This window comes from Vigna radiata, chromosome 9, assembly GCF_000741045.1.
Source record: "Vigna radiata var. radiata cultivar VC1973A chromosome 9, Vradiata_ver6, whole genome shotgun sequence".
Classification (NCBI taxonomy): domain Eukaryota; kingdom Viridiplantae; phylum Streptophyta; class Magnoliopsida; order Fabales; family Fabaceae; genus Vigna; species Vigna radiata.
Genome location: NC_028359.1, coordinates 2163349 through 2235437, shown reverse-complemented (window position 1 = coordinate 2235437; position 72089 = coordinate 2163349). Strand labels below are relative to the sequence as shown.

The 72089-nt window shown below is 30.0% G+C and overlaps 4 protein-coding genes and 1 pseudogene across 4 annotated transcripts in view; all 5 read left to right on the top strand.

Annotated features, from left to right (window-relative positions):
• LOC106773087 overlaps positions 1-12720 on the top strand; it is a 14186-nt gene extending 1466 nt beyond the window's left edge. The window contains exons 2-18 of the mRNA XM_022786283.1: positions 398-684; positions 780-1020; positions 1217-1528; positions 1642-1727; positions 1837-1944; positions 2029-2330; positions 2423-2686; positions 2784-3537; positions 7832-8096; positions 9360-9649; positions 9741-9981; positions 10176-10487; positions 10607-10692; positions 10791-10898; positions 10984-11291; positions 11402-11665; positions 11801-12720. Of these exons, the coding sequence (XP_022642004.1) occupies positions 398-684; positions 780-1020; positions 1217-1528; positions 1642-1727; positions 1837-1944; positions 2029-2330; positions 2423-2686; positions 2784-3537; positions 7832-8096; positions 9360-9649; positions 9741-9981; positions 10176-10487; positions 10607-10692; positions 10791-10898; positions 10984-11291; positions 11402-11665; positions 11801-12554 (4982 nt within the window). The 3' untranslated portion in view covers positions 12555-12720. The remainder of the gene's footprint in view (positions 1-397; positions 685-779; positions 1021-1216; positions 1529-1641; positions 1728-1836; positions 1945-2028; positions 2331-2422; positions 2687-2783; positions 3538-7831; positions 8097-9359; positions 9650-9740; positions 9982-10175; positions 10488-10606; positions 10693-10790; positions 10899-10983; positions 11292-11401; positions 11666-11800) is intronic.
• A 6889-nt stretch (positions 12721-19609) lies between these two features.
• On the top strand, positions 19610-34675 carry LOC106773086 (seed linoleate 9S-lipoxygenase-2-like). Its single transcript, XM_022786282.1, has 18 exons — positions 19610-19893; positions 24152-24417; positions 24523-24763; positions 24979-25278; positions 25376-25461; positions 25550-25651; positions 25744-26054; positions 26166-26429; positions 26535-27297; positions 27428-27477; positions 30921-31213; positions 31458-31744; positions 31877-32117; positions 32210-32530; positions 32637-32722; positions 32806-33221; positions 33324-33587; positions 33814-34675. Exons 1-18 carry the CDS (start codon positions 19761-19763, stop codon positions 34565-34567), a joined length of 5178 nt encoding a protein of 1725 aa, XP_022642003.1. The 5' UTR covers positions 19610-19760; the 3' UTR covers positions 34568-34675.
• A 7006-nt stretch (positions 34676-41681) lies between these two features.
• LOC106773508 lies at positions 41682-47260 on the top strand (annotated as a pseudogene).
• A 10841-nt stretch (positions 47261-58101) lies between these two features.
• Positions 58102-61826, top strand: LOC111242517 (seed linoleate 9S-lipoxygenase-like). Its single transcript, XM_022786086.1, has 9 exons — positions 58102-58373; positions 58590-58891; positions 58977-59217; positions 59342-59587; positions 59679-59764; positions 59857-59949; positions 60105-60394; positions 60501-60764; positions 60864-61826. The coding sequence occupies exons 1-9, from the start codon at positions 58181-58183 to the stop codon at positions 61612-61614; spliced, it is 2466 nt and encodes an 821-aa protein (XP_022641807.1). The 5' UTR covers positions 58102-58180; the 3' UTR covers positions 61615-61826.
• A 6045-nt stretch (positions 61827-67871) lies between these two features.
• Positions 67872-71692, top strand: LOC106773085 (seed linoleate 9S-lipoxygenase-like). The gene is made up of 9 exons (XM_022785963.1): positions 67872-68094; positions 68331-68632; positions 68718-68964; positions 69098-69376; positions 69468-69553; positions 69665-69775; positions 69950-70263; positions 70372-70635; positions 70767-71692. The coding sequence occupies exons 1-9, from the start codon at positions 67902-67904 to the stop codon at positions 71530-71532; spliced, it is 2562 nt and encodes an 853-aa protein (XP_022641684.1). The 5' UTR covers positions 67872-67901; the 3' UTR covers positions 71533-71692.
• Positions 71693-72089: the final 397 nt, after the last annotated feature.

Here is a 72089-nt window from a genome sequence, read left to right as displayed (position 1 = left end):
TAGAAAAACCTTCTATTACAACTATTTTGAATGTTAGCTTATGTAGTAAAAAACAACGATTATGATTTGAAACTCAATTTGTATTTAAATAGACTACATTTTTTCTAAAAAAACCGTAATCTATATAAAACTTCGGTTTCTCTACGTAAGTGTAGCCTATTACTATTTAAAAATAAATAAAATATTATATAGATAATAAGTATACTTTTATCATTGTTTCTCATGAAAATACTCTTTTGAAAATAATTACGTAAAAAAAAAGTAAAAAATAACTGAAAGTACACATTCAAAACCTGTATTTTTTTGTATCAGATAAACTAATATATGCCATTATATATGAATAACGGTTGATCAGAAGCTGAATTTGAAGTGTTGTTTATCTGTATTGTTTTTGTAGGGCTTGGAAATGGAAAGGTTGGAAAACAAACCTTTTTGGAGAAGCATCTTCCTTCGTTACCAAACTTGGGAGATAGACAAGATGCATTCAATGTTTATTTTGAATGGGATGAGAGTTTTGGAATTCCAGGAGCATTTTACATCAAAAACTTTATGCAATCTGAGTTTTTTCTTGTCAGTCTCACTCTTGAAGACATTCCAAATCATGGAACCATTCGCTTTGTTTGCAACTCATGGGTTTATAACGCTAAATCTTACCAAAAGGATCGCATTTTCTTTGTTAACAAGGTAAGATAAATTATTCTTTTTACACCCAGAAAGTTTTTTTATAAAAAATTACACTTTTATTTCTCGAATGAAAAACATCTTTGAATGTGTTGCAGACATATCTTCCAAATGAAACTCCAACTTCACTGGTAAAGTACAGAAAAGATGAACTGGACAATCTTAGAGGAGATGGAAAAGGGGAGCGCAAGGAATATGACAGAATCTATGACTATGATGTTTACAATGATTTGGGCAACCCAGACAATAACAAGAGTCTAGCTCGTCCTGTTCTTGGAGGGTCTAGTGATTTTCCATACCCTCGCAGGGGAAGAACTGGTAGAAAATCAACAAGAACAGGTTAGGATTCTACTTTCTATTTTAAGTAATCAATTCCAGTTTCCAACACATGCAATGAGATTCTTGTTAGTGCTTACCCAAATGTTTCATATGTTTTTGGTAACATAGAGACATAGAAAACTCATTTTGTTTTGAAAGTGTGATGATGGGTCTGGATGATACTGCACTAATGACAATTTTGTTTAACTTTGAATAGACCGTAACAGTGAGGTACCAACCAGTGACACCTACATTCCAAGAGATGAAAACTTTGGTCATTTGAAGTCGTCAGACTTTCTTACATATGCAATAAAGTCCTTAACTCAAAACGTGCTACCTACATTTCAAAAAGCATTCGGTTTCAACAATGAGTTTGATACATTTGAAGACGTGCGTGGACTCTTTGAAGGTGGAGTTTACCTCCCTACAGATGTAATCAGCAAAATTAGCCCCATACCAGTGCTGAAGGAAATCTTCCGCACTGATGGTGAGCAAGTTCTCAAGTTTCCACCACCTCATGTCATCAGAGGTATTGTTTATACATATGCTTATTACATTACATAACTTAAGTAGAATCAATACTTTACATTTTTTTCTCTGTCGTGTTCAATGTTTCTGTGTTTTCCAAATGATTTGGAGCAGTTAGTAAGTCTGCATGGATGACTGATGAAGAATTTGGAAGAGAGATGTTGGCTGGTGTAAATCCTTGCCTAATTCAATGCCTTCAAGTAAGCAGTGCTTTGTTGTTTATTTAGTAACTAAGAACAAATTTGGTGTCTCTGTCGGATTATATATTCATTGAATCAATCATTGTTGATATTATTAACAAAATGGTAGGAGTTCCCTCCAAAAAGCAAGTTAGATGTTACAAGCTATGGTGATCAAACTAGTACAATAACTAAAGAACACTTGGAGATCAACCTTGGTGGACTCACTGTGGAACAGGCGAGTGATATAAAAATCATAACAAAATGACACATCAATACCAAATTAATCGTGACAAAATGATTGATTATGTTTGTGCAACAGGCACTGAAGGGTAACAGATTGTTCTTATTAGATCATCATGATGCATTCATACCATATTTAGAAAGGATCAATGACCTTCCCACTGCAAAGTGTTATGCCACAAGAACTATACTTTTCTTGAAAGATGACAACACATTGAAGCCACTGGCCATTGAATTAAGTTTGCCAAATCCTGGGGGAAATGGTGCCAATAGTAGAGTCATCTTGCCTGCAGAACAAGGTGCCGAAAGCACAATTTGGCTACTTGCAAAGGCTTATGTTGTTGTAAATGACGCCTGCTACCATCAACTCATGAGCCATTGGTATTGAAATTGAAAATTCTACCACAGTCATCACAAACAAACTTATCTATTTTGAATCTGTGAAGTGATTTTTTATTTGTTGGCGATCTCAGGTTGAATACTCATGCCGTGATGGAGCCGTTTGTGATAGCAACAAACAGACAATTGAGTGTGCTCCACCCTATTTATAAACTCTTATTGCCTCATTATCGTGACACTATGAATATCAATGCCCTTGCACGACAATCGCTCATCAACGCAGGTGGCGTTATTGAGCGATCGTTTTTGCCTGGCAAATTTGCTGTAGAGATGTCTTCAGCAGTTTACAAGAACTGGGTTTTCACTGATCAAGCCCTTCCAGCAGATCTTATCAAGAGGTAATGTTCATACACATATAGATTGCTATAAAGTTTTCAAGTTAAAAGTTTCATTTTTTTGATACCAAGTCCTTTGTATTATTCATCCTTGATTCAGAGGAATGGCAGTTGAGGATCCATCCTCTCCCTATGGCCTCCGGCTTGTGGTTGAGGACTACCCTTATGCTGTTGATGGACTAGAAATATGGGATACTATTCAAACTTGGGTTAAAGACTATGTCTCCCTGTATTATCCCACAAATGATGCAGTTAAGAAAGACACTGAACTCCAAGCTTGGTGGAAGGAAGCTGTTGAGAAAGGTCATGGTGACTTGAAAGATAAGCCATGGTGGCCAAAGTTGAACACTCCTCAAGATTTGATTCACACTTGCTCCATTATTATATGGATTGCTTCAGCTCTTCATGCAGCTGTGAATTTTGGACAATATCCTTACGGAGGATTCATCCTAAACCGGCCTACTATAACCAGAAGATTGCTGCCTGATCCAGGAACCAAAGAATATGATGAGCTGACCAAAAATTATCAAAAGGCTTACTTGAGAACAGTTACAGGGAAGGTTGAGGCCCTTGTGGATCTTTCAGTGATAGAGATATTATCAAGACATGCTTCTGATGAGGTGTACCTTGGACAGAGGGACAATCCAAATTGGACTGATGACAAAAAAGCACTTCAAGCTTTTGAAAAGTTTGGAGAAAAGCTGAAGGTAATTGAAGATAAAATCATGGAGAGGAACAAAGATTCAAGTCTTAGAAACCGTAATGGACCAGTTCAGATGCCTTACACTTTGCTTGTTCCTAGCTGTGAAGATGAAGGTCTCACTTTCAGAGGAATTCCCAACAGTATCTCTATCTAATGACTATGTCTGCGTGTTGTTCTCTTTCGTTAATAAGAAATAAATTGCAAGCTTGTCTAGCTGTGCATGACTGTCTTCTACATATATTCATTAAGTGCTGTATCGGGTTTTATCAGTTTTAGTATTTGGTACTGTCATTATTCAGTTCCTACATGTTGCAAGTTTCTTATCCTACCTATGAATATGAAAGATTATATGATTGGGGTTTTCATTGTATTTTTATAATTTCAATCAAGTATAAATTTTCTGTGTTGTTTTTTGTTTTCTTTGAAATAGTTTGTCCTATTAATTTCCTGTTTAAAATTTCATTTTAGTTAAAAAAATAAATTTCTTATATAAATTTCTTTGAAACTGTTACATTATAACTTTTCCTCACAAATTTTGTTCATGTTGCTTTATCAACAAAGGTTTTTTGTCTTTCGATAATTAACAAAAGCTTTTGTTAAACGAATAAGATTGAATTTTATACCTAAATTTGTAATTAAAGTAACCAACTCTAAATAAATGATTCAATTAATAACTGAACTATTTAATTATGTTGATAATATGTCATTCAAATATCTTTGATATATTCTTCAAATATGTTGTAATTTTCACTTGTTCTTTAAAATATTTCAAAATAAAATTAAATACTTATTTTTTCAAAATTATTTAAAAAACATTATTCAAAAAGATAATAATAAAACATATTAATAAAAAATAAAAATAAACAAAATAAAAACATGATTTCTTTATTTAAAACAAACTAAAGTAATAAAAAGTGTCTCTTGGCATTGCAAAATTTAAACATTTTATTTAATATTTTTTGCCTTTTTTTATTTATTTTATGTTACCACAAATTAAAATTTGAGAATTCGCTAAGCAATTTGGATCAGTTGTGAGCAAAAAATAAATGTCACTTTACATAAAGATAAAAATACTTGTTAGATTGTGGTTCCTTTTAAGAAAAACCCAAATGAAGTTTTGATAAAATGCAATTTGGTTATATATATAGGATATAATCTTTTAGTGATACATTTTTTTTTTCCAATGAATTGGTTTTCTAAATCAATTAAAAACTAAAATTTTACACATGGAAAGTGTTTTACTCTGTCTCAAAATTAAGGATAACTAGGTCAATCTGTGTAAAGTTCTACGTACATAGGTCACGTTTTAAATGAATTCCATTCATAAATTAATAACATTTTTATGCATCTATATTAAATTAAAATTATAAAAGTTAGATAAAAATATTTTCTTAGTATAAAACAGCATCTGCAAATACACTGATAATGTCGACAAATTCTGCTGGTTCAACGGACTAATTGTAAATTAAATATAATTATGAATTTTTTTTAGAAATGTAGCTGTTATTTGTTTTTCTAATGAATTAAATTACATTACACATTACTAAAGTCAAAAAATAAAAAACTCGACAGAAACTAATGAAGAAATTAATGCGCATGGAGTTCAACATTGAATTATTGCACGTGGATGCATAGGAAGGGTGATAATGTTATGACTTTTCAGCACAATAATAATAGTATTTTAAGTACTAGAAACGCTTAGAGCTTATAGATACTATTCAACCATGACTAGTGATATAATTTTTTTTTGTTTTTTATAATACAAATATTAGTTCATTTTATACTATAATCTTGATATATTTTTTTAATGTAACTAATGAAAATATGTCCTAATTAACAAAAATTTAAAAGAAATTTGAGAGAGAATGAAGGATCTTCAATAAATAAAGATAAACTAAATTATATGAATTACTGTTAAATATTTATATGAGTTTGAGTTTTACATTAATTTAGTATATATTTTTTTTATAAATTTATTATTTTAACATTGAAGGTAGTGTTATAATTCTTTATATAGGTTGACTTATGATTTATAAATACTGAATTTTTTTCAATGTATTATCTTAAAAGACTTAATAGAGATATTAGAATCGATAACTTGTCTTATTATAACGGATGCAGAGGTTAATATTAAAGAAGAATATTAATATGAAAGATAATTACATTTATTTAAGAGGAAGATACTCACGTTTAAGTGTCAATTTATCATATTCATTATATATGAATGAGTTGAATAAAATATGAGAAAAAAAATTATTACCTTAACATTTAGATTAAAACTACCATCATAATATTTTATATGTATTGATTCATCAGTATTAAATCCTCTCCATATATCTTAAATTTATATGTGTTGATTCATAATTTAGGTTTGTTACTTAAATGTTATGAAATCTCTTTCTTCTTAAATTAGCTTATGTTTTATAATATTCTTAAACTACTTGTATCTTCTAAAGTAATTTCGATATATGTTTAATTAATTCATTTGTCTTGAATTTTAATTTCCTATTTAAATGTATAATGTAATTTTATCCTTGAAAATATTTATAGTTTCTATTTTATAACTCTCTTAAATCTTAAAAAATGTAAAGAAATACTTTTTTTTTCTATAAATATAAACTATAAATCAACAAGAAGTCTATGAGTGGGAAATCGACTCAAGATACCATTCATAATAACAAAAATAAATTATTTTTTTCTATGACAATTTATGATTAATGTAAAATACTTGTGAATCATATCACTTTAAAATATTCTAAATACTCGTGCTATAATAAAAAAATATTAAAAAATTAATTAAAATATTATAGGAAAGTTATACCAGCTTTAATTCTAATACAGGGACAATGACCCACTTTTTCTTCTGATTTTTATTTCCGTAGTTAATAAAGCTGCGTGCAGCGAATCCATTTCATCAACTTTTGTCTTTATTCCTTACCATTTTAACACTACTTTCAAAAACATGGAAATTATTCATTGGTGGAAATAAACAAACAGTACAAAGTACTTTTTTTTTCTGACACTTGAGGAGAAAAATAAAAAAATAAAACTATATTTTTAACAATTTAAATATCCTCACAAAAAATCAAATTACAAAAAACTAACTAAAATAAAAATCTAATTAAACACGTGAAAAAATAAAGACCACGAAAAAAAAAAGATAATCCTAAAAATATCAGCTTTTGTGGAAAGTAAAGAGACCTCGAGTTCCGCATGAGAAATATAATATTATATTTTATTTAGAAGTAGATAAAGTAATCAATGTGATTTTAGGGTTGCGTTGTTAGGGGAAACAACCATGTTCAAACAAAGCATGCTGCACACTAGTGATGAAAATAAATTATATTTTATTAGAAAATTACGTCAATTAATTCCATTTGTTTATAACTTATGATTTATAATTTTACATTAACAAACATTTTTTGAATACGTCATAATGTATATTATGATTTATAATATACATTTTTAAAGTGGTTGATATATTATAATTTAAATAGAAACTATTATGACAGACATGAAGAATAGTATATATATATATATATATATATATATATATATATATATATATATATATATGAATATATATATATATATATATATATATATATATATATATATATATATATATATATTTGAATATAAGATTTGGAATAATGAGAAATGTAAATTAGATTAATTAGGAATATGTTAATGATTTAAATGTTGTTTTGAATATATTAGAATATATTTTGTTGTTAATATTTTTCTCTAAAAATGTAAGATAATGTTCCTCAACGTGGTCACTTATCACTTAAGTAATATTTAAAAGGTGTATAATAGTTAACTTTGTTGTTAATCATCGTTTGATACATAATTTAAACGTATAAATGATAAGGAAGGAAGATTGTATAATATCCCATTATTCGTGTCATTAGTAAGATTTCCTTGGATTAAAAAAAAGTATATTGTTTCGAATGAATTAATATTTAAATAAAAATAAATATAAAAAAGTATAAAAGATCGTACAAATTCTTATTTACATTTGTAAGGAAGAAAAACTCATATTTAATTTCTATTATATTAAAATTTCATTGAAAAATGAAAATGAAATGATCACGTGTCCTACTCAAGATAAGAAACATAGACAATGCAAAAAAAACCAATAGTCTGAGTTCACGTACAATATAAATTGTAGGGAATTTTGTTTCTTCATCTTGTCCATTTCTATTTAATATAACATTCAAATTTACACTTAAAATTTAAAAAGAAAAAAAAAAACTTGTTTTTGTTTGTCGATGTTCTTTCCACCTCATGATCCACGAAAAATCACTGTAGGGAATAGTTTGTCATGTCATGTATGAGTGTCGGCCCTAGAAGAAATTATGAAGCAATGGCAAGTGATCACACTCCAATATTTACAGTAGCAATGACGTGATATTGATCTATAAAAAGGGTGATGATGAGAGGGTAGAAAGCAGAAAGAAGGCAGAAAGATGGTGTTTGGAATCTTAGGAGGAAATAGTGATGAGATAAAGGGGACAGTGGTGTTGATGAGCAAGAATGTGTTGGACTTCAATGAGATAGTTTCTACTGCTAATGGTGGAGTTGGTGGTATTGTTGGTGGCATCTTTGGAACTGCAACCAAAGTAGTTGGAGGAATAGCTGATACTGCCACCTCCATCTTCAGCCGCAACATTGCCATACAGTTGATCAGTGCCACCAAGACCGATGGTTTCTTTCTTCTTCTTTTTTCTTCTGCTAAACATCTAATTAAGTCTGTCAAATAAACATCAATATCTGTCATACTATTCTTACTCGTTAAGATAATTAAGTGTATCAAATAAATGTCAATGTCTGACATATTAGTCTTACTCGTTAAGATAACTTCTTCTCATGCTACATATATGCACTTATATATTTCTCACTGCATATCAGTATTAAACTCATAGTAACTATCACTATACAAAAGTGTCTTTTTATAAAGTTTCCAAAATATATGAATGAGTGTTAATATCTTATAACCTAGTTTTATAAAATTAAATTAAAATTAAAATTTACTTTCATAATAATTTTACTGTTTTGAAGTAGATTGAAGTATAAATAATAGGATGTCCAAGAAAGTAAAGAAAAAAGAGTTTTTTTTTTTTTTTTTTTTTTTTTTTTTTTTTTTTATTGGTGTAAATCTTTCATGTATTTAAGCATGATGTTAATAATATATTTTCGATTGCATCACGATTTAGAAAGAGAATTTTATTATTACTTTAGTTTGGAGGAGTTAGATAGCTACAAAATATAGTAATTAATACGATAAATGATATGATACATCATGAACATTATAATTTGTACAAAACAACTTACGAGTTTAATGAGAGTGTTTATTAGTTTTAATCAGTAGGGAGTTTCGTGAAGATATTGTTATTTTGGAGAAAAATTTTATATAATTGTTAATTTAAATGAATAAAATTGACTCGGATATATAATTTTCCTATTCTATTTATAATTATAGTTGTAATAATGTCATACCTTGTTCATATTTGATAAATAAACATTGAAATAAATATATATAATAATATTGTTTACTTATAATAATAATTTTAAAAATGACATTAATATTACCTCTTTATAGTTAATGACATGAAAACATTTTATATATATATATATATATATAAATTAAATATATTTTTTAACTCTATTACTCCATGCATTAAATTTAGGGTTTGCAAGATAGTAAATAATTAATTATCATTTCTGCAAATTTGGATTATATTAAATTATAGTAAAATTTATAGATTATGTATTTGTTTTGTATATTTAAAATGTACTAATTATAAATTATTACATAAACAGTTATAAAAAGAAAATTGTTAAAATTAAATTTTCGTAAAATTTTTTAAGAATAATTTTAACTATGATTGTGAATTTTTTTAAAAAAGCAATTTTGAATTTTAATTCAAAAAAAGTATGAGTTTTTATTTGTTGGTACTGATTTTTCAGGGCTTGGAAATGGAAAGGTTGGAAAGCTAACTTATTTGAATAATCATCTTCCTACCTTACCAACCTTGGGAGATAGACAAAATGCATTCAGTGTTAACTTTGAATGGGATGAGAGTTTTGGAATTCCAGGAGCATTTTACATAAAAAATTATTTGCAATCTGGTGAGTTTTTTCTAGTGAGTCTCACTCTTGAAGATATTCCAAATCATGGAACCATTCACTTTGTTTGCAACTCATGGGTCTACAACTCAAAAGAGTACAAAAAGGACCGTCTTTTCTTTGTCAACAAGGTAACTAACATGAAATTCATGTACTACTTTCCTAAACTTTCACATGATTTAGCCTATTTTAATGAAGAAGTTCATTATAAATATGTTGCAGACTTATGTTCCAAGTGAAACTCCAACTCCACTAGTTAAGTACAGAAAAGAAGAATTGGAAAACCTAAGAGGGGATGGAACCGGGCAGCGTAAGGAATCTGATAGGATATATGATTATGATGTGTATAATGATTTGGGCAACCCAGACAAGAGTGCAGATCTTGCTCGTCCTGTTCTTGGAGGTTCCAGTGCCTATCCATACCCTCGCAGAGGAAGAACTGGCAGAAAACCAACAAAAAGAGGTTAAGATTTAATTTTTCTGTCTTAAATAATCAATTACAATTCATGGTGATCAAGTAACTTGTATCAATGTCTGCATCTGCTTGTGTTACTAAAGTTTTTCTTATTTAATCATGTTTTATGCATTATAACTTAGAAATTTATTTTCTTTTTGAAAGTGAAATTACTGATTTCACTTTTATCTGATGATGAACAGACCCTAAGAGTGAGTCTCCGGCCAGCGACACTTACATTCCAAGAGATGAAAACTTTGGTCATTTGAAGTCATCAGACTTTCTTACGTATGGGATAAAGTCCTTGGCTCAGAATGTCTTACCTCAATTTCAATCTGCATTTGGTTTGAATGCGGAGTTTGATAAGTTTGATGATGTTCGTGGACTCTTTGAAGGTGGACTTTCTCTTCCTACAGATGTGATCAGCAAAATTAGCCCCATACCAGTGATAAAGGAAATTTTCCGCACTGATGGTGAACAAGTCCTCAAGTTTCCACCACCCCATGTCATCAGAGGTATTGCTTGTTTATGTGTCACACACACATATATATATATATATATATCTCACTCAACTGCTAGCACTCCTTTTTTATCATATTTAAAATTTCTGTGTTTTCTATATTATTTGGAGCAGTTAGTAAGTCTGCATGGATGACTGATGATGAATTTGGAAGAGAGATGCTTGCTGGTGTTAATCCTGGCCTAATTCAACGCCTTCAAGTATATAATGCTTTATTGTTTAGTAATTTAGCATGATTTGGTTTCATGTTGAATTATGTCATCTTAATTTACTCACAATGTTATTTGATGAATGACAGGAGTTCCCTCCAAAAAGCAAGCTAGATGCTTCTGTGTATGGTGATCAAACTAGCACAATCACCAAAGAACATTTGGAGAACAACCTTGGTGGACTCACCGTGGATGAGGTGAATACTAATCCTATGAAAAAATGGCACCTGAATATCCATTTAACCCTGACACCGAATGATTATAATGATATTTGTTCAACAGGCTTTGAATGTTGACCGATTGTTCATATTAGATCACCATGATGCATTTTTGCCATATCTGAGGAAGATCAATGACCTACCCACTGCAAAGTCTTATGCCACAAGGACAATTCTTTTCTTGAAAGATGATGGCACATTGAAGCCTTTGGCTATTGAATTAAGTCTACCACATCCTAGGGGAGATGAGTTTGGTGCTGTTAGCAGAGTTATCCTACCTGCAGACGAAGGCGCTGAAAGCACAATTTGGCTACTGGCTAAGGCTTATGTTGTTGTAAATGACTCTTGCTATCACCAACTCATGAGCCACTGGTATGTGCAAATTCTCCCATTTGCATCCCTTATCACAACCAAACTATTAATTTTCTGAATATATTAAGCGATTCTTGTTTTATCTGGTTTGCCATATCATGGCATCACAGGTTAAATACTCATGCCACAATTGAGCCATTTGTCATAGCAACAAATAGGCATCTCAGTGTGCTCCACCCTATTCATAAACTCTTGCTGCCTCACTATCGTGACACCATGAATATCAATGCACTTGCACGACAATCACTCATCAATGCAGGTGGTATTATTGAGCAATCATTTTTGCCCGGGCCATTCGCTGTGGAGATGTCTTCAGCAGTTTACAAAAGTTGGGTTTTCACTGATCAGGCTCTTCCTGCTGATCTTCTTAAGAGGTGATACTTATACACTAATAGATTACTATAAAACTTTGAAGTTAATATTGTTCACTTATTTCATACCAACGTTGTGTGTAAGTTCAATCTATTTTCTCATAAACTTTTAGTAAATATTAAAATATCTTGATTCAGAGGAATGGCAATTGAGGATCCATCTTCTCCCCATGGCCTTCGTCTTGTGATAGATGACTACCCTTATGCTGTTGATGGACTAGAGATATGGAGTGCTATCCAGTCATGGGTTAAAGACTATGTTTCAATTTACTATGCCACAGATGATGCAATTAAGAAAGACACAGAACTCCAAACATGGTGGAAGGAAGCTGTTGAGAAGGGTCACGGTGATTTGAAAGATAAGCCATGGTGGCCTAAGTTGAACACTATTCAAGATCTGATTAACATTTCCAGCATTATCATATGGATTGCTTCAGCTCTCCATGCAGCTGTTAATTTTGGACAGTACCCTTATGGAGGGTACATCCTAAACCGTCCAACTTTAACCAGAAGATTGCTCCCAGAGCCAGGAACCAAAGAATATGATGAGCTGAGCAGCAATTATCAAAAGGCTTATCTGAGAACAATTACAGGAAAATATGAGGCCCTTGTGGACCTTTCAGTGATAGAGATATTATCAAGACATGCTTCTGATGAGGTGTACCTTGGACAGAGGGACAATCCAAATTGGACTGATGACACAAAGGCTCTTCAAGCTTTCCAAAAGTTTGGAAACAAGCTGAAGGAGATTGAGAGTAAAATCTCAGCAAGGAACAACAATTCAAGTCTTAGAAACCGTGTTGGACCGGTTCAGGTGCCTTACACTGTGCTTCTTCCAACCAGTGAAGAAGGTCTTACTTTCAGAGGAATTCCCAACAGCATCTCTATTTAAGGAGTGTTCGTGTGTGGTTTAATTTCTGTTTAATGCCAAATAATTATGCTTCCTTGTCTCTGCATAAATGTGTTGTCTATGCTTATGTTATGTGGTTTTCCATTGAATAAAAGTGGTATAATTTTGTGTTAACTATTGGGTTCCTATATCATAACTTGTAGATACCACGGATTCTGAATACCAAATCTAATTTCCCTTTACCACATGAACCTCTTTTAAATATGACCTTGAATTATATAATTAATTAGCATAAGTTTTTTTTTTTTTCATTCAAAAAATTAATTTATGATTATATTCATTAAACTTCACATCACAATCCAGAAGTCATAAAAAGCTTTCAAATTGCTAAATCCGAAAGTATTATTGGTCCATCAACTTAGAGATGATCACAAATGGAAAATCAAAGACTAACATATAGATAAGTAAATAAGATATTTGTTAATATTTTTAGGTTTAAATCTTTAAATCCTCCAATTCGTCTTTTCACATTGACCAAATTTTTAATTCTTTTTTACTAATCCTATTTCATTAAAAATATCTTAGTATGAAGAAACCCCTAAAATAAACAATTAAATTTAGTGCACCACATCATATAAGACTTATATACAAGACTTAATAATAAGTTAAATAACAAATTACACATAATATAATATATATATATATATATATATATATATATATATATATATATATATATTATATATATATATATATATATATATATATCATGTCAGTATTTGTTAACATCAATCATATGTGAAAACTTAACATAAAAGATTTAATTGGTAAAATTTTTCAAAAATTTAGATATAATTGAAACCGTTTTCAACAAGGAGATCTACCGAGAATCATTCGAAAGTTTAAACCATATTTTTAATGTCAACACATTTATATATTTTGTAGCCTCTCATTATTTTATTTTCTTTTAATTTTAAATAGACCAGTAAAATAGACATTCATAATAAGGATTTGATGCATTGGATCAATCTCATTTTGAAGTCCAAGTGAAGAGCAATTTTGGAGTCGGCGTTTAGTCCAAGCCTTATAGTACTTGGCGTGACGAGTCCCTATAGAAGTATCAAAATATACTTTGTAACACATCTATATGTGAAGGACATTTTTTATAAGAAAAAAAAAATAAAAATAATTTTTTAATAAGTCAAAATTTATTTATATAAAGTAAAAAAAATAGAAACTCTTTCAAATAGTTCTTTAAATTTTTATTTTTATAAAAAAATCATCTATAGTTTTTTTTTTTTTTTTTAGGTTTGATCGTAAGCTTTTCGACGTAGTCTTACTTGTTCAAAACTTTTGGAATGTTTAGTAATAAACTTGATATCAAACCACCCGATATACTTTTACTCTCTCGAAATTTGAAGGATTACATAGTGACAGACTTGATGTCGAAGTATCCTATAAATTTGTATTCGTTTAAAGGTTTATTAGTTATATTATGATTTAATATTGACAAATAAATTGAAATGTATTTGTTTTGTATAAATATACAAATATTTTATCACAATTAATATTCGATATAAATAATTAATATATTTTTGTTATTAGGCTTTCATTATTTTATCACTGGAATAAGATAAAAAACACCTCCGACACCTTTTATCATTATCTTCTTTTTTTATATCGACTCACAGAGTATCAGAAGAATATTATGATATTCTTTCTCTTTATTCCATTATCTTCCAAAACTTATACTATATTTAATAGGATTTTCTTTTAGGTTTTTGCTATCAAGCTCATTTCTATTCCTACTATTTATATACTAAAGCTTTACGTCCTGCTCATTTTCGCTTCTGAGGCATCAAAGACATATATACCTCAGCTTGTGGAGAATATTAAATATAAAAGATTAATATATTTTTGTTATTAGGTTACAGTTTGTTTCTTTGTTATAAAGTATGTTATTTTTGGTTTTATTTTCTGTTATATATACAATATAATTATAGCACATGAATAATAATTTTTCTTCCTTTCTTTTATCGAAGTAATAATTAAACTGAAAATAATATGTAATTAATAATAAATTTGCTAAATAATGTAGCAAATTCTAATTAGAGTAAGTATGATAAAATAATCATCAAATAAAGAAATAAACTATAATATGAGATACAAAATTAGGATATGAACTTTAGTTTTAGCATAAAAGCTATAACTTCAAAGGAATACTTAATTGTAAATAGAATTGGTACGATCAAGACAAAAAACAACACATTGCTCTAACAAAAATGATCATCTCCTAGCTAAAATAGGTTTCAATCTTAACTCTAACCAAAATATGAATATGGTTTTTTAGTACTCTAAAAATGTGATTTTTTTTAAGAATTATGATATGTTAAAACTTTTTTACAATAAATTATGTGTTACTATTTTATTGGTCTGTGTATTTAAAACGGACCAATTGCGAACTATCACATAAGAGTTGTAAAAGAATTGTTAAGAAAAATTGTTAAAAAATATATATTTAAGGATATCTCTTTTAATTGATGTTATTTATCTATCTAATATATCTATATTTATATAAATGGCATATTGTCTAGATAACATTATTTGAAGATAACAGGATTTTTTTTTATCAGTTTTCAGACAGACAAGTGCACATGATAATAGAACTTATCAAGAAACAATGTTATACTTTTCTACACAAAATAAAAATAACAGTTTATACTCATTCAATACTAGAACTTATCAAGAAACAATGTTATACTTTTACAGCATTCCTAAAATGGGTATTGAAAAATTGTTACTTTTTTCTTAAATAAAATTTTCTAAAGTAGATTTTTTAATGTCGACTGAGAAAAAAAATGACATGTTAAAAAAATTAAATTAATTAAATTAAAAAATTATATTAATATATTTTTAAATTTTGAAAATAAAAGTATTTAAAATTAAAAAAAAATTCACATTAAAAATCCAACTGCTTAAAAACATATAGTAAATAACAAAATTCTTTTCACCTTTTTGTTTTTTCAAAGGTAACAGATGTTTGCGTACGGATTGGTGAAGCTTTTGTCGTTTGTCGTTTTTTTCACACCTCTTCCCGCATGCAGAAAGAATGCTTTTAAAACAGAAAAATTGGATATTTTAATACTTCTTTTTATTAATGTATTTAAAAGAAATACACGTGAAATTTAATTTGGCTGATTTGATAAGAATAAAGTTAATTATTATAATTTATGAAATTATTGATGAATTTTCATGATTAATTTGTTCCAAAATTTTACTAGTAAATTTGGAAGGATATTCACATTCAATTTGGTCTTGGTCAATGGCAAACAAAAATTCAATAATTTCAATTTACATAAAAAATCACTATTTGAAACTATATAACATTTTTAAAGTACGAATTATTTGTGAACTAAATTTATCTGCAACATGTGACTTTTTGGTACACTAAAAAAACAAGATATACGATAAGACAAATGTATATGATGTGAAATTCTTTTATCTTTATCGGATACAACCATACACATTTCTTTTTCAACAATTATTACAATGTTATAGTCAAAGACGTAGCATGTGCACTTTTAATTATCAGTAAAAATAAATATAACGAAAGAGATAATTAAGTTGTCTGAACTCATATATTGAAAACATCTAGAATAAATATTTTTTTTATTAGTACTTTTATTATTATTTTTATAGATAATTAAGATTTTTACTTAATATAAAAGAAAAATAAACATTTGATTTATATTTTTTAAATAAGTAGAAATCTCAAGAATTTAAGAACATTATCATATATAACTGGATATTCACTTATAAACAAAATTAGTTATCTAAACTTGGTTTTAGTTACAAATTCAAGTAGAACATTTCAAAGGTTGACTCACTCACTTATTGAATAGAGAGTTATCTGCCCAACGAGCTTCTAGGAATTATGTGTTTATGAAAATTTATAAATAGAAGATCTTAAATAATTGAAATTCAATTTTTGGAAGAGACACTTTGTGGAGGCCGGAAACATTTATTATTATTATTTTTTTCTAGTATTCAAAATGTATAGAAATAACTAATAGTCTTATTCACAGAGGTTGTTGATAGTAATGTATTTAACTTTCTATGATTTATGTTACTCAATATCTTTTTCATTATTCTTATATTTTATTCTTGTTTTTGTCTACATGATAATTGATTAATTGAATATTTGTAGGTATTTGATTATTGGACATGATGTTGAAACTCAAAATAGAATAAAACAACTAATTAATTGTATATTTAGAAATAAAGTTTGTCAAACTTAATGATTAATGCATAATTTTAGTAAAAATATATAAAACATTATAGGCTTTTTATTAATAAGTTTACACTTGTATCTAATACATTAGGACTTATTAAATAATAATATGAATCTTATACTAGGAATTATATTTCTTAATGTTTTCATATTGATTTGTTTGATTTCGTGTATGAAATCCCACTAAAGTATTTACTATATAAATATTTTTATCAATTTAATTACATTCTAGATCTTTAAATTATTCTCGTAAATTTGATTCTTTTCTTTAGTTTTTTAACGTTAATGCATATTGTTAGTAAAAATATATCCATTATATGATTTTTATTAATAAGTTTATACTTGTATCTAATATATTATAACTTATTAAATAGTGGTATGAATCTTATAGTAGGAATTATAGATAGATTGCTTAATGTTTTCATATCGGTTTTGGTGCATGAAATATAATACCAATAAAGTATTTACTGCATAATTATTTTTAGGTTTAATGTCACTTTAGGTCTCTTTCTTTTTCGCGTCTCAATTGAGTCTTTATTTTTGTAAAATTGAATCAAATAAAGGTTTTCCGTCAATTTAATCAAACACCATTATAGAGGGCATGCTGGTTGTGTTTTTAATTACGTGGCATTAAAAATGTGACTGAGCTTTTTTTTTTTATTTTTGAATTAAAAAATGGAGTTTAAAGTGAGGGCAAAGTTGGGAAAGTCCAATTCTCCTCTATAATTGCGAAATCCAAATGAAATTGTGGGAAGTTTCTATTGATGCTGAAAGTGAACCAACTTGTGAGTAAGAACTGATTAGTTTATCACCAATTTTTGATGAATCCTTTACAGTAGTCTTATCAGATGCAGACACGAACTTCACCTTGTATGTAGCAGCTTTGACCACTTTAATTCCAAATTTAGTTCCTTGGGATATGTTTACAGTATGATCATCAGCATAAACCCCATGGGATATTGTTCTCTTCTTCAGAATATAACATCTATTGTTCTGTTCACAACTCTTCCCATAGGTATAATCTATGTCAAATTCCATTTTCTTTTTCAGATGATAAACTTTACCAGTTGTTGCTCGTCTTTGCTTCAGCTGCTGGCCATATGAACCAGATGATCTTGGCCGTTGAACTGGTTGCCATCCATCCTCACCATCAGCATGTGCTTCGGACAAGATTTCAACAAAAACTTGTTTTTCATCCGAGGTCTTTTCTCCCACGAACCTTAAACCTGAACTTCCCCCAATTTCATTTGGATTTCATAATTGCAGAGGAGAATGGGGCTTTCCCAACTTTGCCCTCACTTTGAACTCCATTTTTTAATTCAAAAATAAAAAAAATAGTTCAATCACGTTTTTAATGTCATGTAATAAAAAACTACACAATCAGCATGCCTTTCTTAACTGCTTTTGATGAAATGACGGAAAGCCTTTATTTGATTCAATTTTACAAAAATAAAGACTCAATTGAGATGTCGAAAAAAAATGGGACCTATTTGAGATTTTGGACGAAAATAGGGACCTGAAGTGACATTAAACCTTATTTTTATCAATTTAATTGCATTCTAGATCTTTAAATTATTCTAGTAAATTTGATTCTTTTCTTTATTCAAAAGTTCTTTAATGTTAATGGATATTTTTAGTAAAAATATATACATTATAGGCTTTTTATTAATAAGTTTACACTTGTATCTAATATATTAGGACTTATTAAATAGTGGTATGAATCTTATAGTAAAAATTAGAGATATATTATTTAATGTTTTTATATTGATTTGGTGGATGAAATACATCCTCAATAAAATATTTATTGCATAAGTATTTTTATCAATTTAACTGCATTATGTAGCATTTCAAATTTTAAGGGATCAATAGACTTACTTAACCTATTTTTCTATCCTTACTGAGAATTATTAGTCATTCATATCACAACCTACAAAAGTAGACGCGATTGATTGATAGTAAAGTACATTTATATCTATACTTCATAACTAGTTTATTAAAAGATAATGATACTTAGATGATATTTAAATATTGTCAAAAAAAATGTTGTCTAAATATCATTATGTTTTACTAAACTCTTCCTACACAAATCTTCTATTTATTTTTATGTTATAAAGACGATTTACCTGTATAAATTAAATATTTTAATTTGAATGGAAAATCTTAAAGATGAAATTGTACAGATAAAAGGTTTGATAAATTTATCGGTGGAAGTAACTGTCAAATGATAAAAATAACATTTTTACATGCTTTTCTATAAATTACTTTGCACTTCTCGATAAACATATTTTGGAATAATTGTCCTTTTATTATTTATAAATAAAATATATTTTACTATTAGATTTCCATATTAGCAATTCTATTATTGTTATTCTTATATTATATGTAAATATTCTGAACTAAGTGTAAAATAAAATAAATTATATGCACTAAGCAATGTTATATTCTTTATGCTGATTAATCGAATTTTCAAAATAGTTTGAAATATATATCTTCAAATTTATATAAAAACTAAATAAGAAAACTGCTTATACTTTACTTTATGTAAGAATATTTAATAAAGTAAGAATGGGATGATACATATTAAAGATAAAATAGTCATAAAAAATAAATTTTTATAAAAAAAAAAAAAGTAATGTTAAATAAATATAAAAAAATTATATATATGTATCAAAAAATATATATTTATTTATTTAATAATGCATCTTGTATTATCGTATCTGTCATTTTTCATTTTACATGTTTAATCATTGTCCTTTTTTTCTTGTCATTTACCCCGAACATGGTGGGTGTGTATTGTCACCTTCCATTCGTCCCATTATGCAAAAACTCTGAGTGAATTTCTGTATATATTTTACTCATAAGATGGAGTGAAGCAGAAAATTATCTTTGAAATAAGCTTCTTTGTAGGAACAAGGCTCTCCCACAGCCTCTGCAACTGTGTTTTTAAGGTGACAAACATGTCGAACGGTCGCAAAATGAAGGGGACACTGGTTTTGATGACGAAGAATGTGTTGAACTTCAATCACAAAGTTACAAAAGCTGATGCCATCTGCACCTCTAAGATTGAGATGCGATTGCTCGGTGCTGCTGGTTTGTTTCTTCCTTTTCTCATATATAAACCATGCGAAATAACATTGATATATATATATATATATATATATATATATATATATATATATATATATATATATATATATATATATATACACACACACTTGGGGCGTAAGGCTTTTCTTTAGTCTCGTTTGAGATAATTTTGAATAAAAGGAGTCCTTTTAAAGATGAGTTAGAACTTACTCATAAGTGATAAAGTTGACACATTTATTCTTCAATCAATATTATTATTAATTATTGTCACAATTAGCATAAAATAATAAAAATTCTTGTTTTGGGTGTGTGTCATGTATAAAAAATTTATTATTTATAAGAAAATATTTGAGATTATTTGTAAGGATCATGATTATTTAGAACGAGGTGGTTTGAGTGAATTTGTGAAGAAATTATGGAGAGAGAAAATTATGTCTGAGATAGAGAGGAGGTGAGACCATATTTTGTGTAAATAAATATTTTCGTATTTCTAAATATTCCTTTATTATTTTACTTTAATGAAATAAATTTCACAAAATGTTAATAGACCAAAATTAAATCTAGTTATTCAATTTTAAAATATTTATTACAATTAAAATAAAAATAATTTATTATTGATAGTAATTATTGTTGTTGAAAAGTTTAAGTCGATGCAAATTTAAACAATCGGGTTATGTTAGATTAAATTAAAACTTAAATTCTACTTTGTTTTTAAAGATGATATGAGTCTCTATAATTTGGTATACCCTAGTAGTCGGTTACATGGGTATTTTGTATCATTATCTCTCTCTTTTTTAATTAACTTAATAAATATTAGTGTTGTATAAACAAATTAGCTTACTTAAGCATTTAGTACGGAATCTTGAGCTAGTTAATCTATCTCAACTTATTTATTAATAAGTTTAACTCCTCGGAGTATTTGTATGAAAATATCAAGTGGATCATCATATTTTCGAAATATTTTATTATGTGGATTTTTTTATAATTTAAGAGATTATGATATAGCAATTCTTGATCGATTTCTTCTTCTCCTTTCTTTTGATCTTCTATCTCGCGTAAGGAAAGTGGTCGCGATGGCGCGACCAAGCGGCATTTGTGGTGGCTCGCGACAACATGTTGAGCGTTCTTCTTCTTTTCTCTCTTTTTTTACCCTGTTTTGTGTTGCAAGGAGGAACTTCTTTCCTCTCTTTTCTGGAAGGAAAATAATTTAGGAGGAATAATTTATGGCTTAGGTTTCTTTTCTTTTAATTACTTATAAAAAGTTAATTGTGAAAATGGATGATTTAGAACCCAAAAGCAGTGCCATTGAGAGGCACCATAGATGCGAGAAGCTCGGTGCAAGCCATTTTCCCCTGTTTTGCTCTAACCCTAAGAGAGTGAAAAAACCCTCTTATGTCTGGGTCACGATTCTTATGTGTTCTCTGGTTGTTGATGAAGGCGTGATCTGTGTTTTTAATGGAGATTGCAAGGCAGGTAGAGAAAAAGCTCGCGGTGGCACAAAGGTTGGGCAAAGGTGAAGGAACGTCGCGAGGCAAATGCGAATCTGAGTTTTCTAGTTCTTATTGTTTCTTTGATTTGCAAGTTGTGATGGTTTCACGTTTTGCAGAGGCAAGGGCTGCTCGCGGTGGTGCTTAATGGCAGAGGCATGGCGCCCGCGATTAGGTTTCTATGCTTCTCTAGTTGTCTTTGCAGGTTAAGGTTGTTGGCGAGGATGATGGAGGTGCAGAGCTTTGTGGTTGTGGTCATGGAAGCGCGACTTGGGATTTCTGGGTGGTGCGATTCGGCTTTCTGGTACGATAGTGATAGCGTCTTCGCGACGACTTTCCGGGGCTAAGGTTTTGCAAAGGGTTCTGTGAAAATTTAACGGATATGGCTTAATTAGTTTAATTTTTCAAATATTTGGACCTAATTGAGATATTTTACAAATATTATGACCCAATTGAGACAATTGGAAATATGAGGACCCACTTGAGATTCCCATACAAATACGAAGATCATTCGAGGATTTAAACCTTATTAATAAGTTGAAAAAAAATTCAATTCGGTCTTTTGATGGGTTCATAGTTGGCTCAATGACTCAATTATTTTTATTTCAATTAGAAGAATAACAAACAATTTCTAATTCAAATTTAAATAAAGGAGTTAAATTTTATTTATGATTAATCAAACATAAGATTTTATTCACACTATATCACTCTCCTCAACAAAATTTTTAATGGTTTCATAGCAATTCAATGTTTTTTTTATAAAAATTGAGTTACTAAGTATAGATTTGTGAATTTTTCATATTGCATAATTATTTCATACAAAAATAATTTCATGCAACGTGAGGTTTCAATATTTTATAAAAGGGTTAAATATGCTTTTAGTCCCTGAAGTTTCACTGATTTTTGGTTTTAGTCCCTGCATGAAACATTGATTGTATTTCATTCTCTAAGTATGATAATTCTTATTATTAGTCCCTACAAACAGACTCCGTTAGTGTAAACAGTGATGTGGCTAACGGCAGAACCACGTAGACTCACCATTGCTTGCCATGTTGACATTGGGATTTAAAAAATTTTCTTTGCACGTGAGTCTGAGATTAATTACGGATCAATTAGGGTTAATTTAGGGCAAATTGGATTTTACGAATTGGGAAAAAGTTAGTTATTTGAAAGATTATTCGAACTCCACCGACGATCTCGAAACACAGTTGTTTGAAAGATTAGTTGTTTGATCCAGCCGTGGTTCTGCCGGGGATCTAAAAAAGAAGCTTTCTTCATAACTCGGTAATACGAATCCTCAGCTTCTTTCTAGAACCGCAATTCTTCTAAATTTTGATTTCTTCTTTGCCGTTCCTAAACCCTAACATCCTTTTTGCTTCTGTTACTTGAGGGCATCAATTCTACTGTTTTGCCCTGGAAACGCTTGAAATCGAGCAATTAAGGTGCTGTAAGAGGAAACCTTTCGTTTTTCCTTTTCTTTTTTGGTGAACTTTTTTTTTTGGAAAAAGTAGGTATCTGTTGTGGAAAATGGGTCGTCAGCGAAAATAGAAAGTGCAGGGAATGAGACTAAATATATTACCTTTTTTGTGTGTGAAAATTGTAGGGGGTGAGTTGTGTTCCTGTTGATAAAGATTTCTTACAGTTGGGTTTTTGTGTTTATCCTTTTAGGGGTTTGGAATGAAGTGTTGGGAATGGTTAGAAGGTTGATTGTTTAGCATTTAGGCGAGGAGATGGATTCTGCAAGGAGTTGGCTTCAGAAGTTCCAGCCTCGAGATAGAACCAGGGCTGCTGCGAAGAAGAAGGAGGATACTATTGGAGGAAACGAGGATTTGAATGCGGCGGAGGATGAAGCAGTGCTTTCCAATGTCACGAAACAGAAGGTGGCCGCAGCAAAGCAGTACATTGAAAATCATTACAAGGAGCAAATGAAGAGCCTTCAGGAGAGCAAATGAAGAGCCTTCAGGAGAGCAAATGAAGAGCCTTCAGGAGTGAAGGTGGAAGGCTACGTGGTTCTGCCGTTAGCCACATCACTGTTTACACTAACGAAGTCTGTTTGTAGGGACTAATAATAAGAATTATCATACTTAGAGGATAAAATGCCATCAATGTTTCATGCAGAGACTAAAACCAAAAATCAGTGAAACTTCATGGACTAAAAACATATTTAACCCTTTATAAAATGATTAATCCAACAAAAAATACTTTTTAGAAAATTGAATGGGTTGGTAAACCAACTTGATTCAGCATGAGTTTAACTCAAATGAACCAGATTCAAAATTGACCCACATCAAAATTTAAATTTTTTTAATTCCATCCGACCATTGTGAATTGGTTTAGCTCAAGAGTTCTAACTCGTTTTAATAACACTAAAAAAAATATGTTTAATTATAAAGTGTCTCTTATTGTTAATTTAGATAAATTTTTTATATTTTAAATTTTATTATACAATACTTATAATCATTTTAACAGACAACATTCATTTTATTTAAGAATTTAATGACATTATCAAAAATTAATTTTCAAATATCTCTAATGTTTCGGAATATTAATTATTTTTAATCATTATATTTTTTAATTTTAAAAATTTCTACAATTTAAATTTTATGTAAAACTTGAAAATTTAGTTTCGAGATAACCAAATTCTAACATTTTTTTAGCCACTAGAGAGATCAAAATAAAAATAAATAATAGTATATGAATATGGCATCAGGAAAATTTTTCCTTTGATGGAAAAAAATTGTCTTTTTGAAGTTTCATAAACATACCTTTTTTAGGTAAGGATTCAAAGAAAGCCTTGTGGGAGAAACATCCTGCTTCGCCATCAAACTCGGGACATGGAGAAGATTCATTCAGTGTTACTTTTGAATTGGATAAGAATTTTAAAACTCCAGAAGCATTTTCCATCAAAAACTCAATGCAATCTGAGTTTTTCCTTGTCAGTCTCACCCTTGAAGGCAATTCAAATGACGGAACCATTCACTTTGTTTGCAATTCATGGATTTACAGAGCTCAAGAAAAACGTACTTTCTTTGTCAACAAGGTAACTAAGCTCTGCACCTGCAAACAACATATGAAATTTAAATACTGCAGTTCACGAAATTTATCCTTAACAAGTGACTGAAGAAATTCGTTGAACATGCTGCAGGCGTATCTTCCGGATAAAACTCCAAAATTTTTGGTAGAGCACAGAAAAAAGGAATTGAAAAGTCTGAGAGGAGATGGAAAAGGAACACGCAAAGAACATGATAGGATCTATGATTATGATGTGTATAATGATTTGGGCAACCCAGACACGAGAGCAGATCTTGTTCGTCCTGTTCTTGGAGGTTCTAGTGCCTATCCTTACCCTCGCAGAGGAAGAACAGGCAGAAAAGCAACAAATACAGGTTAAGGTTTAGTTTGTCTCAATGACATTGTGCCATGAGAAATACTAAATTATTGTGCTTGTGTTACTAAAATATCTCTTATTTAATCATGTTTTTGGATAGTGTGGGGGTGTTGTTACATGTGTTATATGCATTATAACTCAGAAATTTATTTTCTTTTTATTATAATTATTGAGGATACAAAAATGATTTCTCTTTTATCTGATAATGAACAGACAAGAACAGTGAGACACCAAGCAGCCACACTTACATTCCGAGAGATGAAAATTTTGGTCACTTGAAGTCGTCAGACTTCCTTATATATGGAATAAAGCTCTTTTCAGAGAATGTCACTACTCAGTTTAAGTCTGATTCTGGTTTAAGGAATGAGTTTGATAAGTTTGATGACATTCATGAACTCTTTGAAAGAGGACTACCTCATAATCTTCCAGAAGACGTAGTCAGAAACATTAAGGAAATCTCCCCCATTATTGGTGAACGGTTCCTTAAGTTTCCAACACCTGATGTCATCAGAGGTATTCTGTATTTATATGTCACACCTATGTATCAAGTAAAATAAGCTACTATTACTTGACATTAAACTCTATTTGTTTTCCATAAAATTTGGAGCAGTTAGTAAGTCTGCATGGATGACTGATGATGAATTTGGAAGAGAGATGCTTGCTGGAGTTAATCCTTGCGTAATTCAACGCCTTCAAGTAAATAATGCTTTACTGTTTAGTAACATAGAATGATTTGGTTTCATATCATCTTAATTTACTCACAATGTTCTTTAATGAATGACAGGAGTTCCCTCCAAAGAGTAAGCTAGATGCTTCTAAGTATGGTGATCAAACTAGCACAATCACCAGAGAACATTTGAAGAAAAACCTTGGTAACGTTGAAGAGGTGAATGATACATGTAAACCCCATGGAAAAATCACACATGAATATCCATTTAACCATGACACTGAAAGATTATCATTATGTTTGTTCAACAGGCACTGAATGATAACAAATTGTTCATATTAGATTACCATGATGCATTCTTACCATATCTGAAGAAGATCAATGAATTGCCCACCACAAAGTCTTACGCCACAAGGACAATATTCCTTTTCTTGAAAGATGATGGCACATTGAAGCCTTTGGCTATTGAATTAAGTCTACCAAATCCTGAGGGAGATAGGTTTGGTGCTCATAGTACAGTCATCTTGCCTGAAAAACAAGGCGTTAAAGGCACAATTTGGCAATTGGCCAAGGCTTATGTTCTGGTAAACGACTCCAGTTATCATCAACTCGTGACCCACTGGTACATATAAATTCTCCCATTTGTCATCCCTTATCATGAAAGAACTATCAATTTTTTGAATTTATCAAGTGCTTCTTAATTGATTTGGTTTGCCATATCATGTGATAACAGGTTAAATACTCACGCCATAATCGAGCCATTTGTCATAGCAACAAATAGAAATCTCAGTGTGCTCCACCCTATTCATAAACTTCTATCACCACACTATCGTGGCACCATGAATGTTAACGGAATTGCTCGACAATCACTCTTCAACGCAGGTGGCATTATTGAGCAATCTTTTATGCCTGGTCCTCACGCTTTGGAAATATCTTCAGCAGCTTACAAGAATTGGGTTTTCACTGATCAAGCCCTTCCTAATGATCTTGTCAAGAGGTAAATGTTTATTATATACAAGTAGCTAGCCTTTAATGCCCTCAACTTTATCAGTAGCTGCCTGAGATGTGAATAACAAGTGCTTTGTGTTCCTTCATGATTCAGAGGAATGGCGATTAAGGATCCATCTGCCCCACATGGACTTCGTCTTGTGATAGAAGACTACCCTTATGCTGTTGATGGACTAGAGATTTGGAGTGCTATAGAGAGATGGGTTAAGGACTATGTCGACTTGTATTATTTCAAAGACAGTGATGTTAATAACGACACTGAACTCGGAGACTGGTGGAAGGAAGTTGTTAAGAAGGGTCACGGTGACTTAAAAGATAAGCCATGGTGGCCTAAGTTGAAAACTCTTCAAGATCTGTATCAAATTTGCAGTATTATCATATGGACTGCTTCAGGTCTGCATGCAGCTGTTAATTTCGGACAATATCCTTATGGTGGATTTATCCTCAACCGTCCAACTCTTAGCAGAAGATTGATCCCGGAAAAAGGAAAAGCAGAAGGATTAGAATATGATGAGATGGAGAAGAATCCTGAAAAGGCTTATTTGAGAACATTTACACCTAAGTACGAGACTCTTATGCACCTTTCAGTGATAGAGATATTGTCAAGACATGCTTCTGATGAGGTGTACCTTGGACAGAGGGACAATCCAAATTGGATTGATGACAAAAAGGCTCTTCGAGCTTTTGAAAAGTTTGGAGAAAAGCTGAAGGAAATTGAAGATAAAATCATGGAGAGGAACAAAGATTCAAGGCTTAGAAACCGTGTTGGATCGGTTCAGATGCCTTACACTTTGCTTGTTCCTAGCTGTGAAGATGAAGGTCTCACTTTCAGAGGAATTCCCAACAGTATCTCTATCTAAAGGGTTTCTTATATTTAATTTCTTTGCAAATCTTGCTCTCAAAGACAACTGAATAAATGTGCCAACTTATCTTGCTATATGCTTAAGTGTTGTGTGTGGTTGCTATCATTCTGTATCTGTATTCAAGTTTGGAATAAAATCTCTGAATGTTGGGAACTTGGATTTTTACTTGGACTTGTAACATATTTTCACTCTGAATTTGGAATGCTGTCCCTAAATTTTAGGAGAATAATATGTTAATATATATTTTTTATAACAATATTTTGAAATAATATGCATTTTTATATAATATATGGGTCATTTTTTTATTAGATTTAAAATACATCAATACAATAACAAATAAATAATAAATAAAAAGAAAATAACAAATAAAATATCAGAATGTCATAAAAATATTTGTACCAAAATATTTTTTTTCCTAAATTTTGTACCCCATGAAAAATAAGCTTTGACTCCATTAATGGTTATAGAGTGAAGGAGTGGAATAAGTACGTAGTTTCAAAAAGTTAGGATGTAAATATCAAATGTCTTCAACTATGTCTATATTATCCAAAGTCTCAAGGGAATGATTTTTGCATCAAAAACTTTATAATTTAAAAGAACTGTAATTATTTTAATAGAGAGGGTAATTGACTCTTTTTACAAGTTTTAAGACTCGATTTCCGAAAAAAAATATCCACTTGATACTGACACAAATAGATTTAAACCTTTAAATTAAAATAATTACTTTTTAAATTTAAATAATTACAAAAATATTGTTTGAGTATTGCAAAAGTATTTAGAGAAATAAAGTATCTAACATTTGTGAATATTCCTCATTCTTCTCCATCTATAAATATATATCTTTTGTTTTTTTCAAAAACACACAACACACTTTCGTTACATTTTTTTTTATTTTCTCATTCTCTTTTCTTTCTCATATATCTTTTATAATATTATGGGTATATTTATTTTTTAAAAGAGTTTTTGTTATTAGTTATGAGATTTTTAAAAATATGAGAACCTTCTATTGTATCATAAGATACTTACACAACACATTGAATAAATCTTTAAAAACGGTAAATCTACATGTCTTAATAAATCTATCTAATTCGTGTTTTCGTCATTTTTTAAAATAATTTTAAGAATTTATGATTAAAATCAACAATCCTAAAATACGAAGACCAAACACGAAAACCAAATAAGAGTTTAAATCTTATTTAAAAAAAATTATATTTAAATTAATAGTTAATTAATGTACTAAGAGAATTTAAAACAGTGATTGATTAAATGAAGAGATATAAACTTAAATACATCAAAGAAAATTTTAATTAATTTCATGACTTAGAAATGATGGCCTATAGGAGGAAGACTTTAATAGATATGGAGAAAGTTAGTTTGGAAGAAATATAAGATAAAGAGAGTCAACGATAGGATATAAGTCATTGTAAGAAGTGAAGGACAAGAAGATAGATGAAACATTGAAGGAAAAAGCTAAGAAATTAATAAAAAAATGTTAACATCTCTCTCTAAATTAACTATACATCAATGAGAAGAAGACAGGTTGGTATAAACCGTGGCAGAAATGTTTCTGTCTTTCTGCTGCTCTTTACGCAACACGTTTTTTTCATTTCCCTCACTCTTGTCTCAACATAGGTGGTTGAAACTCGTCAGTAAATTACGTAACAGTATTTAAAGAATGGGTTAAATATGTTTTTATATAGTTTGGGGGCGATTTTGGTTTTAGTTTATTTTTAAATTATGGTACAATTTAGTCTTTCAATTTTAGAAAACTTTGATTTTAGTCTTTTTTTACTAATTTTTTTTAACTTTATTTGTTGTTTCATACACATTTCATTATAGCATTTGGATTGTTTACACTATTTGACACATTTTTGCTTCAATGTTAACTAAAAACGTGCTTGAAACAACAAATAAAGTTAAAAAAATTGGTAAAAAAAACTAAAATCAGAGTTTTCTAAAGTTGAAGGATTAAATTATACCATAGTTTGAAAATGGATTAAAACCAAAATTGTCCCAAAGAGTATAGAGACTAAAAACATATTTAACCCTTAGAAAATTAAGCAATAAAATTAAAAATCAATATATTATACTTTTAGAAAATTTGAAATTGTGTATTATAAAAAGATGGTGTGAATTATCCAAATGTGAAACTAATAAATGAACTTGAATGCTTATCGCTGCCATCAGCAAGTGTGGTACGTAGAAGTAGTGAAAAAGTAAAAGCAAATGTGAAATGGAGAAAAATAATGTACGAAAAACCAAATTATTAATGCCTCCACTGTCTTCACATTACCGCTCTGGCCAATAGAAGGGATTTTAATTTTTATTAATATTTTTAAATATTTGGTTACAAATATTATAAGTTTTCCTTTATAAAAAGTTACTTTTATAAACTCATTACATTATTTGGATAATTTCGATTATTAACTTACTATTAATGTTTGCAAAAAATTAATAAATATTTTAGTTGTCATAAAATTTTATTTACGTGGAATTATGTAATATTTTATATAATTTTTTCATTTTTATTTCATTGTTATCTTGCATTTTAATTTGAAATTTATATAATTATAATTTCTTTTTAAGTATTTAACATTGAATAAATAAATGAGAAAATGTCATTTTAATATTTAATATTTAATAATATGATATTTTCTTTATCATGAATTTTATTTTCTTTTAAAAAAAAATCAATTAATTAACATTGAAACAAACAAATTTATACCTATTAAATATGAGTACAAGAATAAGGATGTATATATTTTTTTAAAAAAAAATAAGTATGAGATAATAAAATCTTCCTTTGTCTTGTCTTTATCATCCTTAATATGATTGATTTAATTTTTGTTTTAGTATTTAATTTATAAAATAAATCGATATATTTTTTAGTAGGTTTCAATTTTTTTTGTCATTTAAATGTATGATGTTTTGTTTGAGGCAGTAAAATGATCAAATAAGCATATCATCCTCAAGATATGAGACTTAATTTAAAAATATAAATATTTTAAATATTTAATAAAATATTTTTATAATAAAAACTTAATTAAAAAATGTTTAAAATTTATTTAAGTTACTTTTTTTTATATGAAAATATGAAATTATTGATATAACATGTCACTTCAATAAACTCAAATGATAGATATTTAATTAAAAAGATGTAAATGTTAGACATTTAATAAAGCAAATATTTTGATAGACACTGAAGTTTAATACATATTTTTATATCGCTTTTACATTTATGTTGTCTATTTTCAATCTTTCTGGTTGCCATCGTTATGGTTTTATTATGGAATCCAAGTCAAAATACCAAGATACCATTATAAAATACATATGGTAAATAGTGAATAATAATGTTTAACGTGATTATCCATACACATTTTAGAAAAGAATTATCAGTGGTTAAATTGACATGAGAAATGAAAGTGATTTGACTTTTATACGAAATAAATAATATTAACAAGGAAATAGCATGGAAAATGAGATTATAAAAGGAATATATATAAAGGGAAAGTAAAAGTGATAGTAATTAATACTATGTTATGGTAGTTGTGAAGAATGAAGAATGTGAACCCACCTCCATTATTTTATCTTACATTAGTTTTTCTATAAATTCAAAGGCACAAGCTTAGGCCTTCTTCAATCAACTTTCCAAAAGCAAGAAATAGCATAAAAATGTTTTCAGGGATTCAAGGACTGTTGAACAGAAGCAAGAAGTTGAAGGGAACTGTGGTGTTGATGCATAAGAATGTGCTGGATATCAACGCCATTAAGTCAGCTAAAAGCGCCGCCGGTATCCTCCGCGGCGCCGCCGGTGTCGTCAGTGATCTGGTGGGAAACTCAGTCGACACTCTCACTTGCTGTGTGGGACGATCTGTGGCTCTCTGGTTGATCAGCGCCACCGCTGCCGATGGTAGCTATCTTCTTTTCTCACTACTGCTTCAGTACACTTTGCCACCTTTAGTTTCTGTTTCAGTATATTATATCTTTTCTATAATGACGAAGTTAACTTTGTAAAAGCTACATTCTAAGTATTTTTAGAAATTGTAGTGATCTCTAAGTATTTTATATTTTTAAAATATATGTGAAAAATGTTATATTAATATTTTGGTGAATGACCAAAAGACATTCTTAAATAGTTTTGTTAACTTCTGTAGGAAATGGACATGGAAAAGTGGGAAAGAAGACATATCTGGAAGGAATTATTACCTCGATACCAACTTTGGGAGCTGGCCAATGTGCATTTGATATTCATTTTGAATGGGACAGTGACATGGGAATTCCTGGAGCCTTTTTAATACAAAATCATATGCAACTTGAGTTCTTCCTAGTCAGTTTAACTCTTGAAGATATTCCTAATCATGGAACCATGCACTTTTCTTGTAACTCTTGGCTTTACAACTATAAAAATTACGAAAAGGATCGTATTTTCTTTGCCAACGAGGTAAACTGTTACTTTCAGCAAGTATATATGCATGTTGGTTATTGATTATCATGAAAAAAAAGAAAAAGTATAACCTAGTTCGTTTGCAAGATTTTTGTTTTGATATGAACGTTAAAGAAATGTACGTTGCAGACATATATTCCAAGTGAAACACCAGGACCACTAGTGAGTTACAGAGAGGCAGAATTGCAGACTCTAAGAGGAAATGGAACAGGAAAACGTAAGGAATGTGACAGAATTTATGATTACGATGTTTACAATGATTTGGGCAAACCCGACAGCAGTGAAAACCTTGCTCGCCCAGTTCTTGGAGGATCTGTCACTTATCCCTACCCTCGAAGAGGAAGAACTGGTAGAAAACCTACCAAAAAAGGTTACATTTCTATCTCAGGAACATAACCTAATTTTGTTTTCTTCTGTAGTTCTTCTTGACATAAATTTGTAGCTTTATTCCACTCTTGTCAGATCCCAACAGTGAGAAACTGAGCGATAATTTTTACGTTCCGAGAGATGAAAATTTCGGTCATTTGAAGTCATCTGATTTCCTTACTTATGGGGTAAAAGCTGTATCTCGAAACTTCTTGCCACTGCTCAGATCTTCATTTGATCTGAATTTCACACCAAATGAGTTTGATAGCTTCGAAGATGTACGTCAACTATGTGAAGGTGGAATTAAACTGCATACAGATCTACTCTGCAAAATTAGCCCTTTACCTGTGCTCAAAGAAATCTTTCGCACAGATGGTGAAAACGTCCTCCAGTTTTCAGTGCCTCATGTAATCAGAGGTGTTTTCATATGTGTAGACTTTTATATTTGCACAAACATATACAGTGAATCTTAACAAAACCATGATTGAACTTTGAAAATTATTTTCATTTTTATTTGGAGCAGTTAGTAAATCTGCATGGATGACCGATGAAGAATTTGCAAGAGAGATGATTGCAGGTGTAAATCCTTGCTTGATTACCCGTCTAAAAGTAAGTCCAAGTGTTCTATTCTTTACTTTGAGAGTTGAAGTTGTCTGTCATCTTTCTTCATAATATTCTTTAATGACTGACAGGAGTTTCCACCTCAAAGCAAGTTGGATCCCTCCATCTATGGTGATCAATCCAGTAAAATAACTAAGCAACACTTGGAGATTAACCTTGAAGGGTTCACAGTAGATAAGGCAATTGAAGGCAAGAGACTGTTCATATTAGATCACCATGATGTGTTTATGCCGTTTTTGACAAGGCTAAACGAATTAAAAAATACAAAGGCTTATGCCACGAGGACAATCCTTTTCTTGAAAGATGATGGGACCTTAAAGCCATTGGTCATCGAATTAAGTTTGCCAAATTCAGTTGAACAACGACGTGGTTCCATCAGTAAAGTGATATTGCCCGCAAAACTTGGAGTTGAAAGTACAATTTGGCTGTTAGCCAAGGCTCATGTTATTGTGAATGATTCCTGCTATCATCAGCTCATAAGCCACTGGTCTGAACTCTCTCACTAAAATCATTGCACACAGTTTTAATATATGTATACAAAATTATTCCTAACCCTTTTTCTTATACATATATATAAACGTGGTCACAGGTTGAATACTCATGCTGTAATCGAACCCTTTGTCATATCAACAAACAGAAATCTCAGTGTTCTTCATCCTATTTATAAACTTCTATTTCCTCATTATCGTGACACAATGAATATCAATGCACTTGCTCGGGAATCACTAATCAATGCCGATGGCGTTATAGAGCAATCCTTTTTGGGTGGAAAGTATGCAGTGGAGATATCTTCGGCAGCTTACAAAAATTGGGTGTTTCCTGAGCAAGCCTTACCTACTGATCTTATAAAGAGGTAAGCTATGTGAACATGGAACAAGGGTTTTATGTGAATAGTTTTACTAATTAGTGTCTTATTTTTTACATTCAAATCCAAAAGGGTTGATTCCCTAGTATCTCGTTGGTCTTAAGGCATGCCAAAAACTCACTTTCTTAAATGTTAAAAACTCACTTTCTTAGTGAAAACGCATACAATTTTTCTACATTTGCTGTTAATAACAGTTTTTCTTTGCCTGATTCAGAGGCATGGCTATTAAGGATTCATCTTCTCGAAATGGTCTTAGTCTTGTGATAAAGGACTACCCGTATGCTGTTGATGGATTAGAGATATGGAACGCTATCGAGACATGGGTCCGTGAATATGTCTTGTTGTATTATGTTACAGATGATGCGGTTAAAAAGGATATTGAACTTCAAGCTTGGTGGAAAGAAGTTGTTGAAAAGGGTCACGGTGACTTAAAAGATAAGCCATGGTGGCCTAAATTACACAGTCGTGAAGAGCTGATTCGATCTTGTAGTACCATCATATGGATTGCTTCAGCTTTTCATGCAGCAGTTAATTTTGGACAATATCCTTATGGTGGCTTTATCCTGAATCGTCCAACTCTAAGCAGAAGATTGATTCCAGAAAAGGGAACTCCAGAATATGAAGAGATGACAAAGAATCCTCAAAAGGCTTATTTGAGAACGATTACACCAAAGTATCAGGCTCTTGTTGACCTTTCAGTGATAGAGATATTATCAAGACATGCTTCTGATGAGGTGTACCTTGGACAGAGGGACAATCCAAATTGGACCTCCGATTCAAGGGCTATAGAAGCCTTTAAAAAGTTTGGAAAAAGGCTAAAAGAGATTGAGACAAAAATCTCAGAAAGGAATCATGATCCAAATCTTAAAAATCGAACTGGACCAGCTGAATTGCCTTACACTTTGCTTCTTCCTACTAGTGAAACGGGGTTGACTTTTAGAGGAATTCCCAACAGCATCTCTATCTGAATTTAGGTTGTTTTTAACTTAATATAGTGTTATAATGTCTCTCTGTGTGTATTCTTGTATTGTGCTTAACTTTTTCAGAAGGTTTGTTATGTTATGATTTGTTGTTAGTTTTTCTCCAGTTTAGCTATGGTTAGATTTTGATTTAAACAACTTGTTATAATATTTCAAAACTGAGTTAAGAAGTTTGAAATACTTCAGTTGGTTCTTTACAGTTTTCAGGGAATGAAAGGACGAAAAATACTGATATTCAACTTGAGGAAGTTTCGAGCTATTATAAAAGGAAATGAATCTATCAAGGATTATTATTATTATTATAAGTTAACAATTTCTTTTTAATAATTTTTTTATAATGTCTTACTGTTTTATTGATTTATATATTTGAAATGGATCAACAATGTCACGTAATTTAATGTAAAAAATTTGTCAAAAAATAATTATTAAAAAAACATTTTCTATCTGTTAAATTTTTTTATAAAATTTTCCACAAACAGATCTTGATACCTTAATAACTTTTTCATATAACAATCTTTTACAGCAGATCCATGTCATTATTCTATTAATCCGTTTAAATTTATTTTTAAAAATATATTTAAAATATATCAATCACAAATCATTATAAATGATCAAAATGTTATAAGAAAAAGTGTTTTCCTTACACAACTTTAGGAGTTTGAAGCTATTATATTACGGAAAAAACAAATTTAACAGGATCAATGAAAATACTCTTTATGATGAACTTGAATTATAAATAAATTATTCTTTTTGTAAAAAATTAAATTAATTATCAGGAAATTTAATAAAACAAAAAGTTAATCCTTATTATCATTATTTTTTATTTCATTAAAATGATCTAGTTCTTCATTAAAGTTGTCTTCGGTTGGAATAAGAAAAAATATTAAGGGAGATTTAAAATTATTTTTTGTCTTGAAATTTACTGTTTAATTATTAAATGGAATTTAAGAGTTAAGATTTTTAAATAACAAACTTAATTAACTAAAATGGAAAATTTACAATCTACATAAAAATTAAAAATTTCAAAACTGTTTTTTATAATGAAGATAATATAAATAATAGAAAAGGTTAAACCAATTAATAACAGTTCTATAATCAAAACTTTTTATTAGTTTAAGTGAAAGTCGACTAAACTGAAATGTGGCTAAATTTGGTTGTAATGATAGTCAACCTTTTTATTCTCCATTAATTATGTGTGAATGGAAGCTAGTTTCTCCATGTGAAAAGGATTAAACTAAACAAATCTTACATCTCACAGTTCTAGTTGACAGAGTGTGCAATTCATTATAAATTAATGATATATAGTAGTGGGAAAACCAAACTCAAAAGAGGATTTAGCTTCTAGAAAAAGTTCAAAAATAAAATTTGGATAAGTCTATAAAAATTAAAAAATTTATAACTGTTATAAAATAACTTATGACATAATTATTGGTACGTTCAATTTGCTAAATCTTAATGATAACACAAATATACAACTTGCTTACATTATTTGGTCAAATAGTATATACTTACTATTCACAGAAACAAAAATGAAAACCTATAATATTTGAATTTTTTGAGCATTTTTTTATGCTTGGGAAATATTAATATATTGCTGACCAATTTATTTAGACACGTTTTTTTGGTACTGTTTTAAAATGACTTAGGGCAATATTGTTTTGTGTTTCTAAGTTCAATTTGCCATAACTTTAATGAACATATATATACAACTTGTTTTGATTGTTTGGTCAAATATATATGCTTACTACTCATAAAAGAAAAGAATTTAAGAAAATAAAAATGAAAACCTATAATATTTGAAGGTCTTTCCGTTTACTTGCTTGGTAAATAAATCGTTGACAATTTATGTCACTTAATGTAGACACTTTAATTATAATTTTTTTATTTATTTCAGAATCTGTTGTATATTGTTACTGTTTAAAATAAATTATGACAACATTTATGGTGTTTTTATGTTCGACTTGGGGTGACACAACTTGCTTAGATTATTCGGTCAAATACTGCATACTTAGTACTCATAATAAAAATAAAAATAAGAAATTTAAAACAAAACAAGAAAAAACCTACAATTAGAAGGTTTTTCTTAAATAAAGTCTCATATTAGAAAGAAGAATTAGATATTGGTTTATATACACATAGATACTCTATTGGTAAAAGATCTTTTGAAGTAGTATCAAAAACAAATCTGTTAAACCTTGATTCAAAACATACAATATCTTACCAATGTCGATCAAAATTTGAAAATTATAAACATTTCAGGATGAGTTGCTTTTCTAAATATGGCTATATTTTTGTCGTTTTTATGTTCTATTTAATATAATCTTAGTTGGGATATACGCCACTTGCATATAGCTTATTTTGTCACTAGAGAAAATGCGTACTTAGGATGGTAATGTAACTCAAAATTCAATGATATTGAAGTAGAAACTTATTTCTACATGTACAATTTTTGTGTAAAAATTATTGAATAAAATTCTTGACAGTTCGTGTAGACAAGAAAGTTTTTAGAGGTAATTAATTTTTTCATAGAGAATTTAAAATATTTTATCTTAAAATATAATGCTTGTCTAGAAAAATTAATAACAATTTGAAACTTAAAAAAATTATTATATTAATTTTATCATTTAGAATTAAAAAATTTTAAATTTCATTTGTAAAGTTAAAATTTGAAATTCTTTTATACATTTTATTTTCTTAAAACTTATGTTTCTTGTTTATTTGTTTTCTCTGGGACTTAATGTATGTTGAAATATCTTCGATTTAATTTCAATTGAAACATTGCTTACTTAGCAAACGTTAGACATTTTTATTGTCAAAGTTTCATTTTATAGTCAAAGTTTATATATATATTTTTTTTATATAAACTTATGTTATTTTTCAATTTACGTTGTTAAAAGTTTTTTTTTTTTTTTTTTTTTTTTTTTTTTTTTTATATTAGTAGTGCTTTTCAGTTAATGTCAAATGCATTTTTTTATTGATATCTACTAAGATTTTTTTTTTGTTGTCGTAAAATAAAGTTGTAATTTTTTACCGACATTGATTATAACATAAGTTGGGTTTATTTTGTTTTTATCAATGTTTTAGAATGTTTTTGACCAACATTGGTAGTAGTACTACTTTTAGCCAATATTAGCTAGTTTTTTTTTTTATTGATGTTAATGAAATTTTTTTTGGTGAATGTAAGTCAATATTTTATTAAGTTAATGTTCATATACGATTTTATTTTTTATGTTTTATTTATGTTTTATTTTTTTATGTAGTTTACATGGATAGAAAGTGTTAAAATAGGTTGATGTTATTTCTGAATTGATGTTTCACAATATTTTTTTTATTAATGTGAATAGATATAAATCATATATTTTTTCATTGAAGTATTTAATGATTCTTTCTTTTATACATTCAGAATAATTTTCTTTGCAATCGATTTAATTTGTACTATTTATAGCAGTAATTTTTGTATTCAAACATGTTTAGTGGCATATTGTTTCTCCAAAGTTTTTAATCTAAAATTAATATACATTCTATTCAATTTCTTTACACTTTCATTTCACTGCTACTGATTCTAGAAGGGAATGACAACTGTTCTTAAAGTGTTTATTAACATTAATTACTCAACTTTAGTTATTGCTAATTCAACCCATTTCACTACTTATAGAAATGGATACTCATAGTTGCAATATATTTTTGTTTTGTTGAAATGGTAAATCGAATATTTATATGGGAAAAAGGATAAAGATGAACGTGTGATTGTCAGAAGTGAGGGACAAGAGAGACAAAACAATGAATGCACAGCAACTTGTACAAGGAAACACAGTTAGAAAATGTTGGAACATGCAGAACACCAATTTTTAATCTTGTCTCATAAAGTCAAATGGATGTTTCCAAGTTTTAAATGTATAGGCTACTTGATATTTCAATCAGATTTTGAATGAATATTGAAAAATAATATTTAATGAATGTCTGTTTTTGTAATTTTATTTAAAATTGATTTTGTAAAACCAACTTTATTTAAGTATATTTTTTATTATAAAATTTTAATATATAAATTATATCACAAATTTTAAAAAAATAAGCGTTTTGAATATATACACTCTCTAAAATAGAAAATATTTAAAAGGAAAAAGTATTTAAACTGTGTTTGACATCGATTCTAAAATAATATAAAATTATTAGATATGGTAAGAACATAAATTTTACCGTCGACGTCTAATAAGAATAATTGGTCATTCATAATAGAAGATTTAAAAGACTAAATGTTTTGTTATCGTCTTACGATAGATGTTAATGTTTTGATTTCATATCCATAGAGTGAAATTGTTAATATCATCACCATACATCTGAAATATTGTCTGTTTTTGAGAATGAAACTTTGTTACATTCTATTTTTAAAAGCCACTTAGAATTGTTGGACGTAATAGGAACACAAAAAGACACATTTAATGTATAATTAATAATTTGAATTGTGATACCAAATTATTTGGATTATTGAATTTTTCAAGGAAATAAAGTTACTTTGGAGATAAAAGGAGATAAAATAAAAAGAAAGATGTTGTTAGATGATTAATGGAGAAAATTGTTAGACAAGTTTGTGAAATGAACGTAAAGAGAACAATATTAAAAATATCTGATTATATATAACATAATCTGTAGTACTCTTCAGGGGATAAGAAGCCTCTCAATGTATTGAAATTTCAAACTTTATAAATCAATTTAAGGTTAAATTTGGTAAATAAAATTCTCTAAATATTATCATTTTCAATTTAAAGTTTTTATACATTAAAAGAATACGAATTAAATTTGAGTTTATACTTACAAATGTTAATTATTTGGTCTCATATATGGCCGTAATAATCACAATCACGCTATATATATACTACATTTTATAAATACTAAAATTAAAATAAGCAAATGATATGACCTGATATACTAAATATGAATAATTTTTCAATCATTCGAACGAACCAAAGGAGTTTTGCAAATTTTAACTTTTTAGTAACATTTTAATTATAAAAAAAATTATAAATATGCAGCTTTAATAACATTATTAATTATATAAATCTATTAGCATACAGATAAAATCGTAAGTCAGCGGTCAACTTGGTAACATTTTGACTTTTAGTTAATTTGTTCGAATTGACCGATTCAGTATGAGTTTAATAACACGTTAGTAAATATTGTTTTCTTTGAATATAGTATCAGATGAAATTTGCCAGTTTAACTCAAAATAGAAACGACTTATAGTTCAGTAGATCTGGTGAACCAGTAAAACTTGATAAACACCAAAACAAAATAAAAATAATCTAAAGCATTTTCACTTTTTCTATTTTAAATTTAAAATTGTTATTTTTAAAATCTATTGTTTTAAATTGTTGAAATTTAAATTTACATATTATGGTATACTCATTTGATTCATTTTCTTAATTTTTTACTGTTAAAAATTATATAATATATTATATACAAACTTTAATATCATACTATATTTTCTCATCTTATCTTATATTGCTTTATTAGTCGTTCTTCAATTATAGTTTAATCACTCAATTGTTGAATTATTTTTAAAGGATATAGCGATGAATCTATTCATATTATAAGACCTGTTTAATTTATGTTAATTTATATATATATATGACATATGCTTTTTCTTAATCAATGAAAAATAAAAAAAAATTATATAAGCTTAAAATTATATATATTTTTTATTTTAATCTAAACTTCATCTTTATAGAAATATAAATTTTTATATTCTCAAGATTAAGGTAGATATGTCATTTGGCTGTATGTAGAATTAAAGTTTTGACTAAGTTTAATGTTGACATTGATTGTGCTATTATTAGTGAGGCATGCAACTACTTGTAAGGATAACTGATTATTTATATACGTTTATCTATGTTTTTTATTCACGTGTTGTATGAGTTGAAATATATTGTAAAGATAAAATTGATTAATGGTATTAATTGAGATCATGTTAGTTTTTTTCTTCTTCTAAAGAAAATACAAAAGATTTAAGTTATATCTATTAAAACACTATTTTAATTTAAAATTTTAAGATATAATGAGTTCGAAAGTTTTTATTATAATATTATTTTAGGTAGTTCATTTTATTTGATGCCAAACTTCCAATTTATATTTAAATTTTTAATATTTTTTCTCTAAAGCATAGTTTTCTCAATATTGATACATTCCTTTTTATGTAAAACGGCTTTGATGTTGACTATTTCTTATACCGTGTGGCTTATCATTAACGAGAGTTGCTTGTCTAATGGATAAATAAAAACAATAGACTCAAATAGCTAATTAAATCAAATTAAATTAATTGATTGTGGTGCAATATATTTAAATTTCTATAATTATATTAACTATTTGAATTTAATATAATTTGTTGTATAATGATTAGGATAGGATATTATTAAATCAAGCCGGAAGTATACAATTTATTATATTATAAAATATAATAATGAAATATTAAGTTACTCTAATATTAATATTTTACAATAGTTATTCTTTATCTTAATTATATATTTTTTTATGTAATAAATAAAACAGAGTTAACTTTTAAATTTATTAGCTAAAAAAAAAAACTCAATTTCACATTGAGATTAGTTCCAAATCTCTAGCTATTACATTTTTCACGTTAAAATTTGATTTGAAGTGTTAAGAATTAAACTTTAAGTCATGAGAATCTAAATTGAGAATATCAGTTTCTTATGCTGAATTTGTTTTATTTTTTCAGGTTGTGAAAATAACATTCTTAGAAAAGTGTCTTACGAATCATATTTTTTGAAGATGTTTCTATATAGAAAGTGTGAATTTAACTTTGCCCTTTTGAATTAAATTTGGTTTAAATTGTTATAAAAATGTCACCATTATAAAATTATTCAGTGTCTGTCACAAAGAACTAAAATTTCATAGTAAAAGTATCATGTTTCTTAATGGAAGTATTATGTAATGCTAGTTGTGAAAAGCTAAAAGAATGTGATGTTGGTTTGATTATTTTATTCTAAGTCATCTCTATAAATAGCTGTTATCACCTTAACACTTCTCACAAACGAAGCAAGGTACAAGAAATCAAACACTGTTGGTGTAACTGAGAGAAGTGAGTAAAATGTATTCTGGGGTGAAGGCGTTGTTCAACAGAAGCAAGAAGCTGAAGGGTAGCGTGGTGTTGATACCCAAGAATGTGTTGGACACAAATAGCATTACCAGTGTGAAAGGGGTTGTTCAAACTACCATGAGTGTAGTTGGTTCAACATTCATTGATAGTCTCAGTGCATTCTCTGGTAAATGTGTGTCTCTTCGCTTGATCAGTGCTACCAAAGCTGCTGGTATTACTTCTCTCTCTCTCTTTCACTTCTTCTCTATCAACATGCATCACATTCAAAAAACATGTCAACAACCAAGTTAACTTGTTCTAAAATGTATATATTACATATCACTATTAAACAAAATATGTATCAAATCGATGTTTGCAGAAAATGGAAGTGGGAAAGTTGGAAAGAAGACTTATTTGGAAGGTGTAATTTCCACCATGCCAACTTTGACAGCGGAGAAATGTGCATTTGATGTTCATTTTGATTGGGACATTGAGGACATGGGAATTCCTGGAGCATTTACAATAAGAAATCATCTGCTAGTTGAGTTCTTTCTCGTCAGTTTGACTCTTGAAGATGTTCCTAATCGTAAAGGATCATTGCACTTCGTTTGCAACTCATGGGTTTACAATCATCATCTTTACGACAAGGACCGAATCTTCTTTTCTAATGAGGTAAGCCACTATTTTCATGTATCATAAAATTAAAATACCATTTTTCAAATGTTTCCGAAATAATTGAAGCTTTTTAATCATCTTCACCACAACAAGTTTAAGTTATTTATATAATGAGCATTAAATAAATGTATATATATATATATATATTGCAGACATATGTTCCAAGTGAAACACCAGTAGCATTAGTGAGCTACAGAGAAGAAGAACTGCAGATTCTGAAAGGAAATGGAAAAGGGAAACTGAGACAATGGCATAGAGTTTACGATTACGATGTTTACAATGATTTGGGCAATCCTGACAGCAATGAAGACTTGGCTCGTCCAGTTCTTGGAGGGTCTGTCACTTATCCCTACCCTCGAAGAGGAAGAACCGGAAGAAAACCCACAAAAAAAGGTTTCACTTTTACTTCTTAAACATAACTCAATTTTGTTTGTGTAAGACAAAGTTTAAGAAACTTTTGGCTTCATTTTGGTGTAATTTATGGTGTTATTCGATTCGTGGCAGATTGTAAGAGTGAGAAACGAAGCAGTAAAATTTATGTTCCAAGAGATGAACATTTTGGTCACTTAAAGTCATCTGACTTCCTTTCTTTTGGGATAAAATCTATATCAAAAAACGTGTGGCCTTACCTCAAACCTCGACTTGATTCAGATATCTCAAAGGATGAGTTTGAGAGCTTTGATGAAGTACATCACCTCTCTGAAGGTGGCATTAAGCTGCCTCTTGATACTCTCAGCAAAATTAGCCCTTTACCTCTGCTGCAGGAGATCTTCCGCACTGACGGTGAAAATGTCCTCAAGTTTTCAGTACCTCATGTAAATAGAGGTACATATATCATATTATACACATAATATTTATATATGCTAGCTACATGTAACGTCAAAATTAATAAATCTGACAATTGTTTTTGTTTACTGTTTGGAACAGTTAGTAAATCTGCATGGATGACTGATGATGAATTTGCGAGAGAGATGCTGGCTGGTGTAAATCCTTGTTCGATTCGCCGTCTACAAGTAAGTTGAAATAGAAGTTGTACCAAGCTTGTTCTCTTTCATATTTCTTGATAAATAATCTTTGATACATAATGTTTGATGAAATGACAGGAGTTTCCACCACAAAGCAAGTTGGATCGCTCAGTCTATGGTGATCAAACCAGTAAAATCAGTGAACAACATTTGAAGATCAACCTCGAAGGGGTCACACTAGATAAGGCAATGATTCCGCTTAAAAAAACATCATTGTTAGAATGTTTTTTGTTTTTGGAGTGTTGTTATCCATTACTGCATCATGAAACTGGAGTTGTTAACATTTTGTATCTGTGGAACAGGCAATTAAGCGTGATAGATTATTCATACTGGATCACCATGACGTATTCATGCCGTTTTTGAGAAGTATAAATGAATATACATCATCAAAGGCTTATGCAACGAGGACAATCCTTTTCTTGAAAGACGATGGTACCTTAAAGCCATTGGCCATTGAGTTAAGTTTGCCACATCCAAATCAACAACTGGGTGCCTGTAGTAAAGTGGTATTGCCTGCAAACGATGGAGTTGAAAGTACAATATGGCTATGAGCCAAGGCTCACGTTATTGTGAACGATTCCTGTTATCATCAGCTCATAAGCCACTGGTATGAACTCTGTCACTGAAATCATTGCACAAAGCTTTAATATATGCATACAAAATTATTCCTAACCTTTTTTTATTATATGGGGTCACAGGTTGAATACTCATGCCGTGATTGAACCCTTTGTCATAGCAACAAACAGAAATCTGAGTGTTCTTCACCCTGTTCATAAACTTCTATTTCCTCACTATCGTGACACAATGAATATCAATGCACTTGCTCGAGAATCACTTATTAATGCTGATGGCACCATAGAGAACTGCTTTTTGGGTGGAAAGTATGCTATGGAGATGTCTTCGGCAGTTTACAAACATTGGAAATTCCCTGAACAAGCATTGACAGCTGATCTTATCAAGAGGTAATCTATATGATCGTGGGAGAAATTTTACATAAAGTGAGAATTATGTAATGAAATTAAATCAGTTTTTTCATAAACTAAAATTAGATTATATAACTATTGTATATCTATTTCATCTTTTCTGTAACCTTATATCAACTCACGTCTAAGAATTTAACTCACAAAGATAAATTAAATTTAACTTACAAAAGAAACCCATTTTATTTTTCTTTTGAATCTTAATTTTTGATGCTTTTATGGATAAAATCTAAACCTATATATATAATTATATAATGCAATTATATTGATCTCCACGTTATAATTCAACATTCACTCTTTATTAAGATATATATAACTTTTAGGCAAGAGTAAATATTTGTGGGTGATCCAATAGGAAATAATATAATAAACGTTATTAAAGTAGATTATAATATTACATTATTAAGAAGTGACTTCAAGATTAAATCATCCTTAAAACATCAACTTGTAAAATGAATATTCCTTTCACTTATATATATATATATATATATATATATCAATGAGTTTGTTAACACGCGTACGCCTGTTTTTCAGTTGGTACGTTTTAACAATATGTATCGGATCATAGTAGACAAAAATACTCTCATTATGAATTCTAAGTTGTAAGGTTAAGGATATTTAAATAATTTTCATTCTCAAAACTAAAAGAAAAAAAAGAAACCCCAAAACCCTTCCTCACCTCCCGCATTCCTCTCAACCTTTTCTCTTTCATCTTTCTCCCTCCAACCTCCAACAACATTTTCTCTGTCATTCCTATTGTTGCCCCAATTGGAAAAAAAATCAGAAACCCTTTGTCATCAGAGATATCTTCTCTCTCATCTCAACATTTTCTCTGTCATCACTCCACCATTTTTTCTCTCATCTCAACCCAATTGAAGATGGTGGCGGTAATTTGAATCAGAGATATTTTTTAAAAATTGAAAAAGTTTACTCTTTTATAATCATTTTATATTTATTAATNTGTGTAAAATGAATATAAACTTTGTCACTNTANGTTACTCTTTCCAAATCTCAAAGGTAAAAAATGAGTTTACTGTTTTTTATCTTGCACAGTGGTTAAAGTTTATTCTAAACGCCTGTAGAAGTTGATTCACTGATAAAAACGGGACATAAGGAAATTAAAGAAATAGGTTTAGAAGAGCTCCTTAGGAGTACAATTCTTTCAATTCTAGGTTGTAATCTTACATCATGTATCCCATATCAATAGAGAAAGGAAAAAGAAACACTTTGTGTAAAGGGAAAAGGACAATAGAGGAAAATATCTTGTTCTTTAAAAATATAATGAAATGTGGTGTAGATGTGTAAATAATATATGAAAATTTAATTGATTTATGAAGGTTTTATTTACATGATTTAATTTAAAAATGAAATTTAATAATAATAAGAAGGGAAAATATATAACACATCCTCCAAATGAACGAACAGACATTTATTTACATGATTTAATTTAAAAATGAAATTTAATAATAATAAGAAGGGAAAATATATAACACATCCTCCAAATGAACGAACAGAGCAAGAGCAACAAATTATGATGTCACGGGTTGTTGTGTGTGGCTGAGGGAGAGTATGGAAACGAGAGAGAAACAAATTGGATAAGTGAGGAAGGTGAATTAGGTTTAGGTAAGGGTTTCTGATTTTTTTTTTCAATTGGGACAATAAAGATGACAGATAAAATGTTGGAGTGAGAGATGAAAGAGAAAGGGTTGAGAGGAATGAGGAAGGTGAGAAAGTGTTTGGGGGTTTCTTTTTTTTTATGTTTTGAGAATGAAAATTATTTAAATATCCTTGACCTTAAAACTTAGAATCCATGATAAATAAGGGTATTTTTGTCTACTATAATCTGGTACACAATGTTAAAACGTACCAACTGAAAAACAGGCGAACGCGTATTAACAAACCCATATATATATATATATATATATATATATATATATATATATATATGATTGGTCTTGCCTGTAGTACAGTAATATCAAACTGATTTTTAAAAATTCAAATTTTGACTTTTGTCAAATGAGAGCCACTCAATATGTGCAAACTAACTTTCTTAAAACTGATTGACATGAAGGAACATTTTTCTGTGTTATAACACATTGTTTCTCTTTCATAATGGAAAGCTATATCATTGATAACGATTTGTTTTGCATGTTTAAGGGGAATGGCTATTGAGGATTCGTCTTCTCCGAACGGCCTCCGTCTTGTGATAAAGGACTACCCTTATGCTGTGGATGGATTGGAGATATGGAATGCTATCAAGACATGGGTCAAAGAATATGTGTCCTTGTACTATGTGACAGATGATATGGTTAAAAAAGACCGTGAACTCCAAGCTTGGTGGAGAGAAGTTGTTGAGAAGGGTCATGGCGATTTAAAAGAAAAGTCGTGGTGGCCTAAAGTACACACTCGTGAAGAGCTTATTCAATCTTGTACTATCATTATATGGGTTGCTTCAGCTCTTCATGCAGCGGTTAATTTCGGACAATATCCTTACGGTGGATTTATCCTCAATCGTCCAACTCTTAGCAGAAGATTGATACCGGAAAAAGGAACAGCAGAATATGATGAGATGGAGAAGAATCCTGAAAAGGCTTATTTGAGAACAATTACGCCTAAGTATCAAACTCTTGTTGACCTTTCAGTGATAGAAATATTGTCAAGACATGCTTCTGATGAGGTGTACCTTGGACAGAGGGACAATCCATATTGGACATCTAATCCAAAGGCAATAGAAGCCTTTAAAAGGTTCGGAGAAAAGTTAGCAGAGATTGAGAAAAGAATTTCAGAAAGAAACCATGATCCGAATCTTAAAAATCGAACTGGACCAGTTCAATTGCCTTATACTGTTCTTCTTCCCAACAGTGATACGGGTTTAACTTTTAGAGGAATTCCAAACAGTATCTCTATCTAAACTTGTGCATGGTATTTAAGCGTGACTTTAATATTACGTATCTGTTTGATTATATTGCATTTCGGTATCATTTGTTAAGAGTTTTAAGAAATAAGGTCTTCATATATATCTAAGGTTGTTGGTCAATTTTTCTGGTTGTGGTTTTACTATTAGGGTTTTTTTTACTATTGTTTGCTGTCATATATGTATATGACCTTCTGTACTGATCTTTGGCATGGCTTATGCTGAAGTTAAGCTCTTATGTTAGTAACAAAAGCATTTCCTTATTAAGAAAACTCGTTATATTTGACAGGGAATTGTTTCTTTTGTATTATTTTAGCAGAGTTGTGATAAGTTCTACAGAAAAAAAAAAAAACTCATTCTCCTTTATTTATTAAGCCACTAATATAAATATATATTACAAACAGCTTTCAAATAATGTTCTTAAACATAATTATAAATATGATGATAATTATGTTTATGAAAAAATAAAATATATATCTCCCTATCAATAATAAAATAAACCATCATAATGATACTGAAATATATGAAGATAATAAAATAGGAAGATCTTGAATGTCTGACATGCACAAAAAAATAGTCAGATTGTGTTTTTATTTTTGTCCAATGTATACTAGTTATAAGAAGATATGAAGGACAAATAGTGCTAGCTATTATTTCATTACGAACAAAATAAGATCAATTTCAATCTATTTAATTTTTTCATGAAAAACCTGAGTATTGCTATTTGACTATAGTCTAATAGCTGATTTTTTTTATTAAATTGTTCTAGAATAAAAAGAAAAAATTACATATGAATATAATAATATATATAAAAAGAATTACTAAAATAATATTTATTTATAATAAATCTTAATTATTTGTATTTATTTATATATTATAAATTTAGCTTTATTTATGATAAAGATAAATTTAGTTAATATATTGTTTCGAGTGTGGGGTCGAGAATCAGAGTTAACATTCTCACACTTAACACTCTTTCACATTTTTTTTTTAATTTTTAGTGTTGTCTTAGGATTTCATTACAAAGTTATCCTTCTTCTCAATTCCATTACAAAGTCAATTATATGTTTTGATCATTATCATAATAAATTCTTAAATTCACAATGAATGCAAACATCCACCTTAATTATGTATTTATAAGTTTTGAAATAATTTTTTTTTTATTAAAATTGATCTAATTATGACAAAAAATCCAAAAGTCAATATATGTGTTCGAAGAAGTGTCGTCTGTGTACTCACTCCTTGGCTTCCCTAACCGAAAGCTCATCAGAGAAAGAGATATTGATCACTTTGGTCGTCGTTACCTTATTAGAAATCATGCAGTAGGAAGAAGCTCTGAAGAAGAAAGCGAAGTACCAATGAAGAGTACGAGTATAACTGTAATTTTAGCCCTAGAAAAACATGATGTTTATCTATCCTTCAACCTGAAGAAAAGTAACTCTCTGTTGTTAATCAATGTACATGTCCTAAACATTCCTAAAATAAAATTAATATATTTGAGTCAAGTTCATTCAAGCAAAACCCATGAAAAAAAAAGAGAAAAGATATATAAGAAATGTTATTTATTAAGGTAACATTTCTTTGATAAATATAAACATAACATATCATATTACTTAAACATGATTAAACATGAGAGTCTTCACAAGCACTTGTATTTCAATTGGATGATGATATTTAGACAATATTTCTTTTACAACATTCGAACATTGATTACGTATCAATTAATATTCAAATGTTATAAAAAAAATGTTGTCTAAATATCATTATCCATTTTAATTTAGTGAAAGGAACATTTGGGATAAACAGAAAGAGAATATTAAAATTTCAAGAAAAAAAGAGTATTGTGAAATATCTTAATTTCAAGTAATAACATATTTTTTGAAAAAGAAAAAGTAATAAAACATCTTTTCTTGTAAGTTTTATTTGAAGACAATTTTATGCATTAAACCAATTCAAAATAATAAAATAGTGAAACAAAAAATTAAAATTAAAATGTGTACAGTGAAAAAGATAAATTGTTTTAATTCAATTCCATATCAAAATATTTTATTGGATTGAATTTTAAATTGAATTTTAAAAGTCAATCAAATTCAAAATTTTATATGTAGATTATTATTTAAAGAATTATATGTGATTGAAAATAATTTTTAGTAATTATTTTATTAAAACAAATACATATACAGTACAAATTTATTTTAATAGCCTATATTTAAAGATGTAAGGGCCTAAAAAGTTTTTTAAAGTCATTGGGCCTTATGTGAGACAGTCAAGCCCATAAGGCTAGGGACAATCTGACCTTAGAGAGAAATTTTTCAGAAATTAGAACTCATTTGTTAACTTCCCTCTCTTTCTAAAAGTTGGGTTCTTTAGAAGCTCTGCCTTCTCTCTAAACCTTGCTCCATCTTCTCTCTACCCTTTCTCAAATTTCTATCATTGCTTTTCCAAATAGGTGGTGTCCCTACGTTCCCGGAGTTGAGAGCTTCCAATCCATCCGATTAGTTTCGCGTCTCTCCACTGATAAGGTAAATTTCCCATTCTCCGTACCCTAGTGTTTTACTCATGCAAAGGTTCTACCTTGCAAGTAGAGTTATTTTTATTTTCCTTATCCTATCAAGCCTTAAAGTCTATGCTCTACACCAAATTGGTGGCTTGTAGGTATTGTCGAAATTACCTCTGTGCGGAGATACTGTTAGGGCGTTTTCTAGGAACTGTGTTGTGAGAACCAAAAAGTAAGGGGAGCTAGTTATGTTTCTTTGAATTGTTTATATGCTCTACATATATGGTGAATTTTATTTTGGTGTGTTATTTTGGAATTGTATGTTAAGTTTTATGAATATTGGAGGATATGTGATGAGTTATGAAACTGGTGAAAAATGAGTATGTTTAATTTATGATGGTTATAGATTGAACTATTATAAGTTGTTTGGAAGTGAAAAAGTTTGTGACATTAAAAAGAGAATCAATTTTGGGGTAGTGTTTTATGGGTCTCGGTTTGTGGAAGAAAAAGGAAAGAAGGGGGAGAGTGACTTGTGGAGGGACCTTGGAAAAAAACGTAGAGTTACATGAGTAATATGAGTAAGGGACAGTGGTGTTTTGTTATTATAAAATAAATTTAGGTGTTCAATAAATAGGAGGAAGAGAGCTACTCAACGGTTGCATGGGAATGCTTTTGTCATGGTACCTTGAGGTGCAGAGGAGAAATTGAAGCACACGTGCGACCGCTCGCGTAGGCCTTGTGCTGAAAATCTTTTCCTTTTCTTTTACAAAAATTAAAAATCAATTAAAAATATTTTGAAAAGNTAAAAATATTTTGAAAAGATTTAAGCACATGTGCGACCGCTCGCGTAGGCCTTGTGCTGAAAATCTTTTCCTTTTCTTTTACAAAAATTAAAAATTAAATAAAAATATTTTGAAAAGGTTTAAGCACACGTGCGACCGCTCGCTTAGGCCTTGTGCTGAAAACCTTTTCCTTTTCTTTTACCAAAATTAAAAATTAAACAAAAATATTTTGAAAGGTTTAAGCACACGTGCGACTGCTCGCGTAGGCCTTGTGCTGAAAATATTTTCCTTCTCTTTCATAATAAATCAAAATCAATAAAAATATTTTGAAAAGGTTTAAGCACACGTGCGACCGCTCGCGTAGGCCTTGTGCTAAAAACCTCTTCTCTTTTATATAAAAAATACAAAAAATATAAAATCTTCAAAAAGTAAAAATATCTTCAAACAACAAATTTTCAGAAAGAACTACGTAACCCTGATTTCTCATTTTGAATGAGAATACGTAGGAGCAAGGTCTATCCTTGTCGGGCCCAAAAACCTAAAAAATATTTTTGTTTCTTTATTTTGTTGTTCTTGGGATAGTTAAACATTTTGCAAACATATCTTTATTCGCGCATTTAATTAAAGGTACTGCCTTAGGGCAGGCGTTGTAGGGTGCTAATACCTTCCCTACACGTAACCGATTTCCGAACCCGAAATTCGGTTTTCGCAGACCTTGCCTTGTCATTTTATGGTTTTTCCGTAGTTTTCCAGAATAAACTATGATGGCGACTCCAAAACATATTTTTCAAATTATTTCTCTTTTTTTGGATCGTCGTCGTCCCGTCGCGATTCTGGTTGCGACAATATGGCTGTAGACTTTTTCAAAGTTAAGTTTCATTATCTTTAGCACTGAACATGGTTTGTTTCGAATCATTATATCAGTAATATACGTTCTCAATATAGAATAAAAGATGACATATTGTTTGTAAAGTGAAAAATTATTAATGTAGAAAAATAACTAAAAAGAAAGTGCATCCCTCCTTTGATAGAAAGGAAAGTAAAAGAAGGTTAAAACCACTTAGGCGTCCCTGTTTTCGTAAGATCTTCCCATTTTGATCCCGTTTTTATAAAAGTTCCCAATTGGGTCCTTAAAAGTGCCAATTTCGTTGAAATTAACCCCTGCCGTGAAAATTGAGAAATGGTGTTAAATCTGGGCAGAGTTGGATGGAAGACATGTCAACCATTAAAAACGTGGCAGAAATCTGAGTGATACGTGGCGTGATTAATTGATAAATTGAAATTAAAAAGGGGATTAGAGTTAGTTAATTAAAAAAGGGAATTAGGGTTGAGTGAAATAAAAAAGGGGAATTAGGGTTATAGTAAATCGAAAAGCAATTGGGATTAAATTTCATTAAAACTGTGAGAGGAATCTGAGAGGTATCATCGAAAGTTCATTATCAATCGTCAGTGGAGACGATCCATACTTGATTCGGTCTTTGAAGCTTGGCCATTCCCTATTTTGACTTCAATTGCGACTTGGTTATACGTGTCCGTCAACTGGTTTGTCTCGAATTTGCTGGAAGGTTTGTCTTGAATCTGATGAAACAATATCTTATTTAGCTATGAATTTTATATTGGATTGTGATTGTTGACGTTGTTATCTGGGGATGCCTTTTTTAATGTGGGGTGTGTGTTGTCTGAAAATGTGGTGTATTCTTTCTGCGGTTGTGGTCCCCCATGTCCCCCCATAGTTATACTTAAGTTTCTTTTGTCAGTATCACTTTAATGAGCGGTGTGTTTTGTCCTTTTATTTTCTTTTGGTAGGTGTAGAACTTTGTTTACGGTGTTGTGAGTGATGGACCACATACAAGTAGTTATTCACCATGGGGGAAAGTTCGTGAATGAGGGCTGCTTGAAGTATGAAGGGGAAATTGAGACACTTTGTTTTGATCCTAACGTATGGAGTTATTTGGTGGTAGTGAGTGTAGTGAAAAGTCTAGGGTATGATGGTTTTAAAGAGTTATGGTATTCTGTTGGTTGTGGTCCTGTCTTAGATGATAGGCTACAAGCATTGACTGATGACGTTGGTGCCATGCAAATGGTCACCTTAGCTCACTTAAATGGACGAGTTCATTTGTATGTAGTGCACAATGTGTCTGAGGCTGAAGTCATTCACATGATTGAGTATAACGTTGATGTAGGAGGTGAGGAAGTTGCACCATTTGTTGAGGGTTTAGAAGAGGGTGGTGAGGGTGAAGAGTTGGATGAGGGGGTACCTGCTGATGGTGAGAGGATAGAAGTTGTTGTCGGCCAGGCTGAGGAAGTTGTTGGTGAGGATGCTGTAGTTGTTGGTGAGGGTATAGATGTTATAGTTGTTGGTGAGGCTGAGGAAGTTCATGGTGAGGAAAATGAAAATGATGTTCAGAGGACAGAGGCAGCTGAAGTTGAACTTCAAACTCCTAGTATTGAAGTTGATAGGGCAGAAGCATATGGTATTGAAGTTGATAAGGCAGAACTAGATGGTATTGAAGTTTAGGCTAATACTTCTGAGGTTGATAGGGCAGAAGCAGGTGAAGTTGAAGTTGAGGCTGAAAAGGATGGTGAGATGGATGATGTAGAAGTTGGTGATTGGAGTTCAACACAAGAAAGTGATGGTGAGATGGATAATGAGGATGGATTAGTAGACATAGATGTTCAATGTGATGTAAGTGAAAGTTGTGGTGATTTGGAGGTTGAGGTTGAACCTTTTCTACCTGGTTCTGATTCTGATTTGGATGAACACGATATGGACGATTCCAGATGGTTCAATGATGATTGGCAATCTGAGGAATTAATTTCTCCTCACAATAGTGATGAAGACAGTGAACACGAAGGGTATGAGAATTTTGCCACATTTACTCAACCAAAAAATATGGTTGATTTTAACTGGGAAGTGGGAACTTACTTTATGAATAAAGAAGACATCCTTGATGCCATCAAAAGTTATGCAATGGAGAATGGGAAAAATTTGAAACTTGTCAAGAATGATAAAAAACGAATAAGGGTTACATGCTTGGGTTCAAAAGGAGAATGCCCATGGGTGGCATATTTTGGTTTCATGGGTGCAGTTAATTCATGGCAACTGAGGACTGTGGTTGACAGTCATACATGTAGTAAGGAACACAAGGTTCGACTTTTCAATGCCAAATGGCTGAGTAAAAAACTGGAAAAAACAGTGAGAGAGAATCCTAATGTCAAGGGAGTTGACATTAGAGACAAAATTTCAAGGAAATGGAATATAACCATATCTAAGAATATGGCTTATAGGGCCAAAACATATGCATCAGACGAAGTGGAAGGTTCCTTCACTAAGCAATATACAAGAATATTTGATTATGCAAATGAGTTATTAGCAAGAATCCCTGGGTCTACAATCAAAGTAAAAGTTGAGCCTTATGATGGGAATAATGGGAAAGTAATATTCCAGAGGTTTTACGCATGCCTTAAAGCATGCAAAAATAGCTTTCTTTCATGCAGGCCAATCATTGGTCTTGATGGAGCCTTCTTGAAAGGCAACCATCATGGTGAGCTATTAACTGTTGTGGCACGAGATGCAAATGACCAAATGTTGCCACTGACGTATGCAATTGTTGAAGTTGAAAACAAGGACACGTGGACATGGTTTCTGGAGCTATTGATTGCAGACTTAGGTGGTCCAGATGTGTGTTCTGGACTAACTATCATGTCAGATCAACAAAAGGTTGTTTCCTTTTTAGTTCTTGTCTTTCCTCTTACACAAATAACTTCTCCATCTAATGAAGCATATGAATGATAGGGTTTAAGATATGCTGTAGAAGATGTTATACCTGGAGTTGCACAAAGATTTTGTGTAAGGCACTTATATGCCAACTTCAAGAAAAAATTCCCTGGGAAAAACTTGAAGAGGCTCATGTGGAGGGCAGCTACAACAACCCATCCACAACAATGGGAGACTGAGATGAGACATATGAAAGAGGTTAATGAAGATGCTTTTAAACATCTGATGTCCATTCCTCCAAGGTTTGTCATTCTTACTTAATACTACTTATCAAATTATCTAACACAACTCTTGTTTTCATATTATCTAAGTTAAATTTTGTTTTCCTTGAAGGTTTTGGTCAAAATCAAGGTTCACAACCACAACTCAAAGTAGATTACGGAAGGAGGCACTACAAACAAAGAACTGGGTTCCCAGGTATCCAAAACTATTACATTAGTATATACTTGTTTATGTTTACCCATATATCATATAAATAATGGTTGTTTATGTTGACAGCTGGTCTGCACACAAACTTTTTGAGATCAGACATGTGTCCCAAAGTGGGGACAACTTTGTGGTGGATATAGATAAATATACATGTTCTTGCAGGAAGTGGAGCATCAGTGGAATTCCATGTGTGCATGCATTGACAACAATGAAGTTTCTGAACCTAACTGCGGAGGACTATCTACCTGTATGGTTTAAAAAGTCAACCTATGAAGAGATGTATTCCTCCATTATATACCCCATTAATGGAAAACATCTATGGGAGGTCACTCAATGTCCAGATGTCTTGCCTCCACCAAAAAGACAGCTGCCTGGTCGTCATAAGAAGAAAAGGAGATTAGAGCAATAGGAGTTGAAGAAAAGTTCTACCAAGATGTCTAAAGGGGGCTTACTCAAGAGATGCACCATCTGTAGGGAAGTGGGACACAACAAAAGAAATTGCCCAAAACAAAGCCAAGGGCAGCAACAGGGAGAACCCAGCACATTACCTTAAGGTCAACCAGATGGAGTAGATACACAGACAACTTGATGTTTAACATATTTTGTAATAGGCCAGATTATGATGGTAGAATATGTAATAGGCCAGATTTTGATGTTTACTAGATTTTTATGTTTAAAAAACTCTGATGTTTTAGTGGTACCATATGTAACTTTGATGTTTACAGTGTTGGCTGATGAACAATGAAAGATTACCTTTTGTTATTTATATTAAAATCTTTGTTTCAGTTGTTAAACTCCCTTGTCTATTTTACTTCTGTATTCAGATTGATATATATATATATATATATATATATATATATATATATATATATATATATATATATATATATATATATATATAAGTTGATGTTACTTCTTTAATCAGGTGCCAGTAAACAACTTTGATAAATGATGTTTTATCAACTGCCAATAGTCTGAAGTCATGCTTTCCAAAATATCATTTTCATTAAACATATCAAGCACTACATTAAACATCTTAAACATCTGAAACAATACATCTTCAGTGCACAAAACATTAACATTACCCAAAACCTACATCTGAAGCAGTACATCTTCAGACCAACTAAGTACAATAACATGACCAAATCCTGTAATTAATACCAAAACAAACCAACTAAGTACATTGTACTGACCAAAACCTACATCTACATACATTATCAAACCCTTCCCATGAGCATTGCAATTATAATCATGTTCATTATAAAGACAACACTAACAACCAAAACCAAATATTTCATCCAATTTTGAAGACCCATAATAGCTTTCTACACATCAAAGCTCTGCTTAACACCTTGGTTTTCAAAAGTCTTCACCAACCTCTCATCATTTGCTTCCAACACCTCACAGCTAACACTTTCTTCAACTCCCCAATCAGTAAACCACTTGAAGAAGTTGCATCCTCCATTTTCACTCCCCATCTTATACCTAGGGCAACCCCAGAACAGTTTCCCTCGATTCTTCGTCGTTTTTGCAGTCCTCAACACACTCTTCTCTCCACAATGGCAGATCATCGATGCATCTTTCTTGTTCCAACCTCCATCTCCTTGAGAGCTCGAAGCAGAACGGAAATGCTTTCTTCTGCATGCATTGCAAGTTGAAGAGCAATAGGAATGACCCAAGGACATGGTTACGTCTTGTACTGTAGAACTTCCCTCTTCAACACCGATGAACCCTAAATATGTCGAGCTGGGTCTCCTACTTCAGAACTTAAACTCACAATTTCATTCTTCAAATGCTTTACCAATTACAAATCTAATTAACGTTTTTAATGAATGGATTAGTAGCCACGTACCACTCAGTTTTCTGCCACGTTTCCTCTGATTTTTAATGGTTGACACGTCCTCCATCCAACTTTACCCAGATTTAACATCGTTACTCAATTTTAACGGCACGGGTTAATTTCAACGAAATTGATACTTTTAAGGACCAATTGGGAACTTTTATAAGAACGAGATCAAAATGGAAAAACTTTACGAAAACAGGGACGCCTAAGTGGTTTTAACCTAAAAAGAAATATATCACTTTGTTCCTCATGTTTACTTTCCAGTGAAATATGAAGAGAAAAAAGTGATAACTATAATAATAATAATAATAAATAAATAAATAAATAACTCATTTTTCAAAATTACTCTTCTCTTTCCAAAATAATAAATGTATAAGTTACATTTTATCGATACAAGTCCTTAATTTTAATTAATTTATTAATTTAAAAAAAATATTTTGTTTTGATGCATGCACAAATACAGAGTTTTCAGAACTTACATGTCTGCTTGAACGTGGCATGAGAAATGAAATATCAACGAAACTGATGAAAAACTAGTTCATATTAAATCACGATAATGCAACAATAATAAAGATTATATTTATTTCACATATCTTTTTTATAATTTTATTATTAACACTATATATATAATAACAGTTTTATTATTGTGATAAGATATTTTTTTTGCTATTATTGAAAAAAAAATGCCATACAGTCAGAGTGTTTGTAACCGACAGAGTAAACTATCTGAATGGTGGTTTAAGATTTGAAATTCTATTATATTAAAACCTTAGTTTGTTGTGTTTTTTAATATGACTTGACTTTTGTACATTAGTTAAAGTCTTAGGTTATATAATATTTTATAGGAAAAAGTCTTTTTAACAATTTTTTCTGACAACGCATACGTGACCGTCTATGATTGGTCCGTTTCAAATATCTTTTTAAACATAAATTCAAACAGACCAATAAAATGGAGTGATAACACGTGTCCTCCTTGTTAAAAAGTTGTTAAAAAAGAATTGTCAAAATATTATTATCCTCTTTTTTATAATCTATATTGAAAAATAATAGTATTTATGTTTCCACATGAAACACTTTATGTTTAAGAAACATGTTTCGATCTGTCCTCTTCCCTCGATCTCAGATCGCGGTGATAATTTTCCTTTTAAATTGTTTTTCAAATGTCAAACCAGTGATTTTTTTTTTGAGGGGAATCTAAGAATCATGTGCTAAAGAATGTGAAATATTGCTATTAATTTCCTGTCGAAGATAAAATAAAATAAGTAAATTGGAAATGTTGTAATATCTAAAACATAATGTAGAAAAATAAATATGGGACATATATTATAAAATAAATTAATAACTATAATAGAAGCAACATGTTATAAAAAATAATGCTCACGCAGTGTTCACACCACTGGCATATATTATATAAAGAGATTTATCATCTTATCTGATCTATCCTCTTTTGTTTATGTTCCTTTCTTTACGAGTATACAAATACGATCAGTATCACATACTTTTGTGTATAAATAGCTGAGATTAGAGCATGAATTCCTCACAACTCACAGCATAATTAGATTCATAAGAAATTGTTCTTGCTATAGCAATGAGTTCAATAGTGGAAAAGAAAAAGTTGGTGAAGGGGAGAGTGGTGTTGATAAGGAAGAGTGTGGTTCAAACCCTAAGCACTCCTAAGGGTATTCTTGCCACTGGCATCAAGATAATTAACGACTCACCCCAACTTGATATCACTAAGTCTGTGTCTTTCAAGTTGATTAGTAGTTCCAAGTCAGAGAATGGTTAGTCTTCTCTCTTTCTCATGTTTTTCTTTTCAGTTCACACTGTGCATTATCAGTATACAAGTTTTTCTATCATCAATCTTTCAAATATAGTTACGTTTCTTACCAAAACCAATAGTTTATATCATGTATGATGATTTGAAATCAGATGATACTGTAAAAAAGTCTTTCTGCATTCCATAAACATGTAGGTTTTGATTTGTTTGCATCTTGCAGAAAGTAATTCAGCTGGGAAAGTTGGAAAGGATGCCTATTTGGAGAATAATGTTTCTGTGTTACGAACTTTGAAAGAGACACGGGAGGAATACGATATTTATTTTGAATGGGATGATGAAGATATGGGAACTCCAGGTGCATTTTATGTAACAAACAAAATGAATGAAGAGTTCTTCCTAGTTAGTGTCACTATTGAATATCCAAGTGAACACGACAAGAACAATATTATTCACTTNGACTGTAATTCCTGGGTTCACAACGATAAGCGTAGCGAAACAGGTCGCATATTCTTCGCCAACATTGTAAGTCAAATAACGATCTTTGTTATTTCCATTCTTAAAATTTAAATGAGAAAACTATATATTTATGAAAAAATATGCATTGCAGTCATATCTTCCTGGTGAGACACCGGTGCAATTACAAGCGTACAGACAAAAGGAGTTGGAGAATTTAAGGGGAAATGGAACTGGAAAGCGTGAGAAAGGGGATAGGATTTATGATTATGATGTCTATAATGATCTGGGCTTTCTTGAAAGCGATAGACAAGAACATCACCCAGTTCTTGGAGGTCTCAAATATCCCTACCCTCGTAGGGTTAGGACGGGGAGACCCCTCATCGAAAGAAATGGTGAGTTACATTTTATCATGTTTTAATCACATGGTCTAATATGAAAGGCCCAGTAAACGAAACATGTGACAAATAAAAGTTTGAATTGTGGATGATAAATGAGTCTCTATGTATGTCTTGACAGGTGAAAAATACGAGGTACCAGACGAGGTTTATTATGTGCCAAGAGATGAAGATTTCAGTCAGCAGAAGACTTTAGAATTCCTTGAATTATCAAGGAAAGCTTTAGGTGGAAAAGTGAAACCTTTGCTCCTATCTTTGTATTTAAAGACAACATCAAATGAATTTAACAGCTTCGAAGAAATGCTGAAAATGTATGAAGGTGGAAATCCAAGTGTCATTGACTTCCCAACTCCTGATGTAATCAAAGGTAACTATTGCTTACTTATAACTCCGGCATAACCACTTCCAAACATTACACTCTTTGCCAATCTTATTTTCTTTGTTATCATTTTGTATAGAGAGCAAGTCTGCATGGATGACTGATGAAGAATTTGCAAGAGAGATGATTGCTGGTGTAAACCCTCATGTAATTCGGCTTCTTAAAGTGAGTGCAAATATATTAAATTTACTTTTAATATACAGAGATCTTTTATATGGCCTTTCTTTCTGATTATTGGACATCTTTATTAATGGCAGAAGGAGGACCTCGCATTTCCAGGGAACACATCACGAAGTACAGTAACAAAAGAAACTTTGGAGATTAACATGAATGGAGTCAAAGTAGATGAGGTAATGAACTAAAGAGAAACGATTTAATATGATAGAAATACAAAGTTCAACACTTCCTCTAAATACTTGGATTTTGGAATTATTCTTTCCTATTGTGATTCAAAGGTATATATGATATTAACAAAATGATCACTGAACTTAAATTTGTGGAACAGGCATTTGCTAATAATAAATTGTTCATATTGGATTACTATGACGCATTCATGCCGTATTTGGAGAAGATAAATGAACTTCCTTCTGCAAAGGCTTATGCCACCAGGACATTCTTGTTCTTAAAAGATGATACATTGAAACCACTTGCTATTGAATTAAGCAAGCCACATCCGAATGACGAGACCAAAGTGGTGCTGCCTGCAGACAATGGTGTGGACGGTATAATTTGGTTATTGGCCAAAGCTCATGTTGTTGTAAATGACACCAACTATCATCAGCTCATAAGCCACTGGTATATTTATAACAACTCTATCTGCTAGAAGCATACATATGCAAACTTTATAATGTAATACGAAATTTAGTCTTTTAACTTTCTTGGTGTCTGTTAAATGTCACAGGTTACATACTCACGCAGTGATTGAGCCATTTGTCATATCAACACACAGGAATCTCAGTGTACTTCACCCCATTTACAAACTCCTTCATCCTCACTTCCGTGACACCTTAAATATAAATTCACTTGCCAGGAAGACCCTAATTAGTGCAGGTAGCATCATAGAGCAAACTTTTTTGCCTGGACCATATTCTATGGTGATGTCTTCTGCTATATACAAGAATTGGGTTTTCGCTGACCAAGCATTACCAAAGGATCTCATCAAAAGGTAAATTAACCGTATTAAAGTAGATAAAACAATGTGTTAAATTATGGGAAAATATCAAAATAACTCTTTTTTTTTTTGTTTTTCTTTTGAACGATTTAGAGGATTGGCGGTTGAGGATACAACTGCCCCTCATGGCCTTAAACTTGCGATAGAGGACTATCCTTATGCTGTTGATGGACTAGAAATATGGAATGCTACTGAGAAGTGGGTACAAGAGTATGTGTCTCTGTACTATTCAGAGGAGGGAGCAGTTCAAAGAGATACTGAATTGCAAGCATGGTGGAAGGAAGCTGTGGAGAAGGGTCATGGTGACTTAAAAGCAGATCTATGGCCAAAAATGCATACTTCTAATGATCTGGTGGAGATTTGCACTACCATTATATGGATTGCTTCAGCTCTTCATGCCGCTGTTAATTTTGGACAGTATCCTTATGGAGGTTATATCGTGAACCGTCCTACACAAAGCCGAAGATGGATCCCAGAAGAAAAAACTCCAGAATATGATGAGATGAGCAAGAATCCTCAAGAAGCTTATTTGAAAACAATTACTCCAAAGTACCAGGCCGTTGTTGATCTTTCAATATTGGAGCTACTATCAACCCATGCTTCAGACGAGGTGTATCTTGGACAAAGGAACAGTCTGAATTGGACTTCTAATGAAAAAGCAAAAGATTTGTTTAAAAGATTTGCAGATGACTTAGAAAAAATTGAGAAAAAAATCTCAGAAAGGAACAAGACTGAAGGACTTAAAAATCGTACTGGACCAGTCAAAATGCCCTACACTCTGCTTCTTCCTACCAGTAAACCAGGGATGACTTTTAGAGGAATCCCTAACAGTGTCTCTATCTAAGGGCTTGGTGGCTTCATTTTCCTTTCAATAACAGTTCCATGTTACGTGCATATGTCTCATTTTGTATGTTGTTGTTTATGTCACATTGTCTTTGACGCTGCTTTTGTACCCATTAGCATATTTCCTTTTATCACTGTAAACCTTTGTTATTTGAGCTTTGAGTTGTATTATTCAAGAGTTATTATCATGAATGTTATGGTTTTACATTTTTATTTCTTTCTTCTTTCTCTTCAATTATTTTATTCAAACAAAGCCATGTGATTTAGTAATTTAGTTTTGAAGATTGTTTAAAAATTATTATTGTTCTTTATCTCTAAATCATGAAGTTTTAAGGAAGGTCCCATTCTCTTAAAAGAAATCGTTATATATAAGAAAAATGATATTTTAACACTAATTTTTTGATACTATTTTGACATTACACACATGTCAAAATGTAGTTGGACGATTTCAAATTAAAAAAGAACTTTAGTTTTTCTCTTCCAAATATGTCCTTGTCTCAGCTTTTTTTTAATTTAAAATCGTCCAATCACATTTTGACACATGTGCAATGTCAAAAGTGTAAAAAATTGGTGTTAAAATATCATTTTCCCTAAATAATAGTTCTATTTTGACACACGTGCTCAACTAATTTATAAAGTAAAATAATTAAAAATTAATATTTGTCTCTCTATAACAATTCGTAGTTAAATAATACTGTAAAATGGTTTACACTGACATAATTAAATTATAAAAACAAATACATCCATAATCCATCGTGGCATTTCATATTATAAATGTGATTGATTCAAAATAGGAAGAAGAGTTCGAGTATAATTGTGATTTTATCCCTAGAAGAACATGATGTTTATTTATCCTTCAACCTAAAGAAAAGTAACTCTATGTTGTTAATCAATGTCCATGTCCTAAAAATTCCTAAAATAGAATTAGTATATCTGAGTCAAGTTCATTTAAGTAAAACCCATGAAAAAAAAATAGATATATAAGAAATGTTATTTATTAAGATAAGATTTATTTGATAATATAAACATAACATATCATATTATTTATTGACTTGATCAGAATATTTACCAACACTCTAATCTCAATTCATAAAAAAAAAAAAAAAACATTTCGGACTATATAAAATTTTGAAAAAAAATTCGTATGGAAACATCTTAATTTCACGTAATAACATGTTTTTTCTGAAAAAGAAAAAGTAATAAGAAGTTTTATTTGAAGACATTTTTATGCATTAAACCAATTCAAAATAATATGAGAGTGAAACTAAAAATAAAAATTAAAATACGTATAGTGGAAAAGGTAAATTGTTATAATTCAATTCAAAATCAAAATATTTTACTAGATTGGATTGAATTTTATATTGGATTTTAAAAACCAATCAAATTCAAAATTTTATATGTAGATTCTTATTTAAAGAATTATTTCTGATTGAAAATAATTTTAGTAATTATTTTATTAAAAAAATACATATACAGTACGAATTTATTTCAATAGCCTATATTTAAAGATACATAATAATATTAATATTAAAGAATAACTTTTAATATATATATATATATATATATATATATATATATATATATATATATATATTTGGTCTTTTGTATTATTTCTGTTATGTTTGCTACATATAATTTATTATTCATTAGTATTTTATCAAAGAAATTAAAATCAAATGAAAATAAATTAGTAATTTATGCATTATGTAAACTTTACATGATGAAAAGGAAGATGATAAACATGAATGTATATAAATAAAATTGCATGATCAATATAGTGTGATATACATGAATGAAGTCTATAAAAGTTGAGTTAGAAATTTGAAATAACATATAAAACATCATAGGATGTATTAACCAAATTTTTATATTGTATATTTAAATTCTATGGGTAAAATCATCTATTCATACTTATATATTAAAAAATTATATTTTATTGAAAATAATTTTAATAATTTTTATTAAAAATAAATAAATATGTTGTAGAAATCTATTTTAATAGTCTATAAAGATAAATAATAACTTGGAGATAAAATATTTATTTTATTTTTTAATTATTTTTGTTACTATTCATCCGTATTTTTTAAAGAAAATAAAAAATAATAATTTTTATTAATATAATGTCATTAAATTAATAAAATAACCTATTATACATTAAATGATTTGTTTTGATTAATTTTCTTTAATAATTATTTAATTTAATATATGATATATCAAAATTTATCAAAAATAAGATTTTAATGATTTCTTAAAATTTAAATTTTAAACTAATATATATAACTGTGAAAAAAATGAAGAGAAGTTGTTTAAAAAATAATAAAAAATGTTAGAAAAAAATTATATTATCTCTTTTTCATCAACAACACTACCCAGTAACCTACCATTACTTTTTCTTCTCACACTATAGGCAATTTCAGCTTCTAGCAATACTTTCTTTCCCATAAATGTATTACTCAGCTATTTTGTCATATTCCGCTATTACCTTTATCTCCTTCCAGCACAAAGATTCATCCTAGCTAAAAAGATATATAAGCAATGATAAATCAATGATAATACTGAACAAATTATATAAAAAATGTAAACATTAATTTTTGACAAAAATGTAAACATTACTTTAACTTTAATTCGTTTATATAAAAAATCATAACAAATTAAAATAAAATTATTCTTTAATCAAACTTCCTACAAATCATCTTTCAATACAAACTTCAAAATATAAAGGATTTCATAGACTTGTATAAATAAATATCTTATATCTTTAAAAAAACGCTGAAATATTTATATATTTGTTTCTATTTTCTTTAAATATACCACTACACGTAATTAAATTACTCATAAGTCATACTTTTATTATAATAATAATAATAATAATAATAATAATAATAATAATAATAATAATAATAATAATAATAATAATAATGTTTTAGGGTTGTTAAGGCAATATGTTATTTTAGGACGAATCTTAGTGCATATATATGAATAGAATATGTGTCTGTATATTTTTTTAATACAAAGTTAAGATTCATTATTTTAGTACTGATGTTTCGAATCATTATCAGACATATATATAAGTTCTCAATATAGAATAAGAAATAATGACAATATTATTTGTAAAGTGAAAAATTATTAATGCAAGTAAAATGGAAGTGTGCATCCCTCCTTGGTAGTAAGGAAAGTAAAAAGAAATATACTGAAATATGAAGAAAAAAAAAAAAAAAGAGAGTCAAAACTATAAAAAAAAATCTCATTTTCCAAAATTACTCTCTTCTTTTCAAAATAATAAATGTATGAGTTACATTTTATTGAAACAGTTCCTTAATTTTAATTAATTTATTAATTTAAAAATGACTTAATTTTTTTCTCATCCTAATAAACATATCTAAAAGAACCCGTGCGTGATGAAGCTCCTATGCCAAGTGGTAATAATATATATATATATATATATATATATATATATATATATATATATATATATGTGTGTGTGTGTTTTTATTACATGCCCAAATAGAATATTTTGTTTTGATGCATGCCAAAATTGAATACAGAGTTTTCAAAACTTACATGCTGCTTCATGAGAAATATATAAAAAATCAACGAAACTGATGAAAAACTAGTTCATATTTGTGACAAGTTGCAGATTTCCTGCAACAATCTATTCATATTATATCACGATAATTATATTTTTTACATATCTTTTTTATAATTTTATTATTAACACTATATTTATTATTGTGATAAGATATTTTTTTTTTCTATTATTACAAAAAAAAAAAAAAAGCCATATAAAGTTACAGTGTTTCTAACGACAGAGTAAACTATCTAAATATGGTGGTTTAAGATTTGAAATTCTATCATATTCTCAAAACGGGTCATTCAACCCAACCTGAACCTGGTTCGACCTACTACGAGTTAGTCATTTAGTGAATCAATTTATGGATTAAAAAAAAAAATTGTATTTCAAATTTAAATAAATTTCACTATCAAAGTGTTAAACTCAAGACAATTCAAAATAATAAAAAAAAGTACAAAATAATATTTTTTAGTATACAATCATGATGAGTGAAGAGAGTATTTTTTTAAGGTAAATTAGGTATGTTGGTGAGCTAACCCGGCTCACCACGAATTTAATCTAGATGAGTTAAGATTAAATGAGTTGGATTGAAAATTGATCTGCATAAAAAAATATATTTTTTTCAAATCTAACTCGACTCAAATTTGTGGTAGATCAAATTGACTTGCGGGTTATAACTTATTTTTACAACTCTATCTATTATATTAAAACCTTAGTTTGTTACGTTTTTTAATATGACTTGACTTTTGTACATGAATAAAGTCTTAGGTTATATAATATTTTTTAGTATATCTATATTGAAAAAAATAGTATTTATGTTTCCACTAGAAACTCTTTATGTTTAAGAAAACATGTTTCGACCTGTTCTCTTCCCTCCATCTCAGATCGCGGTTGTCTATGATTCTTTTTCGATAATTTTTCTTTTATATTGTTCTTCAAATGTCAAACCAGTACCTTCTAAGAATCATGTGCTAAAGGAATGTGATAATATTATTGATTTCCTGTCGACTATAAAATAAAATAAGCAAATTGGAAATATTGTAATGTCTAAAACATAATGGAGAAAATTAAATGATAGAACATATATTATAAAAGTAAGTTAAAGATAAGAATATTTTTTAGAATGTGAAGAATTCAACTTAAGGAAAAAAATATTATAGATCGTGGAAGGTTTATATCGTCTAAATATTTTATCATAAGAGATAAATTAACTTTTTTTATATATTTATTGAAATTAGGTGTAACCACCCTTAATTAATTTAATTTATTACATTATACAATTGGTTACTCTAGATGACAAATGAAAAAAATTCAATCAGTATTGTTTGAATTTATTTTGATATGAATAAAGAATATTTGAATTAATCACATAGGTAATATCTGACGTTTTAAGCATAAATGAGTTTATAGATATTTCTGCAATCGCTTTCTTTTCCATTTTAAATTTACTGGAATTTTCTTAGTGTATTTGAAGTATTGAAATTCACTTATAAAATAAAATTTATGCACAAAGAAAAAAAGAAGAAAAAAAAGTTAATAAGTATATTCATTTTTTCTATTTTTCTATCCAAAACTATCCCAATAACAACATCCAGAACTCATCTAATAGAACTTTCTTATCTTAATAGCAAAACATCTCACTCTTACCACAAATTCATCATTTAAGCTTATTATAAATAAGTATTTGGTTAAATATGTCCTAATAATAGACACAAACAACTGAATAAAAAATTACAAATTTTTCTTTCTCCTCCTACATCTAACCTAATAAGGCTTGAAAATTTATGAAAATATAACTATTTTCAATGATATAGTTATTAGACGTGCTATCTTAACATATAAAAGAAGGTATATAATATATCATTTTAACATTAAAACAATGATAATAATTTTTGTCTTAACTCTTAATTTTTTTAAGAAAAGATATTTAGACGAGGATGGTACAACCGTGACCTAATAATAAGATAAAGGTATAAAACCTTAAAGAAATAAGGAAAAAAGTATAATTAAACTTTACATGCTTGATAGTAGTTCTCATCTCTATATATTATTAACAACGAGTAATGATTCGGTAACGTAATTTTATATTTATTTGATATATAATATAATGGTAAAATGGTAATAAAAAAATAAATTTTGTATTTTTTTTAAGAAAGTAAAAAATAAAAAAGAATAATATAAAATAAAAATGTAAAAAATTTTATATGTGTCAAATTATATTTTTTATTACTTAGACATAGCATTAAATATTAATTATGATTTTTTTATTTTGAATAATGATGAAATAAATGAATAACTATATATAGAAGCAACTTGTTATAAAAAGGGAAATGATATTTTAACACATTTTTTTTACATCATTTTGACACTGCACACGTGTCAAAATGTGGTTGGACGATTTCAAATTAAAAAAATAAACTTTGGTTTTTTTCTTCCAAATATACCTCTGCCTCAACTTTTTTAATTTGAAATCGTCTAATCACATTTTAACATGTGTGCAGTGTCAAAATGATGTCAAAAAATAGTGTTAAAATATTATTTTTCTTATAAAAAATAATCCTCAATTTAGTAAAAGGCTGTGTTCACACACATGTATCAATACAAAGAGATTTATCATCATATACATACTTTTGTGTATAAATAGCTGAGAATAGAACTTGAATTCCTCACAACTCACAGCATAATTAGATTCATAAGAAATTGTCCTTGCTACAACAATGAGTTCAATAGTGGAAAAGAAAGAGTTGGTGAAGGGGAGAGTGGTGTTGATACGGAAGAGTGTGGTTCAAACCATAAGCAGTGTTCAGGGTCTTGTTGCCACTGGCGTCAAGATAATTAACGACTCACCCGAACTTGATATCACTAAGTCTGTGTCTTTCAAATTGATTAGTCGTACCAAGTCAGAGAATGGTTAGTCTTCTCTCTTTCTCATGTTTTTCTTTTCAGTGTACACTATGCATTATCAGTATACAAGTTTTTCTATTATCAATCTTTCAAAAATAGTTACCTTTATTATCAAAACCAATAGTTTATATCATGTATCATGATTTGAAATCAGATTATACTGTAAAAAAGTCTTTCTGCATTCTATAAACATGTACTACTATCTTGTTATTTTTAGATTTTGATTTGTTTGCATTTTGCAGCTTGTAGTTTGGCTGGGAAAGTTGGAAAGGTTGCCTATTTGGAGAATAATGTTTCTGTGTTACGAACTTTGAAAGAGACGCGGGAAGAATTTGATATTTATTTTGAATGGGATGATNAAGATATGGGAACTCCAGGTGCATTTTATGTAACAAACAAAATGAATGAAGAGTTCTTCCTAGTTAGTGTCACTATTGAATATCCAAGTGAACACGACAAGAACAATATTATTCACTTNGACTGTAATTCCTGGGTTCACAACGATAAGCGTAGCGAAANAGGTCGCATATTCTTCGCCAACATTGTAAGTCAAATGACGATCTTTGTTATTTCCATTCTTAAAATTTAAATGAGAAAACTATATATTTATGAAAAAATATGCATTGCAGCCATATCTTCCTGATAAGACACCGGTGCAATTACAAGCGTACAGAGAAGAAGAGTTGAAGAATTTAAGGGGGGATGGAACTGGAAAGCGTGAGAAATGGGATAGGATTTATGATTATGATGTATATAATGATCTGGGATTTCTTGACAGCGATGGACAACAAGATCACCCAGTTCTTGGAGGCCTCAAATATCCCTACCCTCGTAGGGTTAGGACTGGGAGAAACGTTATCCACAACAACAAAAATGGTGAGTTGCATTTTATCATGCTTTAATTACATGTTCTAAAGAAAGGTCCAGCCTAGACTAAACATGTGACAAATAAAAATTTGAATTCTTTGATGACAAAAATGTCTCTATGCTTAATTTATGTCTTGACTAGGTGGTAACTACGAGGAGCAAGCTGAGGTTTATTATGTGCCAAGAGATGAAAATTTCAGTGACGAGAAGACTGCAGAATTCTTTCAATTATCAAAGAAAGCTTTAGGTGGAAGCGTCGAACCTTTGCTCCTATCTTTGTATTTAAAGACCACCTCAAATGAATTTAATGGCTTCGAAGAAGTGCTGAAAATGTATGAAGGTGGAGTTAATCTGCCTCTATCTATCACTGGAAACGGTAATCCAAGTGTCCTTGACTTCCCAACTCCTGATGTAATCAAAGGTAACTATTGCTTACTTGGAACTCCGGTATAACTACTTCTAAACACTACACTCTTTGCCAATTTTATTTTCTTTGTTATGGTTTTGTATAGAGAGCAAGTTTGCATGGATGACTGATGAAGAATTTGCAAGAGAGATGATTGCCGGTGTAAACCCTCTTGTAATTCGGCTTCTTAGAGTGAGTGCAAATATTAAATTTATTTTTAATATACAGAGATCTTTTATATGCTAAATTATTCTATTTTCATGGCCTTTCTTTCTGATTATTGGACATCTTTATGAATGGCAGAATGATGACCTTATATCATTGGAGCAACAACTTTGCAACTGTATTCAACACAGTACAGTAGAAACAAAAGAAATATTGGAGAAAAACATGAACGAGATGACACTAGATGAGGTGATAATATACAGGAAGTAAATAGAAAACAATATGATATCATAGAAATACAAAGTAGTTCAATATTCTTTAAATTATTCTTTGGGGTATGGAGGCACCTAAAGTGATATTGTTTGTGATTGAAAGGTATATGAATTAACAAAGTTATCACTGAACTTAAATTTTTTGGAACAGGCATTTGATAAGAAGAGATTGTTCATATTGGATTACTATGACGCATTCATGGCGTATTTGACGAAGATAAATGAACTTCCTTCTGCAAAGGCTTATGCCACCAGGACATTCTTGTTCTTACAAGATGACGGCACATTGAAACCACTTGTTATTGAATTAAGCAAGCCACATCAATGTCCATGTTGTGGTCAATGGAATGTCGAGACCAGATTGGAGCTGCCTGCAGACAAAGGTGTCGACGGTATAATTTGGTTATTGGCCAAAGCTCATGTTGTTGTAAATGACACCAACTATCATCAGCTCATAAGCCACTGGTATATTTATACAAGAACTCAATCTGCTAAAAGCCTACATATGCAAACATGTTAATGTAATACTAAATTTAATCTTTTAACTTTCTTGGTGTCTGTCAAATGTCACAGGTTACATACTCACGCAGTGATTGAGCCATTTGCCATATCAACAAACAGGAATCTCAGTGTACTTCACCCCATTTACAAACTCCTTCATCCTCACTTCCGTGACACCATAAATATAAACTCACTTGCCAGGAAGTCCCTAATTAGTGCAGGTAGCGTTATAGAGCAAACTTTTTTGCCTGGACCATATTCTATGGAGATGTCTTCTGCTATATACGAGAAATGGGTTTTCGCTGACCAAGCATTACCAAAGGATCTCATCAATAGGTAATTTAACCGTATTAAATTAGAAAAAAACAATGTGTCCAATTATGGGAAAATATCATGTCGATGGTGAAAATTGAGATAGCCTTGTTATCAAAGTAACTTTTTTCTTCTTCTTCTTATGATTGATTTAGAGGTTTGGCGTTTGAGGATGACGCTAACGACCTTAAGCTAGTGATAGAGGACTATCCTTACGCTGTTGATGGACTAGAAATATGGAATGCTACTAAGCTCTGGGTACAAGACTATGTCGCTCTGTATTATTCGGACGATCAGGCAATTAAAGGAGATACTGAATTGCAAGAATGGTGGAAGGAAGTTGTGGAGAAGGGTCATGGTGACTTAAAAGCACAAAAGGGTCATGGTGACTTAAAAGCACAATGGTGTGAAATGCTTACTTCTCAAGATCTGGTTGAGACTTGCACTACCATTATATGGATTGCTTCAGCTCTTCACGCCGCTGTTAATTTTGGACAGTATCCTTATGGTTATATAATGAACCGTCCTACACAAAGCCGAAAATGGATCCCAAAACCAGGAACTGAAGAGTATGATGAGATGACCAAGAATCCTCAAGAAGCTTTTCTGAAAACAATTACTCCAAAGTACCAGACCGTTGTTGATCTTTCAGTAATGGAGCTACTATCAACCCATGCTTCAGACGAGGTGTATCTTGGACAAAGGAACAGTCTAGATTGGACTGCTCATCAAGAAGCAAAAGTTTTGTTTAAAAGATTTACAGATGACTTGGAAAAAATTGAGAAAAAAATCTCAGACAGGAACAACACTGAAGGACTTAAAAATCGTACTGGACCAGTCAAATTGCCCTACACTCTGCTTCTTCCCACCAGTAAACCAGGGATGACTTTTAGAGGAATCCCTAACAGTATCTCTATCTAAAAGCTTGTTGGCTTCCTTCTGTGTTGTGCTTTTACCTTTCAATAACAGTTGCATGTTACGTGCATGCCTCATTGTGTGTGTTGTTGTTTAGGTCACATTGTCTTTGATGCTGCTTTTGTACTCTGATAAATAAGCTCATTATAGCATATTTATTTCCTTTTATCACTGTAAACCTTTGTTATTTGGGCTTTGAGTTGTATTATTCAAGAATTATTATCATCAATATTATGGTTTTACATTTTTATTCCTTTCTTCTTTCTGTTTAATTATTTTATTAAAAAAAAAAAAAACCATGTGATTTAGTAATTGAATTTCGAAGATAACTGAATATTTTCTTGTAGTAGTGATAATTGAGTATCTATAATACTAATATTTACGACATTGTTTTCCTGCTTGTACAATCTTAAGTTATTTCACATATCACAAAAGTTGTTAGTGTCTTGATTCAAATGGCAATATTTTTATTTCCCAGAATAGTTTCCTTTTTGTTACTCAAACACAATATATTTCGATCGATGTCTTGTTTTATTATTTCTTCATGGTATCATTTCATCTAT

Bases quoted from the DNA above. Each gene is read 5' to 3' on its own strand.
- LOC106773086 (XM_022786282.1), top strand. From the start codon at position 19,761: ATGTCGAACGGTCGCAAAATGAAGGGGACACTGGTTTTGATGACGAAG. The intron at 31,214-31,457 runs GTAGCTATCTTC...TAACTTCTGTAG, and splicing joins CAGCGCCACCGCTGCCGATG to GAAATGGACATGGAAAAGTG. The intron at 32,118-32,209 runs GTTACATTTCTA...CACTCTTGTCAG, and splicing joins TAGAAAACCTACCAAAAAAG to ATCCCAACAGTGAGAAACTG.